Source organism: Medicago truncatula, chromosome 4 (genome assembly GCF_003473485.1).
Source record: "Medicago truncatula cultivar Jemalong A17 chromosome 4, MtrunA17r5.0-ANR, whole genome shotgun sequence".
NCBI lineage: Eukaryota > Viridiplantae > Streptophyta > Magnoliopsida > Fabales > Fabaceae > Medicago > Medicago truncatula.
Window position 1 is genome coordinate 53,467,742 of NC_053045.1, and position 60,948 is coordinate 53,528,689.

At 34.3% G+C, this 60,948-nt stretch overlaps 6 protein-coding genes across 11 annotated transcripts in view; 4 read left to right on the forward strand and 2 right to left on the reverse strand.

The window, feature by feature from the left end:
- LOC25493874 (diacylglycerol kinase 1) overlaps positions 1-5,911 on the reverse strand; it is an 8,251-nt gene extending 2,340 nt beyond the window's left edge. Inside the window, exons 1-6 of the mRNA XM_013602515.3 lie at positions 5,691-5,911; positions 3,994-5,398; positions 3,313-3,682; positions 2,439-2,515; positions 700-819; positions 1-148 (exon numbers count right to left, since the gene is read on the reverse strand). The exon at positions 1-148 is cut by the window's left edge and continues 17 nt beyond it. Of these exons, the coding sequence (XP_013457969.1) occupies positions 1-148; positions 700-819; positions 2,439-2,515; positions 3,313-3,682; positions 3,994-5,157 (1,879 nt within the window). The 5' untranslated portion in view covers positions 5,158-5,398; positions 5,691-5,911. The remainder of the gene's footprint in view (positions 149-699; positions 820-2,438; positions 2,516-3,312; positions 3,683-3,993; positions 5,399-5,690) is intronic.
- Positions 5,912-6,596: 685 nt separating this feature from the next.
- On the forward strand, positions 6,597-11,101 carry LOC25493875 (uncharacterized). Its single transcript, XM_013602517.3, has 8 exons — positions 6,597-6,860; positions 6,924-7,008; positions 7,790-7,831; positions 8,225-8,393; positions 9,327-9,379; positions 9,663-9,884; positions 10,475-10,521; positions 10,603-11,101. The coding sequence occupies exons 1-8, from the start codon at positions 6,631-6,633 to the stop codon at positions 10,655-10,657; spliced, it is 903 nt and encodes a 300-aa protein (XP_013457971.1). The 5' UTR covers positions 6,597-6,630; the 3' UTR covers positions 10,658-11,101.
- A 4,175-nt stretch (positions 11,102-15,276) lies between these two features.
- LOC25493876 (uncharacterized) lies at positions 15,277-28,358 on the reverse strand. Of its 5 annotated transcripts, none has more exons than XM_024782062.2 (10): positions 28,103-28,357; positions 27,429-27,624; positions 25,734-26,057; positions 23,045-25,608; positions 22,798-22,922; positions 20,755-22,503; positions 20,352-20,400; positions 20,028-20,272; positions 19,569-19,670; positions 15,277-16,008 (listed from the first exon to the last, which is right to left on the reverse strand). In XM_024782062.2, exons 3-10 carry the CDS (start codon positions 25,924-25,926, stop codon positions 15,768-15,770), a joined length of 5,268 nt encoding a protein of 1,755 aa, XP_024637830.1. In that variant the 5' UTR covers positions 25,927-26,057; positions 27,429-27,624; positions 28,103-28,357; the 3' UTR covers positions 15,277-15,767. The 5 variants fall into 5 exon arrangements, with proteins under 5 accessions (XP_024637830.1, XP_039689091.1, XP_013457974.1 ...); XM_039833157.1 differs by lacking the exon at positions 27,429-27,624 and having other exon boundaries at positions 20,755-21,970; positions 22,013-22,503; positions 28,103-28,356; XM_013602520.3 differs by lacking the exon at positions 27,429-27,624 and having other exon boundaries at positions 20,755-22,407; positions 28,103-28,358.
- An 8,971-nt stretch (positions 28,359-37,329) lies between these two features.
- Positions 37,330-41,141, forward strand: LOC25493878 (chaperone protein ClpB1). Its single transcript, XM_013602524.3, has 5 exons — positions 37,330-38,705; positions 38,798-38,979; positions 39,281-39,915; positions 40,053-40,530; positions 40,639-41,141. The coding sequence occupies exons 1-5, from the start codon at positions 37,556-37,558 to the stop codon at positions 40,930-40,932; spliced, it is 2,739 nt and encodes a 912-aa protein (XP_013457978.1). The 5' UTR covers positions 37,330-37,555; the 3' UTR covers positions 40,933-41,141.
- A 7,992-nt stretch (positions 41,142-49,133) lies between these two features.
- Positions 49,134-53,812, forward strand: LOC25493879 (flavonoid 3'-monooxygenase). Its single transcript, XM_013602525.3, has 3 exons — positions 49,134-49,800; positions 51,822-52,271; positions 52,875-53,812. Exons 1-3 carry the CDS (start codon positions 49,357-49,359, stop codon positions 53,511-53,513), a joined length of 1,533 nt encoding a protein of 510 aa, XP_013457979.1. The 5' UTR covers positions 49,134-49,356; the 3' UTR covers positions 53,514-53,812.
- Positions 53,813-55,528: 1,716 nt separating this feature from the next.
- Positions 55,529-60,042, forward strand: LOC25493880 (protein CANDIDATE G-PROTEIN COUPLED RECEPTOR 2). 2 transcript variants are annotated; one of them, XM_013602528.2, is made up of 6 exons: positions 55,533-56,029; positions 57,066-57,263; positions 59,074-59,236; positions 59,395-59,497; positions 59,593-59,674; positions 59,774-60,042. In XM_013602528.2, the coding sequence occupies exons 1-6, from the start codon at positions 55,793-55,795 to the stop codon at positions 59,849-59,851; spliced, it is 861 nt and encodes a 286-aa protein (XP_013457982.1). In that variant the 5' UTR covers positions 55,533-55,792; the 3' UTR covers positions 59,852-60,042. The 2 variants fall into 2 exon arrangements, with proteins under 2 accessions (XP_013457980.1, XP_013457982.1); XM_013602526.3 differs by lacking the exon at positions 59,395-59,497 and having other exon boundaries at positions 55,529-56,029.
- The last annotated feature ends 906 nt before the right edge of the window (positions 60,043-60,948 follow it).

The following is a 60,948-nucleotide window of genomic DNA, read 5'->3' on the forward strand; positions in this document are numbered from 1 at the left end:
GCCATGTTCCAGATATGCTCACAACTTCAAGTATCTTGTCATGCATAGATTGTGGATCAAAATTATCATAATTTTCATCCTCATTTTGCCACAAATCTACACCTCCCATGTAGCTTCCAATATTTGCAACAAGCACCCCTTCAGCATCCTGGATGTAATTGAAAACCAAATTGAACAATTCAAGGAAGGGTCTAGCTCTAATTTTTGGTGGAGATAGGTTATAATGCATAAGAAACTAAAAAAGAAATTCTAATATAAAAATTTGAGCCCCCAAACTTAAGTTTGATTTCCCACATCTGTTCAAAAGACAAACTATAGCAATACACCCACTGGATTGAATGTTAACATGATAAGATACCCCCTTACATTATCTATTTATCAAAGGTCACTATCCTAAACCGCACCACTGCTACGGCCACCGTAGCATTTTCTTTCCGCTATGCTACGCCGCTATAGCGCGCTACTGACTACTACGACCCACCCTTATGCTAAAAATAGAAGGTGTGTGTGTGTGCGGGGGGTCGGGGGTGGGGGTGTAAAGTGTAGATAATTAACTCAGCAAAATGACTGGCTTCCCAATAACATACAGTTAGAGTTAGTCACTCAAATCAAAACAATTTATCATTATACGAGCAACCACACAAAAAAAAAGAGAGAAATGTGAAACAAATAAAGGTTATTTATTCTTAAAAGACTCACCTCAGGGACCTCAATTTCAACTCCATCCACCTCAACGCGAATCTGCCAAGGGAAATCTTCAAATGTCCTATCCATTATGCTTTTGGCACCTTCTCTTGCGTATAGAACTTTATTCATAAACTGCATATGTTAAGAATAAATTCAGCGTAGAACCCAAAAGTTCAAATACATTGAAATCTGAAGATCATGGTATGCATATTAAGATGAAGGGTTAAATATGTTTTTGGTCCCTATAAATATGTCAACTTTTTGTTTTAGTCCCTCTAAAAGTTTTCTTCAACTTTTAGTCCCTCAAAAATTTCCATCTTCACTTTTGGTCCCTCCTTTAAAGTAAACTCATATGTAAAATTCATATTTTTGAATAAAATTTTGCAAAAAAATTCATAATATTATAAGAATCTCTCCCAAAAAACATTAGAATTTTTTAACAAAACATAAATTTAATATGAGTTTTTATATTTTTGACGGTTAAAAATTCATATTTAATGTGTTTTGTTAAAAAAAATTAATTTTTTTTTTTGGGAATTTTTTTTACAATATTCTGCACAATTTCATTAAAAAATACAAAAATTAACTCAAAAATAATGATTGGAAATTTTATAGGGACTAAAAGTTGAAGAAAATTTTTAGAGGGACTAAAATGAAAAGTTGGTATATTTACAGGGACCAAAAACATATTTAACCCTAAGATGAATGATGGAATAGTGCAGCAAATATCAATTGTGAAATTGAAGCATGCACTTCAAGCTTGATGACAAAATTTATGAAGTGCATGTTGAAGTTCTAATCAAATGGCTTGAAAATTCATGGAAATAGACCGAAAGATTGCAAGAAGAATCGCCCACCTCTCAACTAGAAAAGAAGGTCAAGGCTTTGCGGGGAGTATTGTTAGGACATATACTGTCCTACCAGTATTATTTGAGGAATAATGCCGTGTGTTTACCCAATTTAGAGTGTGCTCCTGTTGCTCTTATTCTATCTAGTGGCCTATTGCCCTATTCAAACAGATGAGTGGCGGTTCAATCAGCCATTGTTTTTCTAAGTGGCTACTGCTCGCTTTTATATGTGTTGTTCAATTTACTTCTAGCACAGATCCAGGAGCTGGTTTGGCCAAGTTTTTCGTGGAGGAGGAGGTGATTTGACATGATTCTGGACACCGGTTAAGCCTCTTCTCTTCTCCGTTGCTCCTTCTCATGGAAATGGTTATGAGGTGATCGTGGCTTGAATGCTTTAGGAAGATTATTATATTGGCTTGGATGATTCGCTAGATTAGATATCAAGAGTTGTACTACCTTCTATGTTTTAATTTTTTGTTTTGACAAAAACTTCATGCTTTTCTATTTGGAGTTGTTAATTTGTTACTTTAGCTTAAGTTGTGAATCCGTTATTCATTATGTGTCTTTCTAATGCATTTGCAAAAATAATAAGAGATGATGTGGTCTTCTACATAACAAACACACATTTAACAAAATAATAACAAATAATTTTATACCAGTATACCACTCAATCAGCCCAGCTGCTTATTTTAATAAACTTTTCATTTTTTATAATGAACTTTCGATTTTCTTCAATTGAAGTTGCACTGTGTACGATGCACCCCATTGAAGAAGATACCTTGGTGATTCCCTTACATCGATCATTAGAAAACACTGGTAATCTTATTTTTGTTGGGATCATGTTAGATGCTACCTCAATATGCCAAACAACTAAAAATCTATTTTGTATTAGATATTAAATACCTGGTTATAAAACTTCTCTGGATTTTCCTCCCGCAGATTATGGATGTCCAAAGCAACCTTTGCATCACAACCAATTCCTAATACCAAATACTTGTTAGATACAAAACTAGTCATGATGATGCCAGAGTAGCTATAGCTTGAAAACCAGCAGATAACTTAGTCTAATAAAAATCAGCAGGAATGCATCTAATATCTAATTAATTATTCAAAATAAAGGCAGATAACTGATAAAGAAGAATGACTTATACTGATATAAGTACATTCATGAGAATACAGTCGGAATGGTGCCTGAGTTGAATGCTTAAATCTACTTAAGTTAAACCTCAGATTTGGCTCCTCTGTAATGAGAGTTGCACTTTAGAGGATAAAAGGCAGAATCAAAGCGTTTATATTAAAAACAGCTGTTGGATTTTAGAATCACCATAGTTTTCTTTTTTTGACAAAACTTCACCGTAGTTTGCCATACATATGCATGTATTCCATACTAATTTTCAAAATTCCAAACAATGATTATAGCTTATGCATTTAAAGCATTAAAGGAGCCGAATCCCCAACCTCATTTCAAACACCCGACACAGTCAGAGTAGAATCAGAATTGAAAGGATAAAGATGTAACTAGACAAAGCACAAATTAATACAAACAAATAGACCCTTCAATTTGTATCAACCATATTAAGACTCAAACTAGAGTACCAGACCATGACATAAAGCTCTAAAGGCGTCTCTCTCATCATCTTTAATCCACCCACCCCTATCCACCACCCAAAAGGAACCAGCTCTCAAGTAAAGTTTACAGAACTGACTTACCAAATATTTCAAAACAATACATTTAAATGTAATTCATAGGAACTATGAGGAAAATGCATTCACATACCAAGATAATTGTTCATAAACTTTGGTGGTTGGAGTTGTTGCTTTCCTTGTGGGTTACTGATTGTTACCTTCCACCGGTCAAGAATAGTAACCGCGGCATGTTCTATATGATGCAGAATTGTGGTAAGACCCCCTTGCCTCTCCACTGGGCCCAAGCCACCTCCCCAAGAGAGAACTCTAGCGAGATCATTTCCAGTACCAGCGGGAAGAATAGCAACTGGGGGAGGGGAATCAAAATTTTGTTTTTCTATTGCATTCAGAACCCATCCAACAGTACCATCTCCGCCGCATACAAGAACTCTGAAGTGAGGCACCTTTCTGAACAAATAAAGTCCCATCTCTGGTCCCTGTGATGAGCTCAACTCAAACACCTAGGCAAAACAAAGGAAGGTTCAACAATCACATTGCCAAAGAGTATTCACAATAAGTAAGAGGACCGTTTTCTCCATTTTTAGGAGTCTTTCATGAATACCAATAGAAGATAGCAACTATTATAATTTTGTTATGTATGCGTAATTTCATAAAAATAGACGAGTACTTGATGGATAGCTGTGCCATATTAGCCCCAATTCATAAATCTAGTGAGAAATAAAGGCTGCAAGCATTGCAGTGAATAACATTGAAATCAACCAAGAAAACTAAATGATAACCAGATATTGTAATATGTAGCAGAGTAACAAACCTGAACAGGATTTAAAAGAATGTTCATGCGCAGCCTAAGTGAGTCTCCACGCTGGGCACCACTCTTCTTATTTATAAAAACTAACACTGGCCTTGCATCTGGGGGCATACCAGTCAACTCATAATTCTGTCTCACTCCTAACACCTGGGACTCTTCCTTTTGACTTAAAGATGATGAATTGCGTGTGAGACTGGGGGCATACCTTTCTACTTCACTATCTTGACGCTGCAACTCTTTATTTGAGCCAACACTATTTTTTTCCTCCATTACATTATGTCCATTAGCTATTTGATGAGAATCTGCAGTGCTTTCTGTGGATATGTCACCAGTGCTCTCACTATTCCCAGATTCAGCCGGTATTTCATTTCCATGCTTGTACTTTTTGCTCTGGCTCCTAATACTTGCCCGAACTGAAGATGCTATCTCATTTGCACCATGGGTAATTGAGCTAAGAAAACCACCGGACAAGTTCCTGTTCAATTCCTTCACATGCAGAGGAGACAGTATTAATCTTTTAAAAGGGCCCAAATCACATATATCACCTGTTTCATTAGACATTGGACCATGACAATCAACGTGTACCAAACGTTGGCACCACAAGCAATACCATATAGGGGAACCGCTAAGGAAGGTCCCACCACACGGCTCTTCACAGTAACTACAGAAAGTAGTTTCATCAGGCTGGTCAGCTACGTCTGTCCAACGAACAGCCCACTGGTGCACGACATGCTCAAATCCAATCATAGAAACACACTTACAGTCCTTGTGTGCACTAGAAGAACAACTTAGATGAGATACTGCACCACAAATACAACACCGGTGGATAAAACTATCTGAAGCTACTATAGGTCCAAGAGTTTGAGAGGGTGACATGGACTTAAAGCATACACAGCAATTTGAATTCTTTGCACGAGATACCGATTCTAAACCCCAAGTATGAGGGGCCACAGGAACTTTGTGTTTTGCCTTAGGGTTTTTCTTAGATCTGGCTATAGCTTTCATCCAACTTAGATTAATGTTTCTCCTCCATTGAAAAGCCGTATAGGCTATAGTCAAAATTCCAACCAGGGCAGCAACGAAACAAGATATAATGAAAATCCGATCGGTTGGATTTTTTGTATTCCATGTATGGAGGAACAACTCAAAATCTATGTCGTCATCCATTCCTCGACTATGTAATTCTATCTAACTCGCTTGATCGTGGAAAACAAAACCAAGTTAATGTGCGATTGTTCACCAAAATTCATATGTAGGCAATGAAATGGTGTGTAATATATAACTAAGAAAACGTATTGAAGAAGAAAAACATTCCTGATCCCCAAATTTAGTCCAAAACATGTTCTGTCTGATAAGTTGAAATTTTGAAGCCCTGAGTAAGGGTATGAAAGATAAGCATGCAAAATACCTGTATCAAAAACAAAATTAAAATTAAAATAAAAATAGTAAGAATTTAGTAATCTAGTGTTGCAACTTAGGAGTTCCTAATTAATCATCATCAATTATTATTGCACATATTTGAAACAGAAAGCTTCATATTAAAAGAGAAATGAAAACAGTAACATCAGTTTACCACAAACCAACATGTTTCCAATGACTAATCGAGCACAAAAAAAAAAATTAAAAAATTAAAAAAATAAAAGAGAGATATTTGATGAATTGTGACATAAATAAATAAAATAAAATAAAAAGTAGCTTACAGTAGCGGTTGCGGCAGAGATATTGAAATGAATAGAAGAAACCCTAGTTATGTTGATCGATCGAGAAAGAGAGAGAGTTATAGTTTGGATTGAATAGAATAGAATGAATAATAAACCGAAACTTCAAAACAAGGGAAAGATGCAATGTGTGTTTCAGTAAATCCCCACAACACAACGTACCTTTTTTTATTCCTTTCTTTGATGTACAATAGAAAGTACCTTTTCCTTAACAAGAGAGGAAACTAAATCTTTATTTCTTGATTTATTTTATGAAAGAAAATATAAAACCGAAACAAAACTAGATTTATTTTTATTTTATTTTTAAGTACAAAGGACAGCCCAAAGTTTTTTTACCGCCATTTTTTTTTTTTCAAGGAACCGCCAATGTTATAAAAGTGAATTTATTATTATTTCTTTTTTGAAAGAATTTAATTATTTGTTTTATCAATCTTACGAAATTTCAACAAAAAGAAAAATAAAGTCTGTGTAAGAATCATTTCCATAAAAAATTAAACATTCTAAATAATTTTTATTAAGAAGAGTTTATTAGTTTAATTACTTAATTTAAAAATAAATTTAATTATGATAAAAAAACAAAATGATTTGTTTTTATCAGATACATAATAAAAAGAAAAATTATAAATGGCATAAATCATATAAACAAAAATAATAGTTAAAAAGATGATGTATGTAGACTAGATTTTAATCTATATATATTAATTTTTCAATTATCATTTTTATTTATATTTTATTCTCCATGTTGTCATTTTATTTAATTAATTAAAACTAAAATGAAATTGAGGAGATTCCAGATTCCATAGAGGCACACGCACGAATCCGATTGTTTGAGCTGTAAATGACAAAAACAGCCTTAAATTAAATAAAATATAATTCCCAATTAATCTAAAATCTTTGCAATCAGGTGGTGGTGGACTCAACAATGGAAACCCTAAACTCAGAACCAACGTCTCCTTTAAGAATAATTGATTCCAAACTTCAAATCTCTTCTCCACTTCCATCGTCGATGCTCAGGCTATGGAGGCAAGCTGCGCAACGGAATCTGAGGAACCAATGGTCACAATTGGCACCTCTCAAGGATAAATGGTCCTCCATTTCTTCCTCAGCAAGATCTTATGCCACTGCTCTCGTCAACTCTCATCTTTTTCAAAGGTATATATATTAATCCCTCAAATTTCATATTCTAGATTATTGATTTTGCATTTCATTTGGTAGGTACATGCCTAATATGAAGTTAGGTGTTTTGAGCGATATGCCTGATATCCGAAAGAGAGCTTGTTTCAAACTATTCAAGCAGCAGGTATGATATGGTTGATTTAAGTGTACTGCTTCTCTTTCTACTTGTACTTTTGCAAATCATACTCAACACTATTATTTGAATTTCGGATTTATTTAAGTCAAATCTTTGCACTTAGCTTTTAAGCTACACTCAATGACCCCGATCTGTATTTCATAATACATTTCTTTAGGAGAAAAAGAAACTGAATGCAGCTGAGCTTGTCATGAGTCTAGCTAGAGAGGTCATAAGTTTAGTTCGTAGCGCACTGGAAAAAAATGAAAGAAATACTTTCCTTCATAATGCTACTTTTAAGATAGAGAAAAATCAAGAAACAGAGCTTGGCTCAAGTGGCTAGAGGTCAAAGGTTTAATTCCAAGTGTATTGAGAAACTGCAAAGAAACATTTTGTAATGAAGTGCTACTTCTCTGCCGCCCTGTCAACATTATGTTTTTTCGCTTTCATTCACCACATTATATTTTCACTTTGTTTCCTGTTTTTCAAAGATTTAAGCTGAAAATGGTGAAAAAAAGAAAAAAATCTCGCTTTTTTGTTTAACTTCGTAAAAATGTCAAGAACCTTAAGTGAAAACTAAGTGGCTTTTTTTTTTTTTTTTGTAATTAAAATTGAAATCAAGAAACAAAATCAATTAACATTTTCTTAAACTGGACAAACTCTTATCGTCCCTCAAGCAGTATTAGTTATATCCTCTAATAAAATCTATTCTTTTGTCAAAAAAAGAATAACCTTAAAATATGTGTCGTCGTTTTAATACCCAGTTATGTGCTTAATTCACCTGTTCCAGGAGCTACAGAGGAGCCAGTTATTGCAATCTTATAAGGACATGGTATGCACTTGTATCCTTGTTTTATTTCAACTTGAAATGTGTATATATTTGTGCTTGCAAAGTAATGTAATGAACATACAAATTTTGGCATGCATAACTACTTAAACTGCTCGTTAATCTGAAAAATCACAAGTGTTATAGATGCCATATAATTTTATTTCCAATGATTTCCATGTTTTCATTCAAGAAAGATGGAAAAACCCAGACATGTAATGATATTCTGAAACCAGGGACGCTGTTAAAACTATTTGATCAAAAATGGAAATTTGCAATTTACGAGTATTTCTGGAAAATTTAGTTGTCTCATTGACATAACTGTATTTATCAGAGGTGATTGTTTACTGAATGGTACTGGAGTTATAGTATATTAGTGTATTTTCACTGTGACTTTAGGTGGGCGTTGTAAGTAAAATGGTCAATGTTAGCAGATCAATGAAGTGTTATTCCAGAGGATCAAACAATAGTCCATTGTTACAATTTTCCAATTACCCTAAAGACCAAAGTAACTCTGGAGATGGTGGAGGAATTCCGGTATTTGCATTCTTATCAATCTCTTCACATGGTATGATAACATTCACAATTTAACAATTTTGCGTCAATCATTTATAGGTAATAGTAGGTCTATGTTCTTGTAACTGAAGACCGTTGTTAACTTTTTTATACATTTTCAATTTTTTCAGTTGTATTTATGTGTATATTTTCACTTAAGGAAGTAATAGTAGATCTAGCTTGGAATAGAAAAATATTGTTCAACTTTTAATCCATCTGGAAAAGTATTTTTTTTCATTTTAAATATTATATAATTACCAAAAATTTAATTTATAGAGAAGTTTCAGTATACAAAACTAAAACCTTTTCCCACTGGGACGAGTCGTGTTAATGATTGACGGTTTATTTCCAAATCATTCTTAATAGTTCACTGCATAATTTTTTCCTGAGTAAGTAAAGAGAGTACTGGAAAATTTCTCATGTGTTACAATTTGCATGCCTTGTGCTAAACCGACATTCCTTGTTCGATTTCTTATTCATTCTATTTAAATAGAAGTCACGTGTTTCCAATACCCGTCTCCACAGCACTTACTTTCAATTTTTGTCTTTTTTGACTTCATAATTAAGACTGTATCATGTGCAATCAACATTGAGATTGTGTTTTACTTCCTCTCCCTCCCCTTAAGTTAGGTAGAAAATTGTTATGTAATCTAAGTTAGAATACATGCTTGTTTTGTCTTTCTGATAGAATTATCATTTTCTTAATTACCATGCATGGTTAAACAATAATTGAAGTTTTGACTAGTCCAAATGAAGCAGAATATGAAACTATTATAGGAAAAACATAAAAAGCTAGAAAACACTTGAATCATGAAATTCCACCATACGAGTCATATCTTTAAAAATATCGAATGGAAACAGAGTTTAGTTGTCTTCCTTAAATTGAGTTCCCTGACAAAATTATTTTCACTTAAGTTACTTTACTTTACATGTTTTGAAATTTCAGAGCAATTGGTGGAGGAGCTGGTTCAGATGTTCAGATTTGAACTGTGTTTGAAGGTAAATTGCAATTTTTGCAAGGATTTAATTGATATGCACTAGTAGTGTAAATATTTTTTACACAATCGATCAATCATAAGCATTGCATCATTAAATATATTTGACTTCAATCACGTTTATCTTAAATGTCATACAAATGTTGATTTGTGATTGTTTGACCGTGTAAAAAGTTTTACACTGAGGTGCATTAAAACTAATTTCTTTTTGAGATTGTTTTTTTTTCATCTTACATTGTTTTCTGACTTCCTTTATTATTATTGGGGAACATAATTAAAATGTGCAGCGCCTACTTGTTCTTCAATTTATTTCCATTGGTTATGATGCTTCACAAGTAAACAAGTTGCATTGGTCAGCTCAACTTTATGCCGATGAATTCAAAGATTTGAGTGACTGCAATCTGTTCTGTGAGGTGACTTGTGTACCAGTTCCACCAAGATTGAGGGACGGGAAATCTGACATGGGTGCTTTAAGATTCGACAACCAACCCAACCCAGAGGTTTTACAGGTTTGTATTTCTGCATTCATGGTAAAGTATCTATATTGAGGTTTAAAATTGTAAGGTTGATATGTAGCTATTGATTTGATGCTCCAAAGCTACTGTTATGTGGAAAACTAAATTTACTTTTCATCTCCCAAGTCATAGCTTGACTGCCTTACATCTGCAAATTGCACGGGCATAATTTTTTTTTAGTAAAAATGGGAAATTATCTTGGGACATTTTCTCTGGTAAAAAAAATTTGTCGTCGAGAACGTTGGAAAAAGGGTTACTTTGGGGATTTGTAGTGAATTCCTACTTTCAAACCCTTCAGTAAATTACTTAGGCCAATTGGACATTGCTTTTTTTTTATAAAAAAAAATTAGGTGCATTTTCTTAGGTGTTTTTCGTGCTGTTCTTCGCTTAAAGGTAGCTTTTGTGATAACAAACTTTGAGAAAACTATGAACCTGAGGTAACCATGGATATTTTTAAGTCAAGAACAACAAAAGAACCACATAAGGAAATGCACATAATTTTTTTATTTTTTATTATACATGTAAATTATAATTTTCTGTCTGTTATGAGATTATCTAACAGCATATTGCATTTTATATCATAGGTTTATCTAACATCATGGCTTGCAGAGGTGAACATAAACACTTTAAGGTAAAATTGCAATATGATATTACTCTTAATATATATGGTTTTCTTATTCTCACATGTTCCTCCACTCTCTCTTATTCACAGGGTGAATGAAATATTTGCAGTCGTTGGGGAGGAAATGCACGTTAGCATAGGTTAAAACTTAAAAGCATATGCTATTGGAGTCAGATTGAGTGGTTACACCTTCAAAGGCTCTTTTTGGACATTGTCAAGGTCTTATCATATGAAAAATTAATGGCAAGAGAAGTTCAATGCTTTGCTGTTGCAGACATGCGGTGAAAATATTACCAAGTCACATGGGATTTTATTTTTTTGTCAAGCAGAGTCTGGTGGCTAGAAATTCACTTTTTTTAAAGTGAACAAGTGAGGTGTTCGTGGTTCGAACCCCAGCCCCTACCAATTTTAGTCATATAACAATAACAAATTAACAAATCGTAGATATAGGACAATGTGGTTCTTGCTATGTGGATAAATTTTGTTTTCAAGATACTTTGCAAGATGGGTGTCCACGTGGATGCATATTAATGTATTATGCTCAACTCTAATGCAATTATGTGGGTGGTACAAAATTGCTTTCTTATTCTGTATCGTTTTCCTGATTCCTGATATGACCTTGAGGACAGATTAGAATATGTGTTTACTACAAGAAAAATAAGACTTATACCGATCTGATTGGTAACTAGATGATAGTAGATTCCATGAGATGACTACGTGTCAAGTCAGAATTAGGGGTGGCAAAAAACGGGTATTTAACTACCCACGGGCACGGGGCGGATAATTAAACGGGTATCCGTGGGTATAATAAATGGGTATTTAACTACCCGTTTTTTTATGGACATAGACACGGATTTGATGATACCTGTGCCCACGGGTATCCGTATCCGTTAATAAATTAAGTAAATTACTAAAATATTAATGTGTGTGTATATATATATATATATATATATATATATATAAACATGCACATGTTTCGTGTTTCAAAAAAACCATAGTTTACCATCTGTACAGCGCTATTCTATGTTTTTTCTCTCAAAATTCTTTAAAAAATCTCTCCCTCTCCTCTACTTTTGCAGTCAGGTTTTATTCTTCTCCTTCATCTTTTTTTTTTTCCTTCTTCTCATTAGCATGATTACTTGTTTATGATTTTAGAATTTAGGGCTTTAATTTTTTTAGAGGAATACATGAATATTTCAATTCGTAATATACATTAGACCAACCTTTTGTTTATAATATCAATCAATTATCAAACTAATTACGATAGTGATGAGGATGATATATAGCAGTCAGTTCTGAGGTTAATTGGCACATAGTTATGAGATTATCCAAAAAATTATCAAACTTCGAGCTGTTGCCAGTGATGAGGTTAATTGAAAGGAGGGAATCTAAATAAACAACCATATCTGAGATGCCCATATCAATTGTGATAGTGATACCATGATATATAGCAGTCAGTTCTGCTAGTAAAATGTCAGAAGAAGGAAGGAATTCTGAAAAACCTGACAAATAAAAGTCAGCACTGTTACGAATTAAACCACTGAAACCTGCCCGAGTCGGAGAACCAATACAACTCCCATCAACGTACAAAATTGTACAGTTGAAATTACTGTTGTTCCATGTGACATATCTATCCGAATCCATCACCGGCATGGGCTGAAAGAAGCAAATATTAATGTCCTCCACATAATAGCTAATGTTCGAAGCCAACCTTCGAAGCAACATGGATTCGTTACTCAAACACTGCGCATTGCGGCTCTGCCAAATCCACCATAACCCTGCAGCAAACAAACTAGCATGGCTGCCTTTTAAACCACTCTTGAACCAAACCTCAATATCTGTTATCGCAAAGAAATAGGGGTCCGAAAAACCAATGTGGTGCCAAATAATCTTCGAGAAAGTACAGTCACAGATGCAATGTAAAACAGTTTCATCAAAATCACCACACCGAGAACAAATCGCAGAAGCAATAATCTGCCTGTGATGAAGCAGAGCCAAGGTAGGGAGAGAGTCATAACAAGCCAGCCAAATTAAAAATTTATATTTTTCCGGAATTTTTTGTTTCCAAATCCAAGACCAGGAATGGATGTCGGTGTCAATGCCGGAGAGGGAGAGCAGCCACTGATATCCACTTTTGGCATAATAGGTACCATTTTTATTATGAGGTCAAATGAAGACATCGTCAATGGCATCGTTGAACCTGAAATTAATATTGTTAATGCAGTCAGTCACAACCTGAGGAAGAGGAGTGTACAACATAAGGAACCTTTGGTTGTTTGTAATAACATCTTTAACCGTGAAAACATAAACTAACTACTTCTTGTATCTTAGAAAATATAAAGGGTATAAAAAAGGTGAGATAAGATTATGAGAATCTGGCAAAGCTAAAACATTCAATTTAAGATGTTAACATACTTCTTTGAGAAAAGAAGTATATGTGAGAAAAGAGACTTTTTTTTAAAGGACGAGAAAAGATATTTAATCAGCCAACATTTGATAAAACTTATTTTACGTTTAATGATGTTTTTGTCATGTTCTAACATACAAGTATAATTTTTTGCAAATTTTAATATTTATAATTATATACTAACGAAGAGCGATCAATAGATATTACATTCATGTATTTTACATGCATATAAGTTTTATAAAAAAAAGTTGTTAACGTATTGTAATTTTTTTTGCAAATTGTAATATTTATAATTATATATCAATGAACAATGATCAATGCATTACATTCATGTATTTTACACGCATATAAGTTTTATAAAAAAGAAAAAAAATTGTTAACGTATCTTGAATTTAAAAAATTTCACACAGCTCGTTTAATTTGACTTGAAAGAAACACTATGTTGGAACTTTCAAAAAGTATGCATTAAAAATAATTAAAATGCAAGAAAAATGCAAGAGACTTTCTTTCTACTTCTACTTTCTCTTGTTGCGTTGTATGTATCTTTTGTCTTGATCCTTCACTTTACATAGCCTTTCCTTCTCTTCCACAAAATGTCTTTGCATCAGCTAGCTGGAGATGCATTTGCGAAAAAGACCGTAAAATGTTGCCCAGCATGCAGGCCACCACCACAAATATAGAGGAACTTGCCACGGTAATGAAACAATGGTGTTGACGGCTAGATCTGGAGCTATTCTTCCTATTTTCTCTCATTCGTTTTCACACTTGTTTCACCTGTCAACCGACTCATCCGCCTCCTGCTTCACCCTTCACCATCCCCGGAGCAATTGAATGGACGAAAAATCGATTGAGATCTACAAACATGGGTTTTGTTGCGGTTGATGTTTTTCGGCTCAAAATCGACTAAATCCACCCGTTGTCCACCCCTATGCATTTTCGCTAGATTGCTTTAAAACACAATGGTTCAAGAGCTAAATTAATAGAAGAAATTAGTATATAAAAAAATAAAAAATAAAAACTGGCCAAATATTAGTTTGCCTTGTGTGACACTCATGTTAATTTGATTTTTTTTCTTTTGTAAATATATATAATATTTGGTGACTTAATGCATAATAGTTATTTTTTATTGAAGATCTTAAAAGTTGCTGCCTGGTGGATAGTGATACAAGTGCAGCAAAATGACAAGCTGCAAGGGTTTTTTCCTTAATTTTACTAATCTTACTATTTGTTTGATAACGACCTTTTCCATCGGGATTCTCAATGGCCTCTGACTAACATGATTCTCATGGTCGATGTTTAGTGGTTTCCCCTTTTGGCATCTTCCGACGTACGTAAGTACAATACTTGCTTCTACTTCATGTACCGACACAACAAAAATTCAGACATTGTCCATTGACAAAGTTTTTGAATTTGGATTACGTAATGGCTAGTGATGTACGTTAACCACTCAACATGAGTTGTCCGATTGGCACCAATAAGTCAATTAGTGGTTAGTTCTCTCAAAAAAAAAAAAAAAAAACAATTAGTTGTTTTAGCATGACCCTTTGTTTTGCTATCCCACCACCAACATTTCCATTTGTTCAAGATTATTTTCTAAATAAACAAACACCGCAGCCATAAAATATTATGGAAAATCTTAATGATTCACTCATCACAAAATGGAAATTTTAGACAATACAAATATAAACATCCATAAAGCAATATTAAGTTAATGATTTAAAGAAAATATGGAGCAAAGCACAAACTAAAATGGTAGCCGGAAAATGAGGCAACTGTCAATCTGCACCGCCTTGCATTTAAATTTCATGACAACAACTCTCAAAGCCACAATAGCTACTCCCTAACTAATTGGTAACACTTAACACCATCAAACCACCGACCTCCACTTCTAAAAAAAATGTTGCTTATCATGAACGGCCTAAAAAATGTTGTACAAAAGAATATACTCCTCTAGCCAGAACCATATCTCCCTCCAAAAGTAAATATCCATATAGCTCGCCCCTCGTGACTTTAGTTTTATTCAAGAATAGTATTTGACTGGCTATTACTGATGGTTGTTTATACAAATACATCCTCAACAAAGAGCAGCCTAAGGGCATAGAAAATACCGGAAGGAGGAAAACCACACATGGAAAATGGTTTATTGTAGAAATTAATAATGAAATGATTGAGTGAAGTCTTCTTCAAAAAAAAAATGATCGAGTGAAGCAGAGCTGATGCCAATTAATCAGACAAAACTGAGCCATAGTCTGGATCAAACGAAGTGCTGGAAAAAGCTTTAGAAATGAGAAAATGGAAATGATAAAGTAACACTAAGCAGTTTATGCTATAATCAGACAACCTAGCCAAATGGTATGTGGTTGAAACCAGGTAGCCTACATATATTATCTTGCTATATACAAATACAAGAAAATGATCTGGAATTGAGAGAAAATAAATGATTGAGTTAACAATAAACATCTTATGTTCTATCCAAAGAAAAAAGAAAAACAATGACCAGCTTATGGTAACCAATCAGATAACCGAGCAAAACGGCATGGTTAAACTAAGTAGACTGCATATATTATCTTACTATATACAAAAAAGCTTAGAACCTGAACCAAAAGTAAAAGATAACGAGATTGCAAAGATCTAAGCATAAATACATACATACAAATATAGATTGGAAAGATCTAACAGCCTCCATTGGTTGAGGAGGCAATCTAGTACCATTCTTCTCCTACATTGCCAGTTGTATGGTTCTATGGCGATGAAGTCCCAGTAATATAAGTTGAAAGAAAAGGACCAAAAAACAGGAGATTCCAGAGATAACCGACCAAGAAAGATGGACAAATGAATTAATTAATTATCAAAGTGAAAGACATTGTACCCTGTCTGGTAGATTTCTAGGCATTGGATGTGCATAAACATGTTTCTGCACAAATGATTTCTGAGCATTTGCTGTTGCTTCAGAGGATGATGAAGCCTCTGCCCCATCATTTTGCGCCCGTGCACCATGGAATTTGGCAAATCGATTGATGACAGAAAATCTTCTTTCTAAATCATGACACTCAATTCTTAAGTCCAAAACCGAGGCTCTGCTTTCCAATCTGCATCATCAAGATGAAAAATGGTAAAATGAGGGGAGGGTGACAAAATCCATAGCATATATTAATAAACAAAAAGTGTAACCTAAAATAGTAGTAGCAGTGGGCAACCAAAATAAAAAGCAAAACATTTTTGCTAATGACAGTTATCTAGAATTGTTACAGTTAGATTGGCTATGATTCATGAACTTCTGTGATTGTGATATAAACTTACGCGTTATGACTTATGCACCTATGATTTTAGTTTTATATCGTAATTTGGTGGTTATTTTCCTTGTATATGATATTTTTTATGCATGAGTGTGTAGGTATAGTTTGGCACTTTAGGTAGGATGCTAAGATTCTCTGAGTTATGATCTTTCACCCACTCCTGATCCAGGGTATATTCAGATTTTGACAACGTTGGCTGCCATGCAAAGTTTAAACCAAGCCATTCTTAAAACAACATGCAGACCAGCCAGCTCTAAAACATAAGCATCCAATATAACAAGTTTCTGAATATATTGGTTGTAAAAGTCACTCAGTGTCTATTTGTTTCACAATCCTCACAGACAATCCCAATGCTCTAGTGACCTTCGGGAAATAAAATCATGGTTAGCACCACTATCAACTATTAGAATTCAATCCAAAGATGCTCATTGCATTACATTCCAACATTTCTTCTTTCTCTCCAGCAGTTTCCAAAGATGTGATTTCTCTGTCCTTGACTCCCTCACCACCCGTCAGCACCACTGTCCGAAATTGCCACCAACCTTCGGTACAGGGGATGAAATTTCTCCCCGACCCTAAAGCAGAGTCTTCAGTTTTCCTTTCCCTTAGTTCATGGTAATGTGGTGGACCCCCTGCAACATCATCAAGGATATTTTGCTCTCGTCAGCACTGACAAATTTTAGTTGTGTTTTGTGACCCACTGGACAGAGCCTGACCCTTATCTTGCAGCTCATCGGACATTGCCGAATCCACCAATATATCATGCAACATTGAGCCAATTTTCAGAGGAGGAAAGTCTGTATCTATCTCATGAGCAATTGAGACTATTTTCAGGCAAAGAGAGTAAATCAGGCATAGACAACAGCTCCATAATTCAAATTCAACTTGCTGAATTTGTTATTTGAAATTTTACTACCACAAAGAAGGAACAGGAAAAGGCAACAGATACTGCAGAAGCTTTTAAGTTTTAACAGTTTCGGACGTAATAACAAAGTTTCAGTATTATTTGCTACCTATGAAGCACAGACTCTGACAAGGACACCAGACACGACACAGCTAATGTCAAAAGATATATATTTATATGAGAGGAGTTAATATCATCCATTGGACTAAAATGTATGAACAAGTTTAAAAATACTTAAGTGAGTGTGCTCCACATTCCAATCACCCTCGTCACCACATCTCTGCAGACTTCGATTTTCTAATACCCACACCCTTTCTCTAACATAAATAACACAATTTTTCTCGCGTTTTACGATTCACACACTCCTTATATTGTTAGCTGCACGATTTACACATGATAAAGAAGCTCCAAGAGGCAAAGGAACAATCATTGGATCAATTAAAGAGGCAAATAACAAATATTCCATTTAAAGAGGGCTCTAAAAGAGGAAAATTAAAAAGATGCGAGAGGAAACTCGAGTGAAGAAAATAAAACGAATCAATGTATTTTGATTGCAACTCTAATGACGTAAATAGCGGTGATGGCCGGCAACATGGTGCTGATACCTAATGCGTAGACCAGATACCTACTACAGGCCAAGCAGCTAGGAAGAAATGTAAAGAATGAGAATTGTTGAAACTAGCAGATTCATTAGCAGATAGGTTTCTTCCTCCTGACCGAATCTGTAACCTTCATTAGCAGATTCATTTTTTGTGGTTGATCGTAGTGGTTGAAAGAAGATTAAAAGGTAAATGACATCTGTGGTAAACAAATTTTTTGGAATTTTGTGGAACCCATAGACAAGAGATAGAGAGGTGGAGAGGCACGATATGACTTAAATGGAGCCTTTTAATCTTAGCCACACATTTTATTCCAAAGGTTGATAAATAACCTAACTCGCATAAAATTTTCATTCTCACTAGATATGGCCCATATTATATAATATTATGTGCGTGTGTGCGCGCGTGCGCATGTGTGTGATTTGTCCAAAAAAGCCATGATAATTTTTTTGTGTCGGGATTGTTAATTACTTGTTGGTTTTTTTTGGGCCATTTACTAATTTATTTGAATCACTAATCTTACTTTCATCGGGTTTTTCAATTTTTCATATGGTTGTGTTTCAAAAGCAGAAAAACCTTGAAGTACAATAGCACCACGTGTTATTTTTACCCAAGACTTTGCAATTTTCGGGTCTTTTAGCCAAAATGCATCAACTTGCAATATTAGTACCCCCCTCTACAATCCCGTTGGCTAATGATGCACGTAAGTATGATGATATTGGGCTATGCAGCTCTTTTATAACATCATTTGTACTATATCTAAATTGAGAATGAAAATTTATATATGCGTTTAAATTGAGCAATTTTTTTTATTGCAAAAAAATCTAAAACTATATGAACTAGCAATTCAACTACATCTATCCATCTCCTTACAAAAAACTGAAAATAATGGAATCAAATTCAAGATCTTTAACCAACTCATTAATCACCATCCTCGGATACGATAGAAGATGAAGTTTGTATGTGAAAAGAATTTTTCAAATACCTAATTAAAATAATATGATATTACTTTTAAAACTTTTTTAGAGGTGTTCATTATTACCGTAGACAAGTCTATGGTGTGTCTCGGGGGCGACCCAAGCCCAAAGCAAGTAAAAAGAAGGGTTTACGCCTCTAATTTTCTGTTATATAGGCCAAAAAATTGTATGTTTGATTTTATATACTATAGGTTCCACACTTATTTCAAACAATTTAAGGTGTCCTAGAGGCAAAGTACCTTTCTCCTGACGAGAAGTTCATTAATTCGATCTTGAGGTTTGTGTTTTTGGAGTTTCCATTTTGCACAAGAAAAATATTAGTAAATAAATTGAATATATCTAATTGCTAATCAAACACGGCCTCTCTTTCTAAGAAAGAACCTGCCAATGGACTGCTCTTCTTTTTAAGAAATACTCCATAATCTTAAATGTTAACACAAAGATTGACAAAAAACTAAGCAAAATTGAAAGTGAAAGGCATCATTATAGGTTGATGACATTCCAACTATGTCCGCACCCCGTCACTCCATCAATTAAAGATTGGCAATAAAAACAAAAGATAAATTTTTTATAAGATATTGTCGTTAATTTTTAAAAGGCCATATGTAAAACTTCACATTAGGCCTCAATGAACGCTGAGGCAACCCTAGTGTTTCTGATGAGTGTCCAAGATGTGTTGAAGCAAAGAAAAGAGTTTATTTTACGACACTTCTTTGAGTTATCTTACATGTGTCGTACAAGTGTCAAACACCGTCGCGTCACACTAGGACATGGCTAACCTGAGGAGTGTCCGTGCTTCATAGTTTGCTACTAGGGCCATTAGAAAAAATAAAAAACGGATTGAAAAAATCCAATTGAACACTGCAATAGTACCTCATGACATCATTTTCCAGCTTCCTTGCCCTATCAGAAAAATCTTCCACTTTCGAAATGTACTGGTCAATTTTATCAGATGATTTAAGCCTGTTGGGCCGGCTGCAATACATTAACAACAAATTTCAATTATCACATTCAAAATTATATACAAGTGAATGAAAGACTGAATATATTGATCCTATCAAATAAGAGAAGTGGTTTATTGTGAATGAGACGAAGAATCGTGACCATGAAACATGTATGCAGAGTCAAGATGAAAATACAAGGTCATGCAACTTTTAATGTCGCCGTTTCCTTCTGAAAAACTTTCTAGACCATTCATATGGATTTTCATGATCATGATCAACTCTTCTGACATCCCATAATCACAACAATATAGGGCTCACTTGATAAGGGCCCTATGATCCATTCAAAACCCGCATATGCTCACTTCAAAAGGGAAAAATCAAATCTTACAGATTTTCGCTAGCCGGAGGCACTGGCGTGTCATTTCTGCACAATGAGACTGAACTGCACGCATCTCCTAACACTAATCTAGCAACAGAATAAACCACACTATCATGATGCAACTTGACGTCTGCAGAGAGAACTGCAGCTGGAGGAGGGTTAAGTAGTTGCTGCATGAGCTGTGTTGTCAAGACAAGTCTTCTTTTTGACTTCATTGTTGGCAAAACTTCAACTAGCTCAGCATCGTCCTCAACCTAAAATTATACAGTGAGTAATGTGAATGCCTGTAACAAAGGAAGTTTCATTTGCATAGGCTGGTGATTATGAACAAACCTTCTCAATCAATCTATTTGCAGATTGTGCCCAGTCTAATTCTGCCCCCCTGCCAAATAATAAGGAAGTGCAATCTTGTTAGAAGAAAAAAGATAAAAAAGTAATGAAATACTTTCAAGCAATTCAAAAACATCATATCAACTTGTCAAACAGTAAACAATGAAATACTTTCAAGCAATTCAAAAACATCATATCAACTTGTCAAACAGATGGGATCTTTTTCCACTTCAAGTGATCAATAATAGCAACAGGGAATTGCAAGTGCATTAAATGTGTTTAGATTAGCTTATTTTGTGTTAAGAGGTACCAATAATAAAAAACACAAGATAACTTTTTACTAAAAAACTATTTTTGCGTAACAATTAACAAATTATAGCCTAAATCACATAATTTTGTCAAGAACCTGATGTCTCGAAGCCTTTCAGAACCCTGTTTCATTTCTTCATGCCATGCCACGAGTTCTGAAGTAGCACTTTTACGTTTCTTTGGTCTCACAGTAAGCAAATCAGGCTCAATAGCAGGAGGAGACAATAACTGAGAAGGCACGTTGACATTTGCAACTGAAGTAGGCATTGGACTTGGCCTGGCATGACCATGCTGACCAGCATCATTGAGACTATTGACTTGCTCCATTGGATTACCAAGATGCAAACTAGCAGATTGGTTCTTCACGGTGAAAGGCTGATTCATAATGTTTGGAGTCATTGCACGTGCATCATACATTGGCAACATCTTTCCATTTTTAAAAGTTCCATATTGCTCAAACCATGATGGAGCCATTTGAGGATTTATTAAAGAATGATCACTTCTAAGAGAAGTTACTTTATTACTATTAGCAACATTAAGAGCATTTTTCTGATCATATATGACCCTCTCCTCGGAAGATGCATTAGTTTCTCGTCCATCACCTGGCACTGAAGAATTATCCCCCGAAACATCTTCGACGGTGTTATTGTATTTGTATGACTGTTGTCCATGGTTAGAATCAAGCTGTCTATCCCCTACATCATCTGTAACTTTGAATTTGTTGACATCTTGATGAATAGGATTAATCTCCATATTTTTCATGGACTGAACTTGATTTGGCATAGAGAAATTATGATGCAAAAAAGTGTTTGGTCTTAAAGACCGACCAAAATCCTCAATATCTCTAGAAGTCGCAGCTTGGCTAGATTGAGATGCATCAGGTGTACTTTTCACAATATGTTCCTCTACAAGTGAAGCATTTGCAGTTTCACCAGTGGCATCAACAACTTCAGGCAACATCTGTTTCCTGGAGAGGTCATTAGCATCATTCTCTGAATCTTCAACATGTAGCCTATGTGGCTCTGTTGCAGTTTCACAGATATTAATTGGTTGGGGATGGGATGGAGCCATCAAAGCATCAGGCTGTTGCATGCCAGAAACACTTGTCCATACATTGCGTAAAACTTTAGACGGGGTACCATGTAGAGATGCATTAAAAGTGACAGAAGGATGAGGAGCTGTGCCAGCCTCCAATGCTGAAATTTGCATGGTAGGATCTCCATGGCGGATCTGGTTTATACCACTCAGCTTGGGAAGGTCCTGAGCAGATGACACTGCAGATTGACTAGTTTGGGCTCTTTCACAATATTCATCTATCTGACTTGTGGAACCCATTCGCTCAACACGACTTGCACTATCACATTGAGTATTTGCTACTTGTCCACCAAGACTAGCCATATTCTGATTTTGTGGATGGATCCGGGAGAAAGGAAAGCCAGATGTGGAAGCCTGTTGAGTATTTCCCAGTGCACTATACTGGGAGGCTTTATCAAAAACTTGCCCCGAGGAACCAGCTATGTTATTTCTAATTTCATGAGATGACTCTTGAGAAGGAAAAGTCTGAGCATCAGCCAACCAAGTATGACCCTTGTCTACCATCTCAGATGCAACATGTGGTGTAGCATGAGAAGACGCCGTAGGAAGCCTTTGAGTAGGAGGAGCCAATTGTAAACCAAAGCCCTGAGACGAAGAAGTTTGATTCCGCTGAGGATGTACAACAGACCCATTAGAAGATTCGGTATCCATCACCCTGGAAGATAAATGGCAGTTAGAAGTGCTCATATTTGTTGCAATGCCATGCTCCCTTGATTGATCCACTTTATGAAGAAGCTCAAGAATATTTTGACTACAATAATTTTAAAAAACCAAAGCAAACAGTTGAGCTAAGATCATTTTACACATTATGAAGAGAAAAATAATGGGAAAAGGAAAGAAAAAGAGAGAAGTAAACCAAGTTGCAGCACCATTTAGAACATAAGTTAGCAAATGAAAACGTTAAACGAGCACAGTTACAGTTATTTTATAGTTAAAATAATAATTGAAGAAACAATAATTTAGAAGGGAGTATGGCGTGATGAAATAGTAAATTTATTTACAATCGAAAAACCAAAAGCAAAAGGAAAATTTTCAATTCAATTACCCGGGCGAAGCAGTCTTATTCGAGGCGCAATTACCAAAATTTCTATCAAATGGCATCAATGTTTTCGGTGCGTAACTAGATAGTTCACTTTTTGAAGCATTATCATCGATGCTTTTATTGTCAACCTGAAAAGCAAGTTCCCACCTCTATCAGATATTAAGGAATTTACTATGATTCCTCTGCAGCTGGAAAAGTAAAGAAAACTTTAAGCAATTACTATAGTGGTTCATGCGTAACAAGGGTTTACCTTCTCTGTTTCAGAATAATTCCCATCAGAATGACCATATTTTGACTGCCCTGGGTAGCTCTGGTCTCGACTTTTAAGTCCTCCAAAGGGTTGATGGGGCATAGGCTGTGAATTTACTACATGTTTGCTTCCATAAGATTCTGTCTCAACACCAACATCCCCCATTGGGTGATACTGAAATTTACGAGTTACAGGAGGTCTACGATTTCCCTGACCAGGTAACTTCGGGCTGTGCAAATCACTTCCGTCGAAATTGGGGTTTTCTCTCACACCACTAGCTCTATGATAGGAAGGATTAGACTCAATACCATCTGCAGATTTATCCGTTTTATTTGAGTTTTCCATATCATATGCTTCTCCTTCTGAATTCTCGTTCTGTAATGACTCCAAAACTAAAGGATTCTTCTCCATGTGATGCCTATACTTCCCTCCTGCACCTTCGTTTCTTCCAAAGCTCCCCACAGAATCTGCATGCCTCCATGTGTCAACATTAGAATGTTGATGGTTGCTCGGTCGGCTGACCCATGTAGCACCAGAGTTTGGCATGGCAACGATGCCATTCATACCAGAATCTTCCCCAGAAACCTGCATATTACCTGCCGACTTTACATGTTCCAAAGCAACAGATGGATTATTATCAGAATCAGGCTCCCACGTAGTAGGAACCTGGCCCAGTTTAGGAGTAGAATTGTTTTCGGGTGGGGCTGATTTTATATAATTCCATCCATTAGATCTATTGAACGGCTCACTACTTCTGTTAGGGGATGACAGAGTTTGTTGATGATTCCAAGAACCTGAAATAACCTTTTCATTTACTTCTAAACATGAGGAATTGGTAGCATTTCCATAGATATGACTTCCTTCTGCCACTGGTTTTTGCTGAGGGTTGCAATCTAGCCATTTACCTCTTTCTAAAATCTGAGGAATTGATCTTTGAGAAGAATCTGCATGTAATCTGTTATGCTGTTCCTGTGCAGTATCAGCACCTGGCTGATGAAATCCAGGAAGACCAGAATAGTTTACAGTGGCACTGGGCCTGCTAAGATCATCTTGACGAATTAAAGGCCGTGAGTTTATATTGGGGGATGACTGCAAGTTATTTTCAGCCCAAACTGATTGTTGTTTGCTGCTATCAATGGGTGAAGGTCCTTTTGGCAATGAACGTTCAGTATTCCTGGAACTTAAACCACTCCATTCTTCCTGTATACCCATTTCACTACTAGAAGTTTCAGCTACAGCAGACTGCATAAGTGCACTCCAACTCCCGCTTTGAAGAGATGGAAATCCACTAAAACCATCTGAATCATCCAGCATATTGAAACCAGAATTCCTGCCAAATCCATCCCAAGGGTTGTCATCAGAACCAAACAAAATCTTTTCTTCTGTTGGATCTAGAGTAGCCACATTATGTGGAGGAGCCTGCCCTATCATCTTGTCCTGTGAAGTCTCGGAAGATCCGGCCAGTTCCTGCCTTGCATGAAAATCTTCCATTGGTACATCTCTTTGCTCAGAATTCATCTGCTGCAAGTTCTCCATATTCAGTCCACTATTAATACCTTGAGCAACTGAACCGAACATACTTTTTCTTTGAATATCTTGTCTAGAAACTGAAGTTCCGTCATTTGAGTTCGTTTGATCTGACATTGCAGCATATTGATGAGCTGGAAATGTATTAACACTAGCTGATATGGATGGTAATGATTGTTTGTCACCTTGAACGTGAGAATACTGGTTTTGGATAGAAACCTGAGACATTGCTGACTTGTCTGCTTGAACATGAGAGTACAGGCTAGGTGCACCTCTAGAACCAGAAATGGGAAGCCCGTAAAGAGACTGGTCTCCTTGATTAGGAACCAAACCCATCAAGCGCAATTGCTCTGGAGATATCACAAAACCATTAGGGGGGCCCTGCATAACTGGAGATGCACCACGCTGGAGCCAATTTGCATTAGTTGCCATAACTTCAGGCTGCCACATAAGGTTAGATGCCTCGTTAATGGGAATGCCATTAATAAGAGATGGAGAATGGTTGGCAACTGTCTGTTTTGAAATGGAAGAAGCAGGAGTCATGGAACTATGTTGCCTCGCTTCTAGTTGATGAAATTGTTGTTGCCTTTGAAGTTCCTGCATCTGGTTGAGCATTGCTTGTTGTTGCAAAAGCTGCATGTCATTAATCCCTGGCTGCTGTCTAGGGAAAGACTGAAGCATGCCTGATTGTCGACTGCTTATTTGTTGTTGACCTCCAAAAAAATCATAATTGACAGGAGACTCTGTACCATCAGTCCTAGTCAAGTTTCTCTTATAGTGGTCAAGACCAGCCCCTTGCTGTGACTCTAGCACCGTTATTCCTCTTGATATGCCATGCAAATCAGCTCCCGTATCCACTCCCAAAATATTTGTTTCATTTTGCCTAGTCTGGAAAACCTGATGTCCTTGCATATAGCCATTAACAGCTGTTTGTTGGTTTGGGGTTTGATTTCTGCCAATGTCAGGCCTCGGATTTGATTGTGCCGGATTCAAACCATGTCGCAAATGTAGAGCGCTTGTGTTTCCCTGCTCAGAACCTTTGAACATTGAAAAGGAAGTATGATTATTAACAATAAAAAATAGATATATCAATCAACTATATAAATATTAGATATATATGTGTCATGTGTGTGTGTGTACAAATACATATATAAACTTCTACCTGATTGTTGTAGATTAAAATGTTTCAAATTGGAAATAAAAGGTCCACCGGCTGGTCTCTGGCTGCCAGCCCACAAATTGTTGCTTAGCCCAGGCCAGTTCCCGTCAACTGCCTGTGCGTGATACTGGCCCTGGGACAAGTTTTCTTGACCAAAAAAATTATGGACCCTGTCTCCTACCTCGTTTCCAGGCATAGATGACCCAGCTCACAATTTTTCAGCTGATAACTGTTTATAAGAAGCCGGAATGAACCAAGGAAGATCAAGAAAAAGTTTCTCCAAATATCATGTCCAAAAACACCCCTCTGAGCAACTATCATTTACTCCTGGAAATTGTTTAAGAAAAAAAAAAAAATTAGCCAGCTAGTAAAAGTCCATTTGGTGTAATGTTAAATTGTTAATTAAATAGTTGTCAAAACATGGGATAAGATAAAAATAATTGAAATGTCATGCAACGCAAGATACCATACACAACCATTGATCAAATGCACCATGTATAATAAGCGTGCAACAGTTAAAAGCAAGCAGCTCAAATACAAAATAAAATTTTCACGAAGCAAAATAAACATTTCTTGACAAGCACACTGTTGCTTAGCAAAAGCAGCCCCAAAGCTTTTTTTCTTGCAGACCAATTTGAAAATTTTTATAACGCAATCAAAAGAAATTTTGGGGCACTGCTGCTTCATTGATAAAAAAACAGTCAACTAAAATGCATCAAATGTCTTTGTGAAGTGTAAGATGAAGCTAGAGTATCCAACATTAAGGTTCTAGGTGTTCTATCTTAAACATAGAAAAAATGGGAGAATTGTAAGAGGAAAAAAAAATGAAGTTCTCGGTTTTATACTCTGGAGTAACTCGAGTGTTACAAGGTTGAATCACGGGTAATGTTACACACTCTACGCATAAGCCGTAATGTTTTTCAGACATTTTTTGTACATTTGCACATCCAATCATTTCTTTCTCACATATAATTGACTTGTAAATATCCTCCAACATCTAGATCAGTACTAAAAAACTACAGAATGTTCAAATAGAAATAGCTCTTCTGCATAAGTATCAACTTAAAAAGAAGTCTGGCATCAACAACCAGGTTTTGCCTTTCTTCAAAAAACAACCAGGTTTCGCCATTGTTAACTCACAAGCAAACAAATAAATAAAATATGATCTGCCTCCCCCTTCAAATTGAAGTACAAGTGCACATAAGCTATCAAAATGGAGAGTATATGGACATTCCGAGAACGACCAAATCCACTGCATTGATGATCTTGAGAACAAAGGAAAAAACACAACAGAAATCCAGAACCTAGACCATCATATCATATATCGTACACATTTATGTGTTATCTAAACCAAAGTCATGCAGAAACAGCAGGAACTCCAATGCAGAGCTTTTATTACACATTCCCTATACGCAGCTCCCTATTTTCTATTTGCAAATGTGTGTTATTCTAGTAATGGCATCCAACATATTTTACACCCCTTTGTTTTAACTACCTCAGTAATTTATCATCCTTGAGACTTGGCAGTAGTAATTCCTCGATATTGAAAGCAAACTCTAATTTATTACAAAACAATAACCAATAAAAATCCCAAAGAGCAAACTTATCCAAAAACTTCAAGGCATCCACAGCCTCAAACCACCCCTTGTGTTTATGCGAACACATACAATTCAACCACGACTATAAAAACATCCTCACCGCAAGAATCCGCCGTCTCTGTTCATATCTTCCAGCTCCAAACTCATATTGCACCCAGATGGATAGAATTTGAACTAACCCGTCTTCATTATCTAACCTAACCCTAACAGAGAAATCTACTTGCATAAATCATTTCAACACTCAATTTTCCGGTAGAAGAAACGCTTAATTTTTTTTCATAAACTACAGTGTAGACCTACATAACAATAAGCTCATATCAGCATGCAAAAATTCACACTCTCCTCCTCAATGCAAGAGAAACCAAAACTACTCGGAAACACATTGAAGCAAAAACGAAAAACTAGAAAAGTGTAAAACATAACCCAAATATAAAATCTAACATGAAATACGCACAATTCAACTAAGCTGAAATTTTTCAACTTCCTAAAGAAATGAGATAATTCAACAAACACAAAACTCGATTACAATTTCACTTCCCATGCTTTCTCATCAGCTACCAAAAATCACTACAAAATCTCAAAATCATTACCAAATCACAAAAGATCGGAAATAATTCACAATTCAAGCTCGCAAATAGCGACTAACAAACACAAAACAACAAAACGAGTTCTCAAAATCGTGCCCAGTATGGAAAGCGATAAACGGAAGCAGATTTGTTTGTAGAGAGAGAATACTAGGGTTTTTAGAGATAGAAATGGAGTAGGTGAACTCACAGTGACATTGATAATAAGATTCAGTTGAAGATGAAAATTGATCCTGAAAGAGTGTTGAAGATCAAAGCGTTAGGGTTCGTCGTAGCGGTGGAGGAAGGAAAAACGAGTTTCTTAGCTCTAGCTGAGATAAAGTGATCGAAATAGTGTGAAATTTTCAACGAACAGAGGAACAACACCAAGGTTCGGACCGGAGGTTAGGTTCGGTGAGACGAGGCTGGTTGGTTTGGATACAAAGCTGGTATGGGCTTTTCTTTCTTCCCTCGCGAAATGCGAAGCAAGCCCAATGGAAGATCGCCAATTGAAACCATACACGTATCGCGGTTATGGCATCAAAGAAAAACTAGAAGTTGTACTTCAATTATTTTAAAATGTGTTCATACAAGCTTTAAGTTTTAAGTAGATGATCTCTCAAAAAAAAAAAAGTTTTAAGTAGATGAGATGAGACGAGACGAGATCGATTAGATTACTATGAATAGAGATAATAGCAGTATATTTTCTGAGGATGAAATAGAAGTATTAGAATCGCAAGACGAAATCGTCTGTATGGATCAAATATGATGGGAAGAAGAAGTAGGGTGGAGCCGTTTTCTGAGGATGAAATAGAAGTATTAGAATCGCAAGACGAAATCGTCTGTATGGATCAAATACGATGGGAAGAAGAAGTAGGGTGGAGCCGACGCAGAGACTTGGCGGTGATTGTGAACCATGCAAAGTCATTAAACAAGAGACGTTATGAATAAAGGTGGTTATTATGAAATATTTAATTTGATTTTTTCTATTTTAAACACTTAGTTTGATGTGTCTCATACAACGAACTTAAATGGCTGATAGTGTAAAGTGGTTTTGTATGTATTCTAATTAGGAAAATGATTAATGGTATGACCAAAATTCAATGAAAACTCACGAACGATAAAAATTATAATCTCGACATTTACTTCCTTTTAAAATTCCATTTTTCAATGTTCACGACTATTTCACCGCCACACCGTCGTCAAGAAAATGGAACCATCTCCCATCTTCATCATTATGTCTTCAACCCACAAACACCTCTCCTAGTCCCTAGTTTGGAGTTCTGCTTCGATTTGGGACAGTGGATAACAACCACCTACGGATTTTAGACATGGATTTAGAGTTATGCTTTGATTGGATTAGGTTTGCAGTGGGTTGTTGAAGTCTCGTCATTCAAAACAAGCTTCTCAATTTAATTTAGACATTGACGTTGTTAGATAGCTTGGATGAGTACTGTTAGATAACTCGTAATATCTTTAGGGACTTCAACATAAAACACAATAAGTTTTGGAAGAACGAAAATGAGACACTAAATTAACATCCAGCTTAAGCTTAAATGAAGATAATTTACTCTTGTAGAAAATTCCAAACTATTATCGGTGTTGTTGATCAGGAAGAAGCGTAACGCTTGATGAATTCTATAAGTTAGGGTTCGTTGTCTACCTTTTTATATGTTTAATTTTATATTGTTTTCAAACAAAAAAAAAACTAGAAGTTGTACGTGGTAGATAGTTATTACGCGTGTATTCGTCGATTTTCATAGGAAATCACATTGTGCAATTTAGCATCGCTGTTCTAATTAATCTCCAAGCGTGTTTAGTTCTATGTGGACAAACTTCATAAATGGTCTACCATGGATTGGTACTTAAAATTATTAAAAATTTCAAGGATGATCGGTAATACTATTCAAAAATTAAAATAAAAAAAATAAAAACATGGTGTTTCTCATATTTACGACTAACTAGGCCTGTGGCACAGGCCTCATAGTTATCGGGGCCCAAAATTTGAATGTTTAACAATAGACTATTACTTTTCCCACCCTGCTGCCTCCTCGCGTGCCTTGCAAAATTTACTAAAATACCCTTGGTCCGGATTACATAATCCGAACCAGATTATTAGTTATTTTCGAAAACATAAATCTGGATCAGATGTTATGTGTAACAGCCCGATTTTTCATTAGATTTATTTTAATTACTTTTATTGTGTGTTTATATGTGTTTGTATGTGATCATTGTTCATTGCGTGCATTTTCGTGAGTTTCTGTGTTAGAAGGGTATTTTAGTCATTTTAAACTTAGGGGTATTTTGGTCATTTGGTGTGAACGGGTAAATTATAAGTTTTGGTGATGATTACTTCTAGTGATTAGTGAGAACCATTGTTTTACTGAGTTACTATAGTAAATAATTAAGGTTTTACCGTTTAGTGGCCGTTGATGATATTTTACCGTTATTAGTGAATTACCGCTGTGTGTGTATAAATGTTTTAGAGTGAGTTGAAATGGGTTAAATCCATTAAGTTTGAGAGTTAGGCCCATTAAGGGGACTTGATATAAAAACCTTGTCTTAGAGGAAATTTCCTTACACTTTCATTTCATAAGATATTTTTGAGAGAATAGAGAGAGAAAGTGGGAGCAAGAGAAGAAAAGGGTTAGAGAGAAGAGGACTTGAAGAATCAAGGGTTGGGAGAAAAGCTAGGAGCAAAATTGAAGTCTAAGCTAAAGAGATTAACCTAACTAAGGTAAGGGGTTATAATTCATCATAATCATTTATTGCAATTTTCAATTATTTGTATGAAAAGTGCTTAATTGGGTGAATTGATTAATTGTTCATAAGTGATGAAATTTGTGCTCTAATTATGATGACATGTTTAGATGTATGAAGTGATAGATAATTGAATTGTTGTTAGTTGAATTACATGCTCAAAATATGAGAAGTTTGTATATGTTAAAGATATGTTCAATTGGTGAATTATGCTTTGCTGTTGTTGAATTGTGATAAGTTTCATGACCAATTGATGTTGTTGTTGATATGTCATGTTGTTGAAGATAATCCATGGCTTGGGTTTGCATGATTCATGATTTGTGTGGAGAATTAAGATGTTGTTGGTGTTTTGATGAAAAATGGTGAATTGGCCCAATTGTCAATTGTTTTCATGTTTGGTTGAGTCCTTGTGAGTCTTTTAGTCATATTGACCTGTAAACATCATTTGGAAACACATTTGGGCTGAGGGATCAAAATTGGGGATTTTGGGTGAAAATGGGTTCAAACCCGTAACATTTTATGTTGAACTGTGAACGTTCGCTTAAAGGTTCGCTTAAGCGACCTGTAAGCGAGCAATCAGACTCTTTTCAGGGTTTAGGTCGCTTAAGCGACGTGTGAGCGAGCTAGCAAGCGAACCTTACTGGTAGCTACTAGAACTCGTTCGGTTAAGCGAACCAGGTGGTCGCTTAAGCGAACTGATGAGCGACCAGTCAGCGAACATTTCAGTTGGCTACTGTAACTCGTTCGCTTAAGCGAACCAGGTGGTCGCTTAAGCGAACAAGCCCAGTTTCAGCCACTTTAATCTTTTGTTCCGGGTCTTTGGGGGCCATTCCGAGCCTTGTAAAATGATTCTTTCAACATGTTTAACTAATGTTTAATCCCCTAAACCTACTGGAACAATGATTAGCTTGCCTAAACTTGAAATTGTTCATCGAGCCTTAACTTTGAAGTTTTTGGAACTTTAGACTTTTGTCGAAAACAAACTTTTGTAAACAATGGAACTTACAAGTTGAACCTACAGGTCATATAGACTTAGGTAAGACTTGTAAGAGTGGTCAAACATCTTAATCATGTAAAAAGTGATATTTCGGATGGGAATGTGAAAGGTTGTGAAATTGGGTTTTTCGTACGAACTTTAGTTATTCTTGGATTAATGTCTAATAGTCCGGAGACGACTCAAGTTCATGAATCTATGATTGATTAAGGTTGTTTGAGAACTTTCAATTTGTCTATGTTGTTTGTCTTGGGATTTATCAATGTTGGCCGGTGGCCACTTGATATGGTTTTTGGTCGGAAATGTTTCTTGAGCCAATTGTCTTATGAATTGTTGTGACTATTCTTATATGACTAAGTGAAGTTGTATGATTAAATGATTGTATTGGATATGATGTTTATCATGAGGTGTGTATGTTATCTTACTTAGAATGTAAGGAATGCTTGAATGGTGAAACTATATGAGATAGTTAATGTTGAATGACATTGTTGATTATTGATAATCATGTTAATGTGGTGATGATGAATCTTATGATTTAATTGTGTACGGACATGTTTTCTTGATAATGCAAATGTTGTAGAGATAATCAATATAATTGGGTGTTGTCCTATATATTGAGGTGAAAATTGTGAATTGTCGTCGCATTATTGAGTCCTTGTACATGTCCATGCATCATAGTCGTGTTGAGATTGATATGATGTTTTTGTTGCATCATTGGGCTCCGGCCTAGCAGAGATCATTGAGTGATCTAGTTTTGTGGACTTCAGTCTTGCAGAGATCCATAGTGATCTAGATTGTGGGCTTCGGCCTTGCAGAGACCTTTGACAGTCTGGATATAGGTGACGACCTTGAGGTGATATGGTACCGCATGCATATACGTGTCGAACTAGGTGCACATCATGACATGAGTCTTATGTTGAGAACTGTGATTGGTGATTTGGTGATTGTGTATGAATAACTGTGAATTGATGTTTGTTCATGACACATGTGATTGATGAATTATTGATGTGAAATATTGGGGTTATGATATAAGTATATACATATGTGAATATTATCATTGATCAAGTACATGATGTTTGAATTGAATTATTCATGTTAACTGTTATTTGGATTATTATGATGTAATACTTATCCCCAGTGGTTTTGACCGCCTACCTGTCTGTCTGTATGGATAGGTAGACGTTGTGCAGGATTAGTTGCTCGGTGTGTTTTTGTGCTTGGTGGATATCGGGAGCTTTCTCCGATATCGGTGTTGTAGAGTCTAGGTGGCTCTGATCTAGGCGGTTGTCATAGTCTAGATCGTTTATTTGGATTATTGTTATGATTGGAGAGTCGTCCGTATGTTGGGAATCTGAGATTCATCTGTGTTGATGTAATAATTGATTCATGACATGTATATTTTGAGTACTCTGATTTTTATTCCGCTGCGACTTTTGAAGTTTATATACATGTTTATGGTTTTGAATTTTTGTATGATGACGTGGCCTCTATTTCTTGAATAAATGTATTATTCGCATGTTTAATTGCTTTAATAGAAATAGGAGTGTTACATTATGTAATTTTCTGTGTCTTTCTTTGATGTCAAGGGGTCTCTGTTGACCGTTATATGAACCCCACACAAGCTGCAATGCATTGCAATTGCAGGGTTCCTATGAACGGTCAACAATGACCATGACACCATCGACACCCCTAAAAAACAGAATTGGATCCCCTCATGCGTTTCCCCTACTGCTGCCTCTCCTGTGCAATTTTAAGCCATCAGATTCATCCAAGGGTTAAGTGACAAAATGGAAAAAAGGGGCAATTTAAGAGGAGAGAGAATCTTAATTCATCTTCTCCAATTTTCCAAGGATTTCTTCAACCCTCCCTGCTTGGTTCCGTGCAAGTTGCAAACCTCTTTTGAGTTTACTTTTGTTAATCATTTTATATCGTCCCACCATTATCATCATTTAAGCTTCGTTTTCTGTTGTTATATTTTCAATCTAGTCAGTTGGTTTTTGCCCCTCAACCCTCAAACATCATATCTATGTTCCGTTGATGATGTTCAACCATTGAAGAATTTGTTATATAAATTTAGTGAATTAATGGTTAAATTTAAAATAACATGTAAAAATTGGTAGCATTGAACTCAATGAAAAAATTATCAAAGAATAGATATAGACCGATTTTCCCGTTTGCTTTCAACAAAACCATAGAAAAAAGGAAAGTGGATTGGTTGGTCTTTCTGCACCGTCGTCACCGATAAACGCAGTGACTGAGGTCAGGCAGCCGTCGTTAAGAAACCCTCGTCACAACCAATGTGCCGCGTCGTTAAGTAATAATACTATTTAATTATTATTACTTAATTATTTTAACCATTTTTCTAAGTCTTTATATGAATCCAACGACCGAAAATAAGGCAGCAGAGACCACTGGAGACAAACAGCTGGAGATGATCTGGATCCCAAAAAAACTAACAAACATTTGAAGAAAATGGAAGAAAATAGGTGAAGTGAAGAATGAAGATATTTGTTGAAGATGAAAGTCTATTTATAGCCTAAAACAAGTCATAGATCATTAATACAGTCAATGAAAACGTGTCAGTGGTTGTAACCGTCCAAACCCACAATAATGGCTCTGAATCTTTCCGGAGTTTACATTCCGGAATGTCCTTAGCCCTACAGGAAGTGCCAACTCTTCTCTCGTTCACCACCATTATCGCATTAATCCGGAAAAGAGGTGTGCATTCCGGATTTTATATTCCGGAATGCATCAGTCATGGTCGGTGGTCTGCATCAAACGTTTTTGTCGGTGGTCAAGTAAAAAAAGTGGTAAAACGCATTTTTTGACTGCATTTATGGCCTCCTAACCGTTTTTGACCCACCCCTCCCTATAAATAGCCTTCCAAACCCCATCATTTCTCACACCATCCTCTCCCACCCTCTCCTCATCTTATTCCTTCTACAACCATGGTTTTCCATCGTTGGCCTTTCATAGATAAGAGCCTCGTTGAAAACTTTCAGGGTTTGTATGAACGGTCAATGAGGATGGAACTGCGCTGCAATGAAGCGCGGTTCATCTGAGGGTCATGTGGGTCAGTGTGGTTTTTAGCTTGGCCTGTCTGGGCGTAAGTTTGAGCACCCCCCATCTCCCTTAGGGAAACTACTGGTAAACTACTGGTATGTCCCATCACATACTAGTGGTTAGGCTCTTAGGATATTATAATTAGGCTCTTAGGAGATTAGAAATAGATTTAGGATCTTATGTAATAAGTTTAAAAAGCTTGAAAATGATTGTAATGTATTGTTCATATATTAATAAAGACTTAATGATGTGTTTCGTCCTTGCAATTAGGCGTCATTTAAAAATTAGTCTCTGTAATCGCTAATCCTGGCAATTTACCCTTGCATTGTTTAATCATTTAAAATTTCGTCATTTGACCAACTTAATCACTACCAAGTCATCAAATTAGCAAAATAGCATGGGAATGGACAAAAATACCCTCGTCTTTATTATGAGAAGAAGATAAAGACAGGGGTAAAAATGTCATTTCACGAATGGATGACGAGGGTGTTTTTGTCCATTCCCATGCCATTTTGCTAATTTGATGACGTGGTAGTGATTAAGTTGGTCAAAGAACAAAATTTTAAATGATTAAACAATGCAAGGGTAGATTGCCAGGATTAGCAATTACAGGGACTAATTTTTAAATGACGCCTAATTGCAAGGACGAAACATATCATTAAACCATTAATAAAATGAGTTGTTTTTATGTTTGTGTCTTTTTATTTCTATTTTTTATTTTATTTGCATTTTATTCTACGTACTTTGAAGATTAAAATTGTAAAAGTTCTGCAAAATTATAACAATGCAATCTGGAAAACGAAATCCAAACCAGGGGTAAAATTGAAAGAAAAAAAAATAGGGGGTGCGAGGAAAGGCATAGGTGGAAAAAGTAATAATTTTAACAATATATATTGTTATTAATGCTGTTACTGAACTTAAAAACCTTTCATGTTTTTGAGCCATTTATCATTTTGGTTTTGTGAGAAACCATCTATTCTCATGATCTTGATAAATAACTTTGAGTTTACAAATTTCATGAGATAAAATAGAGTCTTAAAATTGTTTTTTTTTTTTCTTCAATGTAGAGGTATTCATTTGGTAAAGAAAAAAAATAAAGAAATGTAAAAAAGACAATTCTACGGTTGAAAATTGAACGAAATCACTCTCATTAATGTTGAATATAATACAAATACTTTTGGATAGGGATTTGTATATCAAACTCTGTTAGACCTCGTCTTTAGAGTAGGAAAACTTGAATATTCAAATTCCTCGCTTATGTTTCAAGACTTTCATTCCTTTTAAATCATTATTTGAACTATAGTGTTTGCGGTGTAGTTTGGTTCGGTTTTGAGACTAAAAATTATCTGAACTGTAAGATAAGTAAGTACGCGGTTTGTTTTAGTTCGTTTGACTTTTAAAATAAATTTTGAACCAAATTATACCAAACTAATACGGTTTGGTTTGGATTTGATCGGTTGATGCGGTTTTTCTAGTAAGTATTTTTTTAATGTTAAAATCAAATTAAAAAGCTAAAACATAACATATTTTTAGCAATGTTTTAAATTTCATCAAACATTGCAATTTTATTTCCATAACAAAATGTTCCCAACCACGTAGACCAAATTAAAACATAGACAAAAAGTAATCCTATTTTGTAAGAGTTCAAATAGCATATAAATACATTTTTTGATAGAAAAAGCACAGAAGAAACTTAACAAGAAAAAATGTCATTTTATTAAAGTTTTCATTGAATTTCTATGAGTATTGGTTTAGATTATATATATTTAATCAGTATTTTTCTTATATTGCGGTTTGATTTGGTTTGGTTTGGTTCGGTTGATAAAATCAAAACCGTAAATTGAACCAAACCATGTGATTGAGTAAAAAAGTGATCCAAATATATCTGAACCAAATGCAGTTTTTTGCAGTTTCGATTTAGAATGGTTCGTTTTACGGTTTTTTTTATTGGTTCGTTTTTTAACACCCCTAATTTGAACCATAAAGAATGACATGTTCATTTTAAAGCATAATTAGGAAATGCACCTCTTTTGCAAGATGATTTGGAAATAAAATTGGAATTGAATTAATTTTTTTAGACATGTAATCTTGAAAGCTAAAACAAGGGGAAAATGTACTTGATGATTTGATTTGATTTGACATTAACTATCTTAGAGATTGACTCTTATGATTTTTTTTTCTAACTGTGGTTTTATGTTGTATATCATTAAGATTAAGATAAAGTTTTTAAAATCATTTTTATTTTTTCGCATGCTTATACGAGTCAAATTCATAAGTGAGTGTATAAACTCTTTTTAAGTTTACGTAGGCTCAGAACCTAGGATATGGTGTTCTTTAAGTAAAAAAGTTAAATAGTATTTTGTCAGTGCATTTAAATATACAAACTTTCATTTTTAATACCTCCAATATTTTCTTGAAAATTTGTCCTTAATTTTTTTGTCAGCTATTTTAACTATTTTATTTAACAAAAGTTAACCCAACTTAAAAATAAAATCATCCAAAAGTTTACTAATAATGCCATGGATAAGATAATTAATTTCAAAACCATTTTATTCAATTTCTTGAAAGAAAATGGTTTTTGTAGGAAAATAAAAACAAACGGTCGTTCGAAAAGAAAAGACTCGAATAGAAGAGAGAATTCTAGTAGTTTCTTTTTCTCTTCCCCACAGAAACATCTGGACTCATCTTCTCCATTAACAAATACTCCTCTTCTTCCTCACCGCTTCAATCACCGAATCAATCATTCATTCAATTAACAATCTATCTTACAACGCAAACCACAAATATTCTCAATTCTACATTCTCTTTTAACAACATTCTCATTCCATCAACAAATCATCGTTCACAATGAATCCAGAAAAATTTACTCACAAAACAAACGAAGCACTTGCTGGTGCACACGAGCTAGCAATGACTTCAGGCCATGCACAAATCACTCCCTTACACCTTGCATCAATTCTAGTTTCTGATCCTAACGGTATTTTCTTCCAAGCAATTTCAAATGTTGCTGGTGAAGAATCAGCACGTGCCGTTGAACGTGTTTTGAAACAAGCATTAAAGAAACTTCCATCTCAATCTCCTCCACCAGATGAAGTACCTGGTAGCACCGCGCTTATCAAAGCGATTCGTAGAGCACAAGCTGCTCAGAAATCACGTGGTGATACTCATTTAGCTGTTGATCAGTTAATCTTGGGAATTCTTGAGGATTCTCAGATTGGTGATTTGTTTAAAGAAGCTGGTGTTGCTGTTTCTAGGGTTAAAACTGAGGTTGAAAAGCTGAGGGGTAAAGATGGGAAAAAGGTTGAAAGTGCTTCCGGTGATACGAATTTTCAAGCATTGAAGACTTATGGTAGAGATTTGGTTGAACAAGCAGGGAAGCTTGATCCTGTTATTGGACGCGACGAAGAGATTCGAAGAGTTGTGAGGATTTTGTCAAGGAGGACTAAGAATAATCCAGTTCTTATTGGTGAGCCTGGTGTTGGGAAAACTGCTGTTGTTGAAGGGTTGGCTCAGAGGATTGTTAGAGGTGATGTTCCTAGCAATCTTGCTGATGTTAGGTTAATTGCTCTGGATATGGGAGCATTGGTTGCTGGTGCGAAGTATAGGGGAGAATTTGAAGAGAGGTTGAAGGCTGTTTTGAAAGAAGTTGAAGAAGCTGAAGGGAAGGTTATTCTTTTCATTGATGAGATTCATCTTGTTCTTGGAGCTGGTAGAACAGAAGGATCAATGGATGCTGCTAATCTTTTTAAGCCAATGCTTGCTCGTGGACAGCTTCGATGTATTGGTGCTACAACACTTGAGGAGTATAGGAAGTATGTTGAAAAAGATGCAGCATTTGAAAGAAGGTTTCAACAGGTTTATGTGGCTGAACCTAGTGTTCCGGATACGATTAGTATTCTTCGTGGATTAAAAGAGCGATATGAGGGTCATCATGGTGTTCGAATTCAAGATCGCGCGATTGTAGTTGCAGCTCAATTGTCTAGTCGGTACATAACCGGTATGTGTTTTTGGTATTGATTTTTTATGTATTGAATGTGATGATTTCACTTGTGGTTATGCTAACATGGTATGCGTTTTGTATTTGTTAAGGGCGTCATCTACCTGACAAGGCCATTGATTTAGTTGATGAGGCATGTGCTAATGTGAGAGTTCAACTTGATAGTCAACCTGAGGAAATTGACAATCTTGAAAGGAAGAGAATGCAATTAGAAGTTGAACTGCATGCTCTAGAGAAAGAGAAGGACAAAGCTAGCAAAGCCCGTCTTGTAGATGTAAGTATGGATGTTAAGTTTTTCTTTTAATCAATGATTTCTGAATTCAAATATGCCATGATAGCATTAATTTTGATGATATATTTAACAATGAAGATATATTTATTCATAGTAGATTTTAGTTTAGTTTAATTTAACTTCATATGTTCTAAATGAACTTCATTTTTGTAATACTAAAAACATAACTATATTGTGGTGTTGCTGCAAATGTGGGATAATGGTTCAAATTGCGTATCAGTTTTCATTTTATATTGTTTATTTACGGTACTTCAATGATTCTGATAGTTGATGTTCTTCACAGGTACGGAGAGAACTTGATGACTTGAGAGACAAGCTTCAACCTCTGAAGATGAAGTATAGTAAAGAGAAAGAGAGGATTGATGAGATTCGAAGGCTGAAGCAGAAACGTGAAGAGCTCCTCTTTGCACTACAGGAGGCAGAGAGGCGGTATGATCTAGCAAGAGCTGCGGACCTGCGATATGGTGCAATTGAAGAGGTGGAAACTGCAATTAAAAATCTTGAAGGTAGCACTGATGGGAACACGGATGAGAACTTAATGTTGACGGAAACAGTTGGACCGGACCAAATAGCCGAGGTTGTTAGCCGATGGACTGGTATACCAGTGACTAGGCTCGGCCAAAATGAGAAAGCAAGGTTGGTTGGACTTGGTGACAGACTGCACACTAGAGTCGTGGGACAAGACCAAGCGGTTAATGCTGTTGCTGAGGCTGTATTGAGATCAAGAGCTGGTTTAGGAAGACCCCAACAACCAACTGGTTCCTTCTTATTCCTTGGTCCGACTGGTGTTGGTAAAACTGAGCTTGCAAAGGCTCTTGCAGAGCAGCTATTTGATGATGAAAATCAGTTGGTGAGAATTGACATGTCGGAATACATGGAACAACACTCTGTATCAAGATTGATTGGTGCACCACCAGGGTAAGTTATTAGATTCGTACCTGAATTTTATTTAGACTATTAGCCTAAACTACTAGCTAGAGTTAAATATGAATTATACATTGCAGTATGTGGTCTATGAGAACAAGTATCTTATTTTATATTGAATTTATTTTCAGGTATGTTGGACATGAGGAAGGGGGTCAATTAACAGAAGCTGTAAGGAGAAGGCCATACAGTGTTGTACTCTTTGATGAAGTTGAGAAAGCACACACATCTGTATTCAACACTCTTCTCCAAGTCTTGGATGATGGGAGGTTGACTGACGGACAAGGCAGAACTGTGGATTTTAGAAACACTGTGATCATCATGACCTCTAACCTTGGTGCTGAGCATCTCTTGAGTGGACTTTCAGGAAAATGTACCATGCAAGCTGCTCGCGATCGAGTGATGCAGGAAGTAAGAAGGCATTTCAGGCCAGAATTGTTGAACCGACTGGACGAAGTTGTTGTATTTGATCCTCTATCACATGAGCAATTGAGAAAGGTTGCAAGGTTGCAAATGAAGGATGTGGCTAGTCGTCTTGCTGAGAGAGGAATTGCATTGGCAGTAACAGATGCAGCTCTAGATTATATTCTTGCTGAGAGCTATGATCCAGTAAGTGATTATAATATCACCTTAATCTTTATGATATTGAATACTTCAGTCAAAATGGTACTGAATCACAATACTAACTGGTTTATGTTATTTCTGTTACTTGTATAGGTGTATGGAGCTAGACCAATCAGAAGATGGCTAGAGAAGAAGGTGGTGACAGAACTCTCTAGGATGCTCATAAGAGAAGAAATTGATGAGAATACAACGGTTTACATAGATGCTGGTCCTAAGGGAAGCGATTTGGCATACCGTGTAGAAAAGAATGGAGGGATTGTTAATGCTGAAACTGGGGTGAAGTCTGATATATTGATTCAGATACCGAATGGACCTAAAAGTGATGCTGTTCAGGCTGTCAAGAAAATGAGAATTGAGGAAGTTGACGATGATGAAATGGAAGAGTGAATTTCATTGTCCTGTAGTGATGTTTTTCTGTGAATATAGTTTGTGGTCTTCTTGAACTATATAGTTTTGTCAATTTGGATTGGTGTGTCTGAAGGATGAAACTCAAATCCTTGAAGGTTGTAATATCCGTTTTTTAGTCGTGAATAATTAATTCTGTTTATAAGTTCAATTGCACAATATTGTTATTTAGTTTGTGGTTTCTTTCTTCATTGATTAGCTCATTTTTTTCCCCATTATGTTTTTGATAAGCGCTTAATGACTTATGTCTTTCCGTTGTAAAATGAATTTTGAAAGCAGGAAGACTTGGCTGTTGAAGAAAGTTTCATTGTCCTCTGATTCCATTGTGTTGTTGATATCATAAGCCAACAATTGTGAAAGGGATTTGTGGGAAGATTTTAATAATGTATGCAACTTTTTTTGTTAGATAATGAACTCGGAACAGTTTCTAAAATTTGGCTCTAGCCTTGGTTGGAGTTTACTAAAGTTGATGAAATATGTAGTTTGATTATGGTGTTGTCATAGAAAGTAATTTACCTATTGTTCTCCAGGTTTATACTTCCTATTCAAATTTAAATTTGACTAACTATGTAGATTAAACTTATCTATCGGGGAAAACAAATGGGTTTCATTCATGATCTTGAATTACACAATTTCTTTTTTTTTTTGTATTGGTTTCAAAATAAGTCTGTTGTGCTCAAAAAAAATGAGTCCGAGTTTTTTTTAGTGGATGAGTCCGAAGTTATTTTGCTATTTCTTAACTGAATTCAAAGAAAAGAAAACTTCATCATCTTGTATTCCTATATTTGCACCTTCATCCCTACAAATTACCAAAACCACCTTTTTTGCCCTTTTTATCATTGAACTTTCTACACAGGTGATTAGGATTCTATCATCTGTGTTATGGTTGCAGGGATTTTGGCAATATGTTAGGGGCAACATTTTCATTTAGAAATAATAAATCGCCTCCTGAGATAATACCAGTAAAATGTTGAAAACAAAGAGAAAAAATTGGAGAACTGAAAGAAAAAAAAACGATTTTGTTAACGTGTGTTCCGAACACTCTTTAAGCATGTAATTATCTAAAAACAGTGAGAAGAAAAACAAACAAAAACAAGATAGGAAGAAGGAAATAGGAAGGGCCTAGGAGGAAACTCGAGATGAAAATCGTCTAGAAAAAAATATAGAAGAACAAATCAAAAAAAGAGTGCAATCAAGAAGTTGAGGCAGAGGAGGACGTAGGGAGACCTAAGATAATGAGCATACATGAACTCGTCATGTTGGTTGTGTTTATTTTTGTTAAATGCCAACCAGAATGGTCACATAAGCATCTCACATAGTAAATTACAACAAATGCGACAAGTTTTTTTGTTTTAGATTAATTTGACTAACAAAGTTAATATTTGGTGAGCTTTCTTAAAAAATTTAATTAATCCGACACTTTTAACCATCAAAATGAGAGTTTACTCCTTAATATTAAAAGTATTAACAATTTTAACCATCAAAATGAGAGTTTACTCCTTAATATTTAAAGTATTAACAATTTTGTTTAAGTTTAAATATTTTGAACACTATCAAATTGGTCATTTCGTCGATCAATAACTGTAAGTTTTTCTCACATATCGTATGTATATTATATCCCTTATGCGGCAAGCAACTCATGTTGACATGTATACTTTCTTAAATATTTTTGGTTCCTTATTTTAGGTTTTATTTTGGCTTTGTATGCAATGACAATTCTTATTTTGGTCCCAAACGTTATAAATGTCGAGCCAATTTTAATCTGTTTTAAATGAAAGCAAGTACTTAAGACGTTTCGTGTTCCAACCAAAAAAATATCGTGCTTGTTTTGTTTCAATTTCGAAATGACAAAATGATGTTAGGGTAGAACTGATTTTGATATGTTTGAATGTTTTAAAGTGAAAATGATTTTGCTTGTATAAATTTGAAACTAAAATCTATAGATTTTGACTTCCATAACTAATTTTACTCTTAAATTTATTGTTTAACTCATTTTTACTTAAATATATTTAAATATAAATCACTTTACATTTAAGTCACTTTTAATTAGAATCAATTAAATTAATTAAAAATCAATTATCGCCGTTGCAATACTAAATACACACTTTAGGGGATGTATTGGATAAAAATTAATTAAAAATCATTTAAGTCACTTTTCATCTCATAGGACATATACTTGATTGATATTCGATTTTAATCTCTGGGATTTCCTAAACATCCCTTATATTTTGGCTTTAGACCCATACATTAAATAGTGAAGTAGGGAAGTCATTTTTTTTTACAATCAAATGGATTATTAGATGAGACATTTTCCATCCATATTTTTGGATCATTACAAGTGATTAAGATAGTTAAATACACAGATAGAAACTACCAAAAGACACTAAGACTTAACAATTCAACATTCATATCATAATAATTATATAAAAGTCCACCACATATGATCAAAGATCAACGATAATTAACCGAACAAGTCATTTTCATTGAAACATGAAAATTGGATTTTTTTTTTTAAGGGAAATGAAAAGTAGATATAGGTCATGTTCACACATGAGAATGGTTTGTGGTTTTTTTTTTATTAAAAATAAAGAGTGATTTGTCACTCTTGTTTAATTTTTATTTTATTTTTATGGTACAAGTTAATTTTTTTATTTTATTTTTGACAAAAGTCACTCTTCTTTATTTTGTCCGCTTCTTATTTGTTGATATATAAATCAATTACTCTAAACTAAAATAGGGCTTTACACTTGTGTAAATATTAATAATAGTTTAGAATTAATCTCGATTTAATATAATGTACCTTAATTTTCTTACAATATACTTATATTTGAGTCATATTTTATGCATTAATGTGATGTGAGAATAACTTTTTGTTGATACAAACGAAGGCCACCAAAGGCTCATGTGGGAATAAATTCGATATCATCCTAGGAATGGTAGTTTATTTAAGAGTGGTTGTTGGGGTGAACTGGTAGGTGATGATGGTATGAATTGTGAGCTCATAGAAAAATGGTAGGTATGAATTGTGAGTACAACAACCTGATAAAATCCAGCGGGGTTTGCAATACTCGCATGTAGCCGTGGCCTCATAGAATTCGAATTCTTTCATTCTCGGATGAGTACTACGTGACGTGCAGTGGTGCCACAACAAATAAAGAACAAATTAAGGAGTACGAATCACTATGTATGGTTCTTTCTTTTTTAAGGTATATACGAAAATATATGCTAACATGTGCCAGTGCCACAAATAACAAATATTTAGATACCGTTTGGCCAGACTTTTTTTCGGTCTAAAAACTATTTTAAAACAAAGTTTTGTTTTAAATAAAGTCTTTTAAGAAAAAGGCTAAAGTTGTTTGGTTTCTTTATTTTTTTTTAGTTCTAAAGTTATTTGGCAAAATATTGTACAAAACTTTGAATTTATTATTTTTTTGGTGGTGTATGGGGTTCGAACCTGGAACCTTACATATATTTATGCATTGTCTATAAATAAATAAAAAAACTTTGAATTCATTATGAATTAACTTTGAATTTATTACTGACAATCACTTTGCAGGAAACAGAAACAGACAGGTGGATGTGGTTGCCGGATCAGATTTCTGGTTATACTGTTCGTGGTGTATATGACTTGTTGACATCACAGGAACCACCTCATGTTCATCAAAATATGGAGTTAATTTGGCATAAACAGGTTCCTTTAAAAGTTTCTATCCTTGTTTGGCGACTGTTGAGGGATCGTTTACCTACTAAATCAAATTTGGTGGAACGTGGGATTATAGCTGTGGAAAATCGGTTTTGTGTAACGGGATGCAGGCAGGTTGAAGATGTGAATCATTTATTTTTGTCTTGTCCAATTTTTGGTGCTTTGTGGCCTTTGGTGCGGGCTTGGCTTGGTGTCGAATGGGTCGATTCTCATACTATCTCAGATCATTTTGTGCAATTTATTGAATATGTAGGTGGTTTGAAATCGCGTCGATCGTTATTTCATTTGATTTGGTTTCAATGTGTCTCAGTTTTATGGAAAGAACGGAATGATAGGTTATTTCAGAGTCGTCAAAGTTCTATACAAGTATTGTTAGATAAAGTAAAATCAAATACCTTGTGGTGGTTGAAAGCTAGCAACATAGTCTTTATTTTTGATACACATAGTTGGTGGTCGAACCCGCTTCTATGTATGGACATTGACTATCTTTGATGTAATTTTGACAGGGTTGTAATCTTTATGTGATTGTTTTGGCACGTCTTGTGCTTCAACAATTACAATGTTCATAGTAATATATTCCATTTTTGTTTCTTCAAAAAAAAAGTAAATAAAAAAATATCTAAAATATTTTTTGAAGGGAAAAAATGTTTAAAATATAAAAGATATATTTTTACAAATACTATATTTACTCAATGACGTTTATTTTGTGTAACATGAATACAAATTTGTATCATCATATAAAGGACTTGTTAAATATTTGAATAGGAGAAATAATTTAAGGAGGCTCAAATAATAACATAAATAATATCAAAGTAGTTTGGAAAATTAAAAACAATAATCATCTTTTAAGATAAAAAAACACAAATCATCACAAACTCAAACATTTCTACTCTTTATCAACGCAACTCCTATTTAATTTCTAATTTTATTCATGTAGCCTCCATCTTGTACTCTTCCTGAATTATATGAATTGATTTCTTCATTTATATTGCTTTCTTCGTCACGCTCAATCATATATTCAGATATAACATCTATAATATGCATACGTGTGTGTATATATAATGAGAATAATTGATTTTTTCTTTTCCAATTATACTCTATAACAAATTTTGTTATAAGAATACCATATTTTTAGTGTCAGTCAAAAAGATAAGAATTTATATTATATAATATTATATTTGATACATTGCTGGTGTCATTGGAAAATATATGTTTAATTTTTTTAATAAGAAAAAGATATGTATAGTTTGTTACAATACAAATGTGTAAAATACATATAAGTATAATTTTTTTAGGCAACTACACTTGTACTTTTAATAAAATCAAAATTTTATAAAAATAATTATACGCATTACGCAACACTAAAAAAAATTATACGCATAAGCGTAACAACAAAAAAGACAGACGAACATAAAGTATTACTCCAAACGCTAATGTGTGTGTATATATTTCCGAGGTTGAAGAAAGGGAATAAAAATATTCGGTGTCATTCATTGACAGCGTGAATAAAAATATTTGCGAGGTTGTGATAATCAAAAGATATTGAAATTAATATATAAGTGATAAAAAAATAATAAAATTCCTTAAAAAATAGATAATAAACTTAAATGGACCGTCATTAAAAAAAATTAAATGGATCGGTTCAAAAAATAAAATAAAATAAAATGGAAGAAAAAAAACATATTGAAAAAATAAAAGAAAAGGTTGCCAGCGTGAGTTGAAGAGAGGTGCTTGTGAAATAAATTGGGGAGAAGTAGTTTTTTCAAGTAACATTCAACAACTTTTGGTTAAAGCTCATTTCATTCAATTTTATGCATTCTAAAAAAAGGTATTTTTTTTTAAGGACTATTTTCAAAAACAAAAATTTTGCAGGGATCAAAAATATTTTTTTTTTTACAGAGACTAAAACCAAAGCGAAGCATATTTGCAGGGACTAAAACCATATTTTAGCCTTAATTTTATTAGTTTTATGTAAATCTGTCTAAATAATATTTATTTAGAGTTGTGTTGATGAAAGACTTTCACACCACTACAAGTCTCACAAAGATTTTAAAATAAAAATTGTACATGCAGCAATAAAACAAAAGGCATAGGATCAAAAACATATACATAAGAATCAATAGAAACTTGTATAATTCGCCATTTATTGTTTTTTTTTTTTTTTTTAATCGGAGCTCTTGTCCCCAAACCTTTTTTACGCACTCACCATGAGTATGCGGTGCAAGCTTAGATGGCCGCCGAATGGAAGCTTATGATACTGTTAAAATTGTTGTCGCCGGAGATTTGTAATTAACAATTTATATTTACTGTTTATTTTCTTTCACTTTTAATTTGAATGAGGAGAAGAAATGATGAATTTGGATTTTTCTCATTCTATCTGCTGTGCAATCTCTGCTTATAATTAGAAGAAACGATGCTTCGACCTTGTTGTTTGTTTTTCTACCTCTCATGCGGGTAATCACTTATCTGTTTGAGTGGAAACAACAACTTGTGGTTTATGTTGGATTCAAGTACCAGTACAAAGGAAAATGTTATTTTAGTGCAAGAGAAAAAAATATTAAAAGATTGAATGAGGTTGTGAGGCATCTCCAGGAACAATTGCAGCAATCGGAATCGCAAGAGAGAAGGGGTGGAACTTCGGAAGTTAAAGGGAAAATTGAAGAAGGAATGTGGGGGGACAAGAGCTACGAGTAAAAAGAAAAAAGATACAATAAATGACGAATTACAGAACTGCCCTTCACATATACTTGTTTTTAAAAGGAGAAATTGGCTTTTTTTTGTCTAAACATTCAAGGTGTACAATGCTAAAACACATCTTCATATAAATGAGTGGGAGTGTTGTAGCATTCCCCTATATATATATATATAAATGAGTGGGAGTGTTGTAGCATTCCCCTATATATATATATATATATATAACTATATGTTTGTTAACTTAAACCAACTTAAAAATGTTAAGGTCTAAGTTAATAAATATGCACATTTTTATTTAAAAAAATACATACTTGTCACTATTTGAACAAATTTGAAACAAAAGATTATTTTTGTAAATTTAGAAAACAGATTTTGAAATATTTGATTGAAAAATAAAAAATAGTGCAATTTACTAACTTTTTTTAATTTTAAATATTATGAAACATTAAGCTCTAAGTTAGTAAGAGTGTAATACATCACATTCTAGTCACTTGGCAAGATAGACATTTTTAAACTATGTTATCACCTAGTTCTTGTGAGCTTAATTCGGTTGATAAGGTCAATGTTTAATATATGCTGGGACGGAGGTTCGAACACTAGTCAACCAATTATTCACATTAAAAAGATAAATTTATAATCACTTAGAAAAAAACTATGTTATGAACCCCTTACTGCTATCTATCATTTGCAACCACTTGGGTAGGGATAGATCGACGTGCAATGATAAAAACAAATATAGGGCCGAGATTTAACCGGACAAAAAATTCATTTGGGGAGAATCTCCTCCCGCATGCATTTCAGTAGTTAAAATAATTATGACCTTATAATAATCTCTAATGCTGACATTAATTCTTTTTATATAAAGACTTGTATTTTTTTAGGGGTAATTGTTAGGAAATATGACCGACTATCTATTGACCACGTAAATTCGTTTGATCCGTGCAATTTTTGCAACTGAATTTCTTACATCTACTAGTACATGTTTACCACCTGACTGACTGATTCATCCAATCTTTCATTTGACTCTTAACCGCCAGTCGGCCACGTTTCAAGTTTCAACAACCCCTAAAAATGTTAAATTATTACAATACAATATTATTCCTCAGGATCTGTACTTTCCATTTGACTCCACCATGGCCCTTTTCATTTTGGCACTTATGAAATAATAATTATATGAAAATATGAAATGACACAATGGCGAATTAAAAAATATCTGCTGTAATGTTTTTACACCATCAGTATTTAGTTTTGTTTTGTTTTTTCAAAAGGATCAATACATAGTTCTTAAATTCGGTACAAAAAATATAGTTTATATTCGATGTTATGTTAGTGTAAGTAAAAGAAATATTAATATTATTATCTGATAAGCGCATATGAAAATGCAAACAACTGAAAACGTCAAACCCCTCAATAATTTAAATATTAAAAATAAAATCCTTTTGTCAAAACATAAACTAAAATGATCCTTTTCCTCAGAAAATTAAACTGAAATGATCCTCTTCTGTCTGATTGATTGTTTTCATACTTCCCTTTCTTTTCTTACCGAGATTATTCACACTTCTAATGAAGTGAAACATAGGTAATAAACATTGGGTGAAAGAGAGACATATGTGCTTTTTAATTAAGATTTGGACTCAAGTGTAATATTTCCATTTTTTTTAATGATACATTTTTCCAATTCTTTATATATTTAATTATCATTGTAAAAAGAAATTCTACCACACTTAAAAAAACAGACACCAAACACATCCTCTATCACTCCCTATATATATAACAATGAGGTTGCACTATATGACACACCACCAATTCATTCATTCATAAAATATAGAACCAGCACAGGGTTCATGGCATAGCATATCATATCATATCATCATCTTGAGATTTTGAATCTACGCGCCATTGCTCACTATTGTTTAGAAGAAATTACACTTGCACAATCTTCACTAAAAATAATTTTGCACCTGCACTTCCCAGTTTACACACGCAACACAATCTGAGCAACAACAGGCATGTCTCCATTGATTATTGTCTTTGCTACAATTGCAGCAGCGATTCTCATTTACCGTCTCTTAAACCTAATAACCAAACCTTCCTTACCTCTTCCACCCGGGCCAAGCCCATGGCCCATCGTCGGAAACCTACCTCACATGGGCCCAGTACCACACCATGCCCTAGCAGTCTTGGCCCTTAAACACGGTCCTCTCATGCATCTTCGTTTGGGCTACGTCGACGTGATTGTCGCGGCTTCCGCCTCGGTCGCTGAACAATTCTTAAAAGTTCATGATACCAATTTTTCTAGCCGGCCAACTAACTCCGGCGCCAAATACTTAGCATATAATTATCAAGATCTTGTTTTTGCTCCTTATGGACCACGGTGGCGTTTGTTAAGGAAAATATCGTACGTTCACATGTTCTCTTCTAAGGCTTTGGATGAATTTAGACACATACGTCAGGTAAGGATCATTTTTCGTTTCCTTTCGTTTTCATGTAGTTATTTTCATTTATTCAGAAAATGTAGTTATGTTCATCGTTTTGTCTTTAAATCAACTATGTATTTTCATGCCCTGCTACCCTACCACTTTACCCCTGCCTACTATTTTTTGACAGGTCCCCCTATTCTCCTTAGACAGCAAAAATAGCGAAAAATTTATTGTTCTCCCCTCCACTTTTATACGTGTAGGGTTAGTATGGGGTCCATTTTTTACAAATGTTTTACAAAATTAAGTAGAAGTTCTTTTGTCTTGTTTTACTAGCTATAATGTATCTCAACTGAATTTTTAACCGGATACATCAACTTTTATTGACCCACATTTCTCTTATAAATAGGATCGGAGGACGTATCAAATTATTTTATGGGAAAATTACATTTTTAGATTTTTTCTCCGTCAAATTCTTGTTTGTTAATAAAACTTTAACAAATAGATGAAATTGATTATATTATTTAAAAAGGTAATTTTTCTCAAAACTTCAACAACCGGGGATCTTAGATTGTAACAATACATTCTTTTATACATAGAAAATATCAAAGGGGTTCGGCTCCCGGCTTCGGAACCATTGTACACTTGAACAAAAAAAAAAGAAAGAGGAAAGACCGACCAAACATACGCAGAGGCCTAAATTAAAAATCAAAGGGGGTTATAAATCTAATTAGCTTTTTACTCTCTTCGTCCCTAATTATAGGACAATTTACAAAAAATTGTTTGTCCGTAAATATAAGTCTCTCTGTAAATTTCTAAATACATTTATTATATTTTTCTCAAATGTTTGTCTTTTTTTCGAAGAACTATCAACTTGTCTTAAAGTAAAAAGGAATATTGAATGCATTTATACACAAATGGTAATTTAGTAGTTAACACACACAATTCAATCAAAATTTTTACTTCAACAACTTTTTTTAACACATATGATGACTTTTGTTACGTGTTGTGAAAAGGAACGAAGGGAGTAATATAATATTAAAAAACAGCTAAAAAAATATTTAGTGCATTTAATTAGTCGCAAAATTTATGAGTAAACTTCATACCATTTTTTTTTTGTTGAGAAATTGAGCTATATTTTAGCTTATGTGTGAACGTGTTTTTTATTTGAACCAGTGTATTTTAAGTGATGTTTAATGCAACTCTTTTTTTAAAGGATGTTTTTTTTTTGGTAGTGATTTTTTTTTAAAAGGATGTTTAATACAATTCTTAAGTAGTTTTGAATTCGACATTTAAAAAATACGGTATAATTAATTCCCATTTTACAACTGTCCATGATGAGATATGAATCATGTTCTCAAGGTTATAAAGTTGAACTCTTAAGTTAACAACTCTTGAACAAATTCAATTTGGAAAATCCAGTAAAAATAGTTGTTTATAAAATTATGTGTAGAATATGATTGACTATTTTGAAAGATTAATAATACTTCAGGGTGTTTTCAGATGGACCTCTGAAAAACAGTATGAAGGCGTGTATTTACCATTTATAGTAAAAATGAAAATTATCATGATAAAAATTGGAGAACTGAAATAATATTTTTTAAAACTTACCAAAAATAGTATGATCCCCCAGTGGAACAAGTGCATCTTCTGGCCGAATACTTCATTCGGTCTTCAACATGAGTAAATTTAACAATATTAAATTATTAATAACTTTTTTTAGAATCTTAGTTGGAATATGTGCAACTTGCGACCAAATTTTGAATTACCACCGTCTTCTCATAAAATCAGATGTGTTTAATTGAGGCGTCATACCCCCACACTCACGCTAAATTTTCATTTACAAAATACTATAAAATAAAATTGTTTTTTAGTTTGGTTTGGGTGATAATTAAAATTATTAAGCAATAAAATATAGACTTTTTGGAGTACAATTTTGTGCTCGACAAATAATTATATATGATTTTTTTTTTTTATTTAAGAAAAGCTATCCGTAAATGAATTAATTATAGTTGTTTGCAAACTTTAAAAAAAAATAAAATACACATATAATGCAGGAAGAGGTAGCAAGATTGATCCGCAATTTGGCAAGTTCAGGGTCCAAAGCAGTAAACTTAGGACAAATGTTGAATGTATGCACGACAAACGCATTGGCTAGGGTAATGATAGGACGGCGAGTATTTAATGAGGGGAATGGTGGGTGTGAATGTGATCCTAGGGCTGATGAGTTTAAGTCTATGGTTGTTGAACTTATGGTATTGGCTGGTGTTTTCAATATTGGTGATTTTCTTCCTGCTTTCGAGTGGTTGGATCTTCAAGGTGTGCAAGGTAAAATGAAAAAATTACACAAAAGATTTGATACATTTTTAACAAGCATTATTGAGGACCATAGGATTTCTAAGAGTGAGAAGCACAATGATTTGTTGAGTACGTTGTTGTCACTCAAAGAAAAACTTCCTGAGGATGAAGACACACTCAATGATACTGAGATCAAAGCATTACTCTTGGTACGTGTACATTCTATTGTTGTCCAATTAAATCTTGTTTGTTTATTTTATAAAAAATAATATTTTTAATTTGTTAAAAAAAATCATCTATTTATTCAAGCTTCAAAAAACTGACGATCAACGATTTGTAATAATTCTGGAAATTTACGCAGTAATTGTGGAAAAGTCGTAATTATATTTATCATCTTAAAAAAATATTATTATTTAATTATAACAAAATGAAAATAATGTTTACTTTACATGATTTTTTATAACAAAATTATACGTTCTTTTGAAAGAAACAAAATTACAAAATTATATTTTCATACATGTTTTTAAAATATATTTTTATTTAATGCGAAAAAATGAAACCAAACTCTTAATATTTTATCCACTAATGACCAGATAACATATAAAAATCCATGTTAAATAATTTTTATTTTATTGTTTAACAAAAGTCGTTTGTTACTTTTTATGTGACAATCTATATATAAAAAAAAAATGTAAATTTATTAATCTTTTTTATAAAGTCAAATTATTTTCAATACAAATTAAAACATTAATTAATGAACTTGTAAATGGGTTTAATAATTTTCATCAGAGTTCAATTTTGTATGCTTGTAGAACTTGTTCACAGCTGGAACAGATACAACAGCAAGCACAACAGAGTGGGCAATTTCTGAACTGATAAAAAATCCAAAACTTATGGCTTGTATCCAAAATGAGTTGGACACTGTTGTGGGACGAGACAGATTGGTAACTGAACAAGACTTGACCAACCTTCCTTACTTAGAGGCTGTTGTGAAGGAAACATTACGTCTTCATCCATCAACTCCTCTATCCCTCCCACGTGTTGCAACACAAAGTTGTGAGATCTTTAACTATCATATCCCTAAAGGTGCTACTCTATTGGTCAATGTTTGGGCCATATCACGCGACCCTAAAGAATGGTCTAACCCATTGGAATTTAAGCCAGAAAGGTTTCTTCCCGGTGGTGAGAAGTTTGATGTTGATGTTAGGGGAAATGACTTTGAGGTGATACCTTTTGGTGCTGGACGTAGAATATGTGCTGGTATGAGTCTTGGTCTTAGGATGGTTCAACTTCTTACAGCAACGTTGGCTCATGCATATGATTGGGAGTTGGAGAATGGTGTAAGTCCAGAAAAGCTTAATATGGATGAAGCATATGGGCTCACCTTACAGAGAGCAGTGCCTATTTTAGCCCATCCTCGTCCAAGGCTTTCACCTCATTTGTACTTGTAATCATCATCTTTTCGAGTTTGGCTTAATGCCCCTTGCCTTCATCCAATCATCGTTCTATTATTAAAATTGTGGATACTCTCAACTTTTTAATAAAGCAAGAAAAGTTTACATTACATTCAAGTTTGCTTGTAAACTATTAATGGGCCATAGAGGACATTTTGCCTTTGGGCTTGGTTGCTTGTATTTTATGTTGACAAAAAAGAAGAATAAACTAAGAAACGTAAAACGTTTGTATTTGCTTGTCAGTTGTAAATTGTAATTGATTAATGATGAGATCACCACGATTTCTATTGTTGTTATTTCTTTCTTTCCGTTAAAATTTTCAAGTTTTCTTTAACAGTATGATTACGATGATTGGTTTGTTCTGCAATTTCGTTTTGGGAGAATGAACACTCTGATTCGTGGAAGACTAATGTTACAATTAACGACTTCACGTATTGGAACCACAATTATGTGTCTTACGGGAGATAGAGAGATAATTTAGTGTTCAACAATTTTGTAATTTTTTTTTTTTTGTTGCTTATGATTGTGCGATACATTTATGAGCAGTGCGTTTGAGACTAGGATTGCAAAGGACAGAGATTGTTGTAAATGTATTTTGGTCTCTTCGTTTTGTAGTTTCAACCATAAGAGTATCTTTGTCCATCCATATCAATATCAAATGAGTCATCAACATCATCAAAATCCATTAAATATTGACATGTTAGGAAAAATATGTCACTTCAACAAAAAAAAAAATGGATTGAGGGACCAAACTAAAGTGATAAATATTTCGCTAAAAAAAGTGATAATATTTGCAAGGTCTAATAGAAAGAATTATCAATTGTAGTGATCAAAACTCAAGTTTGCTATATTTCAAAAGAGTATTTACATATTTAAGTCTTGATTACTTATTTTCCGTACGTACCTGAGCACATTTCAGATTATAGAAATTGAAATGTTGAAAAACATAAATCAATTTCTAAAAGTCGTAAGACACCAAAAATCCAAAAGAAAAAAAGAACTTAAATCAAACACACAAAATTTGACCAAATGTGTACTAATATCTATTATAGTAGTTGAAAATGCCTCAAATTCGATGGATTCAACCAAGTTTTGTTGAAAAATGACACAATAAAGAGATATTGGAATTTCAGGTTTTTATTTTTTTTATTTTTATTTTTTTATAGTTTTTAGGTTAAAAGTAGAAAAATGGGAAAGTGGCCAATCCCTATTGCTAATATTGACACAATTCAAATTTGAGAAATCGAAACATGTTTTTTTGTTTCGATTTATATAGTCCAAACTAGAACAAAATAAAAAATTCAACGGACGCATGAAAAAGTATGACAAAGAATTTCACATTGTTATTTGTTACCCTTGCATATTTTCCCAGGATTGCACGAAAGGTCAATCATAAGCCGTTACCTTTTTTACTTTAGTTTTGGATGTACTTACGAAACACATCAAAAAATTAGCACCGAAAGATATATGTTTTTTGCATATAATGTAGGCCTGCTTGAAAAGTCGACAAAAAAATTGAATGAGGGACTAGAGACTTAAAGATAAGCCTTAAAAGCGTACGACTTCCATCTAAGTCAAAGCCATTCAAACCAACCCAAATGGGCACGCATTCATTTAGTGAATTGTGAATATGACAAATTATACGTTGTTAAACACATTAAATCTCGTGAAAATGTATGAAATTAAACATACATGTCTTATTTTGATATGTGGGAATAGAGTTTGAATCCATAGTCCCCGTGAGCATAATTCAATTGACAGAGGCATACATTATTATTTACAATGGTTGATGTTCGAACTCCAAACACCTCACTTATTCACATATAGTAATTTTGTCGACATTATTATATGCCATTAAAAAAAGAGTTTGAATCCGTAACCCTACTTCTCAACATTACATATGTTAATTTTGTCGTTAGATTTCTAAAATAAAAATTTAACTTCTAATTAAATTGTATTAAATAATAATAAAGAACCTTGATAAAGTTAAAAATGGATTTGTTAACATATAGTACTATATGGATAACAAATTATTAATGGAAACTTTGATCTAAGAGGCAAAAGTTTGGTGTGTTGGTCGTGATTGTGATTCCATTAAAGCACTATTTCGTGTTGATGACGGAACTTCCATCATGATGTATGTATCCATCCATTTCCACGATCTTGTAAAATATCTAACTCCACTTTCCCAATACAATCAAACAATGTTCTTATTACAACCCATTTTCTTCTGAAATCGATCCAAAGCTGTGCAATACGGAAAGGATTTATCATCTATGTCAAGAAATGCGGAAGCTCCTGAGGCTCAAATCGATGTTGGAGATCTGAATTTGAACTGCAATGTACACGACACATTCGTTGCTGCTTCATCGGTTTTGTTTGTTTTGTATCTCGCTTTGAAAGCTAAGAAGAATATCAATAGCCTCTGTAATGGTGGTTCTTATATTATTGCTTCCTATTATGCCCTTCTTTGGATTGTTACCCTTTTGAACCTTGCCTGGTCTTTTCTTCAGGTACATCACTATTACCTTCATCTTTCTATATAGTATTATTGTTAGAAAAATATTTGATTTTGGAAAAATAATGGAGCAAATTTTATAAGGAAGTTTTAATTGCTTGGGAGATAATGTAGATGCAACGTATTCAAACAAAAAATATGATGTAGACATACTTACAAGTATGACTTTAGTTTAAAGCTGTTGTGTTGAACTGTTAATCTATGAGGGGAAAATTGAAATGTTGAAGATTGGGGTCCTGATGTTATTGAAAATTAGGTGGGGCTAGGATGTTTATTTCTATCGCTAGATCGCTTAATTAAACGTAGTTAGTTGGAACCGTGGAATCGAGCATTTTTTAAGCTCGGTAAATTGGTTTTTTCTCCTCGAAGGAGTAGTTAGTAAAGTGGGAAAATGAAGTGTTGATATTTTAACCACCCATAATTAGTTTATGCACATTTATTTAATATCAACTATTGATTTGTTTATTAATTGTTGATGTCACTCACTTAACAACCTAAAGGGTTTCACTTTAGAAGAGTTTTGTTCTCGAAAGTTAGATATAAAATGAAACTAGAAATGTCAGTCGTCTGATCTTGAAACTTTAGAAGAGTCTTGTTCTACAACTCTGATCAACTGACTGCTGTGACTGTGTGTTGTGGCAAGTGCGAGGTGAGTTAGAAGTCCCGCATTGAATGGAAAAGTGAGTGTTGACTGTTGAGTAATATATAAGTGAGAGAACCCATAAACCCAATGCCTTAAGGTTTTGGGATGAGACTTGAGATGTGGTGTCCAAACTCACCTGTCTGGTTGCTCTAGATTCAACGTGGATGATCACCCCGAGCTCCCCTCACGACCCAACGGCTGGAAATCCATTTCCTTGTACCCGAAGATTGATGTAGAGTATTGACCATTCTTGGAAAATGCTTCATCACAAATTTTGATAATCGTTCATTCATTTTTTTTCTTTTCATTCAGTTGACAGTATGATTTGGACATTTGCTTCTTTTTGTTTTTTAACCCTTCAACTTAGGCTTATTTTTTGCTTGAGCAGGCATGGCAGTGCTCTCCTGGAAAGGAGTTGGCATGGAATGCGTTGACATTGTTTACGACATCAGGTATGCTGTATCTAGAGATAAGCTTGATGGCTTTCTTACTAAATGTCAACTACATGAATGGCATGGAAGCTCAAGCTCTAGTACATACTTCCATTGTATCAGGAATTATTGTCTTGGTGGATACCCTTCTTAAGGTGAGAGTGGTTTTCATTCATATACACACAATATGTGCATGTTCTGTGCATATTTAGATGTTTTGTAAAACATCTGTGGATTTTTATGATTGATACCAGTTTAAGTGTTTAATGTCTAGATTTGTTTATTATTTTGTCCGTTTCATATAATTTCCTTGTCTGTTGCACTTGATTTTCTCTCCACCAACCACCACCACTTCCAACATCCAAGTCTTATCTCACTATATGAGGTCGGTGGTTTTAAGCTATATCACTAAATCAGAGTTGTGAATATGGCAATTGAGAAAACCGTGACCTTTGTAGTGGCATTTTGCAGAGAAGGAAATATGTCAGTTGACTAATCATGATCAGTTCATTTCAGCATGTGGATCATTATGATTGCAAACCACATTTGGATCAATAACAAAGAGCGCTATGAACACAATTTTTTTAAGGAAGTTTTGCCGCATCAGACACAATGTTAAACAAAGTATGCCTTTAAGATGACAAGTCCTGATAAGTTCATGGGAACTACTCTCTTTCCTCAGTGAATGATCATGATCTAACTTATAAAGGTCATGTTGAATTATTGCAACATCATTTTCCTAAACTCCCTTGAAAGTGCTTTTTGTATTCTACCATATGATTCTTGAACTCAAATGTACCATTCCATGAAAAATTCCATTTTTCATTTTTTGTAACCCAAAGCCATTAAGAAGGTCGAAAGTTTTTGTTTTGGTTTCTTCAATCAATAAATCGGTATGTTTCCCCATTTTAACTGTATTCATACAGCCATGCATCTCTCAACTTCTCAGAATTTAATGCCCTTAGGCTAGTAGTCTTTATTGAGTATTCCCCAAATAAGTTTCTCCACCGGACGCTTGTGTGTATTGATCTTCATTTTTGCACTATTATTATTGACTTCCAATTTTTTACGGTGCTCATCATTCAATTCCCAAATTAAATGTTGTCCTGGTATAGCTGCTGTTAAGATATATTCATATGCTGCCAAGCTCAATAAATATAAGGAGTTAGATCTGTCTTATCTGATGTGACAGGTCTAGCTTATGTTATCTGATGAAAAGCTTGTATGCAATACATTCATATTTGCAAATTGTGATGCATTCCTGTCTCTTTAGTCACATGCAACTAGTGTTAACTGCAATTAAAATGGTCGTTCTTTGTTTTTCTCTGATTTTTTTTTATCATTGTTTATCTTTATCTTCTTACTTTTCACGTCTCTACGAAACATGGATTTTTCCCTTTTCTTTCATAATCAAAAGAATAAGAATAAAAACAATAGTGGTTGCATCTTGTAACTGTTTTCAATCGTGGTTATTTCAGCTTAGATACAAATAACTCAAACATTTGTGTTGGAAATTTAAATCAAGTAATAGTTAGAAGATTGAAAAAGTTTGAATTGCTGATATACTTCATCATTAAGCAAGTTTATTATTGGACCAAAGAAAAGTAGAAGACACTGTTTGAATTACCTTGCAGCACTGGTTTTTTGCTTTAAGAGATAAGAATGCATTGGCTTAATAGTTAAGAATTAGTATACTTAATAGCTAAGTTTGTAAGCCCATAAAAGGCTATGCTTGTGACCTCTCATTTATCAATTGAGTGAATCAAATATAGTGTTGAAAAAAAATCTCTTCCTCTGTTCTTTATGTGCTACAGCTTGTGTTTAGATTTGTGTTGTTATTATGTCCTGCTGATATCAATTTATTTCCTTTTGAGTTCTGGTTGTTCTTTTTGATTACTTCTTAAACTGCTTATGCATGTGTGGTTTCTTGACTCGTCTTCTGCTAATTAAGGGCTTTCAAATCAGGCAATATATGTTTTTGGATTTGGGGTCCCATTGTTCAATCGCAATGTTGGAAGCACTCATACAATCAAGTGGGGTTTGTGGACAGTACATAAGTTATTGCTTGCTGCAGCATATGGCTTCATTTTATTTGAACATTTCTCTAAATGGAGAGAAAAACTGCCTCGTGAGTATACATACTTCAATACTGTTTTTTTTTTTTTTTGGTAAAAGCCGAAAGAATAGTTCACTTTTTATTTCATCACCCTGCTGCGTAATTCGATACTGTTGTCATATTCCAAAGGGATTGCCATTTTAATTTAAAAATTTATCTCACCCTTACAGCAAGGCCAACATTCTACAACTATGTCGTCGTAATGTTTATATTTAGTGCAATTACTTTGTTTGCTTGTGGGTTGGCGGGAATTGGTGCTGGCCTCGGCAATTGGTAATCCTTTTTTTTTTTTTTGCAATTAGAAGAGGTACTCGGTTATTATCTCTATAGCTTTTGCAATAAATAACCGATATTCTTGTCATCTGCAGGTTGTATGATTTTACTGTACTATGTTATCACTCTTTATATCTTCCATTTCTTTATGCAACTTTTCTGGCAGATTTTTTCCAAGTAAGCATTCTTTGCTATTTACTGTTTGACTTTGATTTTTCTATAATATGTTCATTAACAAACATCATGTTGTGAATTTGCACCACGCACTTGCTGCAGGAGGAAGACTTTCTTTTGGACAACGCATATTATTCTGAGATGAAAGATGCTGGATTCTTTGATGCTGAGTGGGAATAATTCCCATACTATTTTTATATGGAAGGGAAATAGACCTTTAGCTCTGTGCACTGTAAATATGTATACTTCATTATTCCTAACCAAGTCAAATGAAAGTATGATCCATCAACATCTTAATGAAATGTTGCATCTGTATGACACTGTGACCCTACTGTGAAATACTGCTAATGAAACAATGCTTTTAAAATCCACCTCATTATAAATCAAGAAACAAGCTGGTTCTTAAATCAGCAACCAAAATCAAACTATCATTCGTTGAGATTTAAAAGCATATACAGTACCTTAAGTTAGCATCAATTTACAATTCTGAACAGCGTACAAGTACTACGTTTGAAGTTGTTGAAAATCTGCTCCATTATTATCATAGTCAAGACAGACATGATATGATCGCAAATATTGAAGGCTTATAATGGCCACTGCTTTTTGTACTAGTATGCACTGCACCTCCCAATAGATTACTTGCAACTTGCAAGAAAAGTGTTAAGCAATAACTATACTATTTCCTCTTCTATACTTTGTGATTGAGCGAAATTAACGACTTCTAGTAGATTAGTGGACCTAATAATAGTGGGACCCAAATTTAAATAGTGAAATACATGTGATGTGAATTTCACTCAATTATATTTGTCCTTCACTAACAAAACCTGACTCAAATCTCTGCTAGTTGATTTGGCTCCGGCCAATTCCCAGATTTGTAATGCTAGTGAGAAGAAAGAAAAAAATAACACAATTCAGCAAAATTTCATTTTTTCATATAGTTTTTTACCTTACCTTGTTAATGAACCACTAATCACATTTTGTGCATTGTGTAGCTACTTTCTCCCACTCACTACTTCTATACTTCTATTTTTATGCCACTTACCTTGTTAATATAGTCATACTTCTGTTGTGTCCGTATTTCTGTTTTAGAATATAAAGTTATATTATAAATGGTTGCCCCTGCCCGTGCACCTCACAGAACGGAGTATTGGCACTCGTGCAGCATCTTTGCAACGGTAACACAAATGCACACTTACTTCCTCCAATTTTTTTACATTTTTTTATTCTTATTATTATTATAAGCCTTAATCCATTCCATTCCACCGTTGGTATTGCTG

Bases quoted from the DNA above. Each gene is read 5' to 3' on its own strand.
- LOC25493879 (XM_013602525.3), top strand. From the start codon at position 49,357: ATGTCTCCATTGATTATTGTCTTTGCTACAATTGCAGCAGCGATTCTC. The intron at 49,801-51,821 runs GTAAGGATCATT...CATATAATGCAG, and splicing joins AATTTAGACACATACGTCAG to GAAGAGGTAGCAAGATTGAT. The intron at 52,272-52,874 runs GTACGTGTACAT...GTATGCTTGTAG, and splicing joins AGATCAAAGCATTACTCTTG to AACTTGTTCACAGCTGGAAC.
- LOC25493876 (XM_013602521.3), bottom strand. From the start codon at position 25,926: ATGCCTGGAAACGAGGTAGGAGACAGGGTCCATAATTTTTTTGGTCAA. The intron at 22,504-22,797 runs GTAATTGAATTG...AAATTATTGTAG, and splicing joins AATAAGACTGCTTCGCCCGG to TCAAAATATTCTTGAGCTTC. The intron at 19,671-20,027 runs GTAAGATTTGAT...AATGTATTGCAG, and splicing joins CCTCCGGCTAGCGAAAATCT to CCGGCCCAACAGGCTTAAAT.
- LOC25493875 (XM_013602517.3), top strand. From the start codon at position 6,631: ATGGAAACCCTAAACTCAGAACCAACGTCTCCTTTAAGAATAATTGAT. The intron at 6,861-6,923 runs GTATATATATTA...TTCATTTGGTAG, and splicing joins AACTCTCATCTTTTTCAAAG to GTACATGCCTAATATGAAGT. The intron at 7,009-7,789 runs GTATGATATGGT...CACCTGTTCCAG, and splicing joins TCAAACTATTCAAGCAGCAG to GAGCTACAGAGGAGCCAGTT.
- LOC25493880 (XM_013602528.2), top strand. From the start codon at position 55,793: ATGTCAAGAAATGCGGAAGCTCCTGAGGCTCAAATCGATGTTGGAGAT. The intron at 57,264-59,073 runs GTGAGAGTGGTT...CTTTCAAATCAG, and splicing joins TGGTGGATACCCTTCTTAAG to GCAATATATGTTTTTGGATT. The intron at 59,237-59,394 runs GTGAGTATACAT...TCACCCTTACAG, and splicing joins ATGGAGAGAAAAACTGCCTC to CAAGGCCAACATTCTACAAC.
- LOC25493878 (XM_013602524.3), top strand. From the start codon at position 37,556: ATGAATCCAGAAAAATTTACTCACAAAACAAACGAAGCACTTGCTGGT. The intron at 38,706-38,797 runs GTATGTGTTTTT...GTATTTGTTAAG, and splicing joins GTCTAGTCGGTACATAACCG to GGCGTCATCTACCTGACAAG. The intron at 40,531-40,638 runs GTAAGTGATTAT...TTACTTGTATAG, and splicing joins TTGCTGAGAGCTATGATCCA to GTGTATGGAGCTAGACCAAT.